At 45.1% G+C, this 63,962-nt stretch overlaps 1 protein-coding gene across 1 annotated transcript; it reads left to right on the forward strand.

Moving 5' to 3' along the window:
• Nucleotides 1–26,104: 26,104 nt before the first annotated feature.
• On the forward strand, nt 26,105–54,774 carry Atp1a1 (ATPase Na+/K+ transporting subunit alpha 1). The gene is made up of 23 exons (XM_028752972.1): nt 26,105–26,412; nt 35,898–36,008; nt 36,772–36,831; nt 38,533–38,736; nt 39,220–39,333; nt 39,646–39,780; nt 39,889–40,006; nt 40,405–40,673; nt 41,164–41,362; nt 42,040–42,149; nt 43,954–44,088; nt 44,556–44,748; nt 45,994–46,169; nt 46,907–47,043; nt 47,997–48,147; nt 48,656–48,824; nt 48,948–49,102; nt 49,646–49,769; nt 51,149–51,294; nt 51,415–51,545; nt 51,904–52,005; nt 54,005–54,096; nt 54,420–54,774. The coding sequence occupies exons 1-23, from the start codon at nt 26,401–26,403 to the stop codon at nt 54,446–54,448; spliced, it is 3,072 nt and encodes a 1,023-aa protein (XP_028608805.1). The 5' UTR covers nt 26,105–26,400; the 3' UTR covers nt 54,449–54,774.
• The last annotated feature ends 9,188 nt before the right edge of the window (nt 54,775–63,962 follow it).

Here is a 63,962-nt window from a genome sequence, read left to right on the forward strand (position 1 = left end):
ATACAAACAAAACAAAAGCAGTTGTATGTCTATATACTGACAGTGAAATTGCATGGCCTGCCAAGACAGCTCAGTGGGTAAAAGTGCTTGTTGCATAGCCTGATGACCTGAGTTCGATCCCTGGGACCCACATATTAAAAGGAGACAACCAGTTTTCCTACATTGTGTTCAACCTCCACATTTGTGTCATTGAACATACCTGAAACCCACAGAGGCCAGAAGAGAGTATTGGACCCCCTGAAGCTTAAGTTACAAATGGCTGTGGGTATCAGGCAAGGGTTCACTTTTATTCTTTCATCTGTGGAAATTCAGTTTTCTGGATACCAGTTGTTGAAAAAAACAAACCATGTCTTTTCCCATTGAATGGTTTGTTCAGTCTTAGGCACTTTTTTGTTTCTGTGATAAGACATGATGATCAAGGCAACTTATGAAAGAAAGAATTACACTGGGGGATCATGGTTCCAGAGGGTGAAGCCATCATGTGGGTGCTGGGAACTGAACTTGGGTCTTCGGAAAGAACAGTGAGTGCTCTTAACCACTGAGCCATCTCAGTAGCCTGGTCAAACGATTTTTGACAAGGGTACCTGTAGTAGTTAAAGTGAGAATGGCCTCCATAGAATAATATATTTGAATGTTCAGTTCCTAGTTGGTAGAACAGTTTGGGAAGGATAAGGAGGTGTGGCCTTATTGAGGAAAGTGAGTTTTGAGGTTTCAAAATACTCCCCTCATTCTAAGTTAACTGGATCTCTGCCTCATGCTTGTGGGTAAGATATATGCTTTCAACTACTGCTCCAGCATTATGTCTGCCTGAGGAACGTGACCCAACGTTCCTCACCTTGAGGTCATAGACTCACCCTCTGGAACCATGATCCCCCAGTGTAATTCTTTCTTTCATAAGTTGCCTTGATCATCATGTCTTATCACAGAAACAAAAAAGTGCCTAAGACTGAACAAACCATTCAATGGGAAAAGACATGGTTTGTTTTTTTCAACAACTGGTATCCAGAAAACTGAATTTCCACAGATGAAAGAATAAAAGTGAACCCTTGCCTGATACTACATAAAAAAAAATTTGTTCTAAATGAATCAAAGTCCTAACTGTAGAACTTAAAACCTCATAAGGGACCAGCAAGATAGTTCCATGGATAAAGAAACTTGCTGCCAAGCCTGATGACCTGAGTGTGGTCCTTAAGATTCATATAGTGGAAGGAAAGAGTCCACTCTCACAAGTTGTCCCCTGATCCAATGATGTACACATGTGTGCATGTGCACATATACACACATAAGATAGATAGATGATAGACAGACAGACAGACAGACATAACAAAAAATTTAAACCATGATACAATTACAAGAAATAATGAGTCTGGGGCTGAAGAGTTGGCTCAGTGCTTAAGAGCATTGGCTGATCTTCCAGAGGATCCTGGTTCAATTCCCAGCACCCACATGGCAGCTCACAACTGTCTGCAACTCCAGTTCCAGAGAATCCGACACTCTCACACATACATATGGACATACACGGTAGGCAAAACACTGATGCACATGAAATGAAAATAAATTTAAAAAACTGAAAAAAAGAAAGAATGAGTCAAAAGCTTCACAGCAATGAGTGGGGCAGTGATTTTTTAAATGTAATCTAGTAGAAAGAAGAAACTTCTTAAGCTGGAGACATGACTCAGCCATTGAGAGCAATGGCTGCTCTTGTACATGATCTGAGTTTCGTTCCCATCACCCACATGGTGACTCACACGCTCCTCTAACTCCCATCCTAAGGGATCTGAAGCCCTTTTCTGGCTTCCTTGGGCACTGCACACACACACAAAAATGCAGGTAAAATACTCATACACATAAAATAACAGTAAATAAATATTGTTAATGAGACTTCTTGAATGTTTTTGGTTTTTAGACAGGTCTTACTATATAGCCCTGGGTAGCTTGGAACTCAGGATGTAGACCAGTCTGGCCTTGAACTCACAGAGATCTGCCTACCTCTGCCTCCCAAATGCTGAGATTAAAGGTGTACACCACCACACCCAGCAAACCCCATTCAATTTTTTAAATTGTACATCAAAAGACAGTATTAATAAAGGACATGAGCAATCTACAAAAGTGAAAATATATGTAAATCACATTTCTGATAAAGGATCAACATTTAAAGGACTTCTAAAATCCAACAATACTAAAATACCCAATTAATGAATAGACAAACAGCTAGGCATGGTTGTACATGCCTCTAATCCCAGGATTCTGGAAGCTGAGGCAGGAAGCTACCAAATGCATTGCCAAGGTGGCCTACAGGTGGCAAAGTGTTCCAGACTAGCCTTGGGCTACATGGGGAAGCTTTGTCTCCACACAAAGAAAATGAGGGAAGGATGCTCATAGACACCATGTCCATTAGGCTTTACTGATATTAATTATCTGCCAACTTTCCACAAGCTAGGGACAACTAGGAAGAGGAAATATTGATTAAAATGTCTCCATCTGATTGGCCACTGGGCAAGTTTGGAGGGCAGTGTTTTGACTAATGGTTGCTGTGAGTGGGCTTAGCCCATTGTGATTGGTACCACCCCTGAGCTAGTGGGTCCAAGCTGTATTAAAAAACAGGCTGAGAAAGACACTGGGAGCAAGCCAGTAAACATTGCTCCCCATGGCCTCTGTGTTAGTCCCTCCTTCTAGGTTCATGACTTGAGTTCCTCCCCTAGGTTTTCTTCATAATAAACTGTAAGCTGTGAGATGACATAAGCCCTCTTCTCCCCAAGTTGCTTTTAGTCACAGCAACCGAAGGCAAACTAGGACATTTCTCCAAAGAAGATGTGCTGATGGCCAGCAAGCGCATTAAAGGATGCTCAACGCACTAACCATTAGGAAAATAGAAATCGATATGCCAATGAGATGCTATCTGATATCCATTGTGATAGCTACTGAGAGAAAACAAAAAAGAGCCAAGAAAAACTGTTGGTGAGAATGCACAGGCTGCAGAAATCTCGTGCACTTTTTGTAGATGTGCAAAGTGATATGATGCGCTGGCAAGCTATGTGTCAGTTTCCCTTTAAATCAAAAAAATAAAATTGTCACACTGTCCAGGAAAACGCATCTTCTGACCTTCCCAAACTTGAGCTCACTCCCACATCACACACATGATAAATAAATGTAAAATAATAATGACGATGAAAGCACAGATCTGGACACTGAAAACAGATTAACACAGCACATTTCAGGTTATGTGTGTTTACATGCACTGAGGAAGACCAATGGGAAAGAGTCTCTTTTCCCTCCAGCAACAGTTTTCTGTTTCTCCTGTCTGATATTTGCTGCATAATTTACATTTTTTCCTATTGCTTCAGAAAACAAATAGCACCAACTGAATGGCTTAAACGACAAATTTGTTATTACACATTGTGGAAGTTGGAAGCCCAGAAGTCCAGTGGTGCTCTGGGAGGCTCTGGGAAGGATCAATTTTCTCCTCCTTTCCAACTTCTAAAGATTGGTGGCTTCACTGGCTTCTGACTTCTTTCTCCATCTTTTTCTGCCACAAAGCATCTTTCCTCTCTCCTTTGTTCCCATGTGTCTGTCTCCCCACCCCTTCCCTTCCAGCCTGTCTGCTTTGCTTTCGTTTCCATGTTTTCTCTGTGTCCATCTCTCCAGCCCTCCTTTGAGATCTTTTAGTAATAATTAAATTTGATCAACCTTGATAATCTAGGATTATCCTATATTTGAGGGATCCTTTGGCTAATTATATCATTTTAATAATTTTGGCATGTAAAGTAACATATCCTAGGTTTTGGGGTTCTGGGACCTTTTGGGGAGCCATTATCCAACCTACCAAAGCACTTCGGCTCTATTATAGTTCCTCTTTTCCTCTTTATACGATATACTGGTGAATCCTTGTGGTTATATATTTTGTTAAAACATAGTAACACACACACACACACACACTTCTCTCCCAGTGACCATAACCACTGTTTAAAAGTGTCGAGGTTTAGGATTTGCCATTATCCTAGTCTTCCCTTCTGTATGTCCACGGTGGTTTGAATAGTTATGGCCCCTATAGACTTATGTGTTTGAATGCTACTGAATGGCACTATTAGGAGGTGTGGTCTTTTGGAGTAGGTGTGGCCTTGTTGGAGGAAGTGCGTCACTGTGGAGGTAGGATTTGAGTTCTCATATATGATCAAACCATACCCAATAGGACAGTCCTCCCCTTGCTGCCTGCAGATCAAGATGTAGAACTCTCAGCTGGTCTGTCTCCAGTACCATGTCTGCCTGTATGCATGCTACGGTGCTTCCCACCATGATAATAGACTAACCTCTGAAACTATAAGCCAGCCCTAGTGAAATGTTTTCCTTTATAATTGTTGCCATAGTTCTGATGTCTCTTTACAGCAGTAAAATCCATACTAAGACAATGCCTAAAGATGTCTCAGGGGTGGGGAGGGGTTCACTATAAATTAGTAATCTACTAAAGTACTTGATGAGTGCTCTCTGTGCAGCAAGAACTCCACTGTTTGAGTAAAGGAGAACGCAGAAGCACTGAGTGATGGCAGAACCAGCCAGGATCTTACATAGGAACTACAGACCTGAGTAGTAGGGTCCAGGAGCCTCAGTCCTATAATGCTCGTTCCATTAACTTCAAGTCGACTCTGCTTTAGAATGGGGAAACAAAGCACGTGACGGTGCAGTGAAACATTGTTTCTCTCCCTTGCTCTGTAGCCTTGCCCTTGCCAGTCAATCTAAGGAGATACCTGGAATGGCATCTTCCCCTGTGGGGACCATAGTTTATTTCTGAGTGATGGGACATTTTTGTTTGTTGATGTTTTCTTCATTGTTTGTTTTTATTTTCTTCTCTTGACGTTTTCTGATGCACATCACGATGTGTAATGTTGATTATCAACTTGACAAGATACAGAATCATTTAAATCTAGGTGGGAAGATCAGTGAGGGACTGAGCTTCTAGATGGGTTAATGAGGATAGGAAGCCCTATCCTCGATGTGGGTTGCTCCATCGAATGGGATGGGGTCCTGGAACTGAATATAAAGGACAAAGCAAGCTGTCTTCTGGCTCTGCTTCCCGACTGCTGATGCAGTCCTGCCTCAAGTCTTCCCCACTGTGATGGACTGCATCCTGGAACTGTGAGTCCAGATAAACCCTCCCTTCCTTAAATTGCCTCTGTCAGGTACTTCCCTCTTCACAGCAATGACACAAATTTCACACCATAAAATTCACTGAATTCACTGATCTTAGCATATTGATGGAACTGTGGATAGCAGTACAATCTAATTTAGGAGTACAACTGCTTAGTCATTTAGTAAGCCTGTGCTGGACTTTTTAAGCACTGCCAAACGCCACTCCATTTTACATGGGTAATCACAGTGTTTCAAGAGCTCCATGTCCTTAGCAGAACTTGTTGTGAGAAAGAGAGAGAGAGAGAGAGAGAGAGAGAGAGAGAGAGAGAGAGAGAGAGAGAGAGAGAGAGAGAGAAGGTCAGGGGTCAACTTCAGGTATCATTCCTTAGCAGCTATCCACCTTGGCTGTTTTGAAACAGAGTCTCTCCCTTGGCCTGGAACTGGTTAATCAGGCTCGTTGGCTAGCCAGCAAGGCCCAGGGATCTTTCTGTTTCCAATATTCAGCATCGTGATTACAAGCCCATACCATCATAAGGATTCTAGGCATCACATCCAAAACCTCATGCTTGTGTGGCAAGCACTTTTACCAAATGAGCTATCACCATCCTACCCAGCCCTTCATTATCCCAGTGCTTCTAGTTTGTGTGGGGTGGTATTTAATTATGCATTGGTTTGCAGCTCCCAGTGGATGATGACAGTGAACGTCTTGTGTTAATTGGCAAAATGCATCAATTTTATAGCCATCCAAAGCAGGCTAGAGATGTAATTCAGGTGGTAGAGCACCCATGTAGCATGAAGCCTGCACATAAAAACAGTTTGATTCTGCATCCATGCCTATAATTTTCATACCTAGGAAGTGGAGAAATGAGGGTTAGAAATCCAAGGTTATCCTTAACTAAATATGGAGTTTTAGGTGTCACATGAAACCCTGACTTGAAAACTAAAATAAAAAACAACTAACCCCAACATTAAGAAATAAAAAGATTTTGATATCCATTATTGTATGTAATCATCCAGGTGACCTTTGACCAACTGGCTGCAGTAAGGGAGGTTGCCTATGCACAAACTCTGCATTTCACTGATGCTGTCAGAACTTTGGGCTAACTTCTGGAACAGCCACATTGCACCATTGACTAAAACAAAACTGTCACCCAGCTCACTACCCTGCAATCCTGTTCTCGATGACCACCGTGGAGCTGGTCTCTCTCATTCTCAACTGGGGCATTGATTTCGTTGAATCTAAGTGCTGAAGTAATGCTTAGCCCTACTGAATTTCATCCTGTCTGTTTAGACCCGATATTGTCACCTAAAGACCAATATGTCATCTCTTCTTGCTCAGATAATCTACTTCTGCATGTCAGAAATATCCAAGAGATGGATTTTTTTTTAAAAAAATTATTTCTGTATGCATGCATATGCATGAGTGTACGTACGTGCGAGCGCGTGTTTTTGTGTGTGTGTGTGTGTAAATACCTTCAGAGACCAAAAGATGGCATTAGATCTCCTGGAACTGGAGTAAACAAACAGGTGGTTGTGAGCAGCCTAGGACAAGTTCTGGAAACCTAACTCGGGTCCTCTGGAGTAGCAGCAGGAGCTCTTAACCAATGATTCATTTCTAGCCCCTAAGGGGTAGATTTTTCACCACTATATTTTTTTGTCTTTTCTGAATCTAAATGAAGCTATTTTCCATAAGTTACACAAGCGCTCAATTATGATACATGAAAATCTGTTTCTTTTTAAGTGTTTCAAAAATTAAAACAAATGTTGGAGGCCCAGACAACTTTGTAGCCTCATTTTTCAACATAGGGCACAGTTTTAATATATTGAAAACTGTTTCAGGTGATCACTATCGTCAACTTGGCCTCAGAGTAGGAGCCACTTTTAATATAATTTTCTATTAATGAGGAGAGCAAGCATGTGGATAATGTGATCAAATATAAGATATGCCTTTTTGTCATTTAAAAATAGCTTGTAGTGTGTCTTTGTCAGTTTCAGTCACATACACAATACATCCTGATCATATCTACTCCCAACTTCTTCATCACATTTTGGTACCAATTTTACTCTCAGTGGGAAATTCTTCTTGCAATCATAGTAATTTAGTGCCACCTTTATGTATGAATGTCTTTTTTAAAAAAATTAGATTTATTTATGTGTATGGGTATTTTGCCTGTATGTTTGTATGTGCACCGTGTATATGCAGTACCTGTGAAGGCCAGAAGGCGGCATTAGTCCTCCCCACCCCCGGCAATGGGGTTACACCATCATATGAGTGCTGGGAACCAAATCCAGATCCTCTGCAAGAACAAGTGCTCTCAACCGTTGAGCTCTCCAGCCTCGTGTGCATGAATTTCTTTACCCATAGTTCATTTATAAGCTATCTCTTTCTTGAAGTTCATGATGTTTTCGTAAACTTAGAGTCATTCTATTCTTTGACATTCCTCAGCATATGCTTCTTAGTTGGTGTAGACTTCCACTTTATTCCTACCCTCTTTCTCAGCTGTCTTGGTTTGCTTTTCTGTTGCTGCAATAAACATTACCAAAAGCAACATGGTGAGGAAAGGGTTTGTTCAACTTATGGGTTATAGTTCATCATCAAGGGAACCCAGGACAGGAGCTAGATACAGGAAATTGAAGATACAAACTGAAGCAGAGGTCATTGGGGACCACTGCTAACTTACCACTTGATCCTGGGCTCACACTCAGCTACCTATCTTACTGATTCCAAGCCCAGCTCTCTAGAGATGGTACCACCTCTACATCACTTAGCCCTCCTACATCAATTAGAAATACAAAAAAATGCCCCCAAAGACATGCCCACAGGCCAGTCTGATGGAGACAACTCCTCAACTGAGGTTCTCTACTTCTAAGAGTGTCAAGGGGACAACTGAACCTAATTATGGCACCTGCCATCCTCAGTCCCTAGGGTGCTCTGTGCTACAGCTCCACGTCTAGCGTATTTCAGTCTTCCGGCCCAGCTTGCCTGTGTTTGTTTAGGCAAATGTGCATTCATAAGGGACTGTGTGTATGTCTATGTTTTAAAATATGTAAATCAAATGGGGCTATAAGTCCTGTTTGATTTCTTATTCAAACATTGTTTATGAAAACTACCCATGTGCTACATGTAAATCTAATTTATATTTCTGCAGGCTGAATTCTATTCCATCACACACCAGAAGTTTTTATCTATAGACTTCAGAATGCATGCTTGCCTTGCTTGAAATATCACTTTGAGAACAACTCAGTAAATATACTGTATCTACACTGCTCTAGATGTCAGAGATGTTTCCCACAAAGAGGAATGTGCAGTTTTTGCTAGTGACCAGTTCCTCTGGGGTATGTCCACAAGAACATGATTGCTGAATTATAGGCTCATGGACATGTAATTTCTGTAAAATCTGCTGTGCCACTTCCCGTCTAGAAGAGCAGTATTCAGAGGCTTGTTTCATCTTCTACTCTGCAACACTTACTCCTGGCTGGCTGCATAGATTTTGCCAGGCTCACGAGGTGACCTGGCCTCTCAGTCGTGCCCTGTGACATTCCCCTGTGATTGCTGGTTATGGTGAACATCGTCTCCCCATAGGATATGCAAAATGTCTATGCTTGCCTACTCTCCTTTGTTCGGAAGCCAGAAGTCAATCCCAGGTATCATTCTTTAGGTGGTGTCCACCTTGTTTTTATTGAAACAAGGCCTTGCAATGGCTAGAATTTGCCTATTTGGCTCGGCTATCCAACCACCTATATCTGCCTTCCCTGTACTGGGGTTACAATCCCTCACCACCAGGGCCAGTGTTTTCATGTGTGCTCTGCAGATCAAACTCCCAGTCCTTGTGCTTACACAGAAAGCACTTCACTGAGCTCTCTCTCTCTGGCTCTTACCGTCCTTTTAAAAATTTTTTCATTTTTTTATCTTATTGCCAATTGCCATTAATTTTCTGTGCATGCTGCTACAGATACTTTAATTTCATGCCTTGCAACTATTTCTCAGAGTATCACCAGCCATTTGTCACTGTCCACTTTGTCTAGGATATCCTTCAATGAACTCAAGTCTTTTGCTTTTGATTGTAGTTGAAATTCAACCATTTGTTTCTTGAAAGATCTGAGCTTTTGCTTAAAACTTTCTCCACCATCCAAGGGCAGACAGATATCCCAATATTATCTCCTATCAGCTTTAAAGTGTTCCTTTTGTATTTTGACATTAATCCATCTTGAGGCCGTTTGTTAATAGGTCAAGATAGGACTTCGACTGTGTATTTTTCTCCATATAAGATTTTCTCCAAAGCATATTCCAAATAGCCTCTTGGTTACTGCTTTATTGCTTTGAAGAGACATTGTGGACAAGGCAACTTATAAAAAGAGGCATTTATTTGGGGGTTTGCTTACAGTTTCAAAGGGTTTGCCCGTGGTCATCACAGAGAACTTGCAGCAGGCAGGCAGGCAGGTAGGCAGGCCTGGCGCTGGAGCAGTAGTTGAGTGCTTATATCCTGATCCCTAGGCAAGAGGCAGAAAAAGTGAGACTGGGGCCTGCTGTGGGTTTTTGAAACCTCAAAGCCCACCCCTAGTCTCACCCATCCTCTACCAAGGCCATAGTTCATGTCATAATCCTTCCTAAACAGTTCACCAACTGGGAACCAGACATTCAAATACATGAGCCTATGAGAGTCATTTTCGTTCAAACCACCACACTGTCCATCTGCCATGCTTGTCAATCTGTTTCTCATTGTTTTGTCAATCCTTCCACTAGGGAAATGGACCAATGACAAACTCAAGCTCCATTCCACCGAAGTCCAACTTGAAGAGTTAATAACTTCATTTTTACTTACAGAGCATGGGTGAAGGATTATTTATAGGTATATTAATGACTCCAAAGTAGCCATACAACCACTCCCAATGTCAATGATGGGACGTCCCCACTGCTACATATATGGAGTCACCCCCTTCCACTAGCCTGCCACACACTATATACTCCCCAGACCATGAGACCATGTGCAAGTGGAACAGAGTTACATACAACTGGCTGGGAGGTCCAGGAAGAAAAAGCTGGAGTCTCAAGTGAAGGTGTAATGAGCTTCCCCATGTCCTCTCTACCTTTTCCTCCTATGAGGGGACATTGGTGATCAACAGGCCCAATCTTGAAGGGCTACTGCTTTTACATAGTCGCAGCTGCTCTGATGAAGAACAGCTGCTCTGTTGAGTTATGCCAGTGCTCTGTAGTCCGGGCAGCTACTTGCTTTTCATGTGATCTTGCTTTTGAGATTCTCCGTTGGTCTATTGTTTGTTCTGCACCTAAACCTCACAAAAGATGTCCTTACAGCATCTTTCTCAAACATCTCATTCACTAGTTGAGTGCTCCCATTCCTGTTTTTTCTTTTTCAGAGTTGATTACTCAAAAGCCTTTATTACTTTCATAGAAAACTTAAAATGAGTTTATCCCAATCCCATAAATTCCTGCCATAATTGATTCGAATTGTCGTGAAATCTATAAAGCAATCTAGGGACAAATGCCACCAGAGTAATACTGTATTTCCCCAATCACTTGTGTACATCTTTTTTTTCTTTCCTTTAATTAATAATGGAGCTACCGTCCTGTGTTTTATTGGTATGATGCTAAAAATTTGACACTTGTTGCCATTATAAATAATGTCTTTTATATATAATAACAGTATCATGCATGATTGCACATATGTAACTTTATGAATGCCATATGCTCTATTTGAGCTTTTGTGTCCTCTTCAGAGTTGTATTAGAGGTAAGAGAAGTCAAGATGTGCAGGATCCACCATGTACACGTCCACTGTACATTTCATCTGTGACCAGTGGTCCCAATGAAACAAATCTTACAAAGATGAATACCTGCACATCACATTTGACCTCAGTTTCCTCAAGATATGAATCAATGCTGTGTGTAAAAAGAAAGGTAGAGAGCTCCAGCCTGCAAGCCCATGTATTGGGGTCAGAAGCCTTGCACGTGTTTCTCCCTCTACCTTTGACTTTGAGCCCCTAATCCACCTGAACCTCTCCTTCTCTATTCCTAACACAGTAATAAGCCATCACAAAACCCTAAAGAGATATGTCTTACACAGGGCTTGGCAAGGAGAACCAGTAATGGCTATTTGAATCTGAAGGCAACAGATACCCAAATTAGCTACAATAAACAGATGAATTGAAAACTCCCAACCTATCTTTAATGATTAGAAATCATGACTAACCTTACTCTAGTCAGGGATCTCAAAGACAATTGATAATGGTGTGTACAGATAACACCTGCATTCATGAATCATGACAAAAGAGCAAAGTTCTCATCTCTGTCTCTGAACTTTCTAGAACAGGCGAAGGAACTTTATTTTCTGGGAATCTGTTCTGGGTGAAGGAGGAAGCTGATGTGGGTGGTGAGATACTCTTCCTCTGCAAAGAGATAATTTCAGCAGAATCCCAAATAGTAAAATGAAGTTAGCTGTACTGAAATGTAAACCTTATGTATATTAAAAGATACATGACCCCCTTATCCAAGACGATCCATTCCAAGACCCCCCAGTGGATATTCGAATCCCAGACAGCATCAAATCCTATATACACTCTTTTCTCCTATAAACAAATATTAATGATGAAGAATAATTTATAAAGCAGACATAGTAAAAGATTACCAACAACTAATAACAAAATAGAACCATAAAGCAATATACTATAAGTTATTTAAATTAATAAATTGCTTATTTCTAGAAATTTCCATTCAGTATTTTCCGATGATAATGGACCATGCATAACTGAAATCTTAGAAAATGAAGAGATTACTGTGGCTGAAGCAAATAGGAATCACTCTCAGTGCCAACTTTATCCTACTGTCTATAATGAAGATGCCGGAATGAAGGACCATTATAGAGTGCAGGTTTATAAGTAGTACTTGCTGTGGAAGTCTCTGAGAAGCCTTCTTGGGTCCCACAGCTGAAATGCAGAGGAAAGGCACAAAGATCAAGTCGTGAGAGCCATGCTACTAAGAAATGGGCCAAAAAGACTCAAAGCACAGGCCTCAGGGACAATGTCTAATACTTCCTCAAAAGCTACCCTCCCTGACCACTGGGCAGGCATATTCTCCTTGGCCCCGGGATCTGTTGTTTTATGGTCCTCACTGGGCTAAGAGCTATTACCCTGCTCATTCATGTTTGTGTGTTGTCGATCATCTCTTTGGGGCTGGAAACTGTGTAAGAGCAGCAACCAACTGTGTCTTGTTCCTATACCTTCCTTGTTGCAGCATCTTCATTATAGATCAGTAGTAGAGCAGAGTGGACATTCAGTCCATGTCATGTTAATTAACAAAGGAGCCCAGATCTAGCAGAAATGGGGTAACAACTTGTGTTAGTCACTTTCCTCTTTGCTGTGACAAAATGTTCAGTGAACTTGACTCAAAAAAAAAAGAAGTGTTTCTTTGGGCAGGTTCAAGGGTGCAGTCCATCACAGAGAGGAAGGCAGCCAACCCCGGGGCATCTACAGTCAGAAGCAGAGAGAAACAGACGCTGGTACTCAGCTTGGTTTCTCCCCACTTGAATTGGCTCCAGCTCATTGAACTGTGCCTCAGTGATGCCTCTCTGGAAACTTCCTTACAGATACGCCCAGAGGTTTGTGTTGTAGGTGATTCTAAAACCTACTGAACTGACAGCTAAGAATTAAGCACCACACAGCAGTTTCTTGTTTCTTCTCATCAAATAGTGACCTCTGTAATGGAAAGTCACAGTTGGAGCCTGCTAGCAAACGCTTTGATGGGAGAAGCAACCTCTAGGTTAAGGTCTATCTCACCCCATCTTCCTGGAACTTTATTCATAAGGCGTCCCTGCCCTGATTTAACACCCTGTGAATCCACATGTTCCCGATCTATGTTTAGATAACTACCCCGAAGTATGGAGAGATGTAAGGCCTGTGGTGGTGACCTTGGATGAGTGAGTCATGCTGCAGGTTATGAAGCTCTGTAAAAGTCTGTTTATTGCATGTGGGGGGAGGGCTGTGGGAAAGGGATTCATAGGAAGAAATATGCAAGTGTTTGTTCTCATGACTGCTACCTCTCAGTTATTACCATATAATAATTATTATTGGCAGGCTCTTCACGTTATCCTGTAGCCCAAGGTGACCTTGAACTCTATGTCCTCCTGCTTCACCCTCTGGGGTGCTAGGATTTTAGAGCTGTGCCATTAAATCAGGTTCTATGTTTTATTTTGTTTTGTTTTGTTTTGCTTTGTTCAGGGAGAATTAAGAAGCCAGGGAGTAGAAAGGTGGAAGACAACTAATAAAAATTTTTGAAAAGACTTTTAAGACAAAGGAAAAAAAAAACCAATAACCCTAAAATCATCAGGCAAACCAGCAGGGGGTGTCAAAGATAAAAATCACCACTAAGAAGTTAATGGGAATGTCGTTACAGCAATTACTGTATGCTCTCTGTTTTGCTGTAAGCAAATGAACTGACCTTTAAAAAGAAAATTGCCTTCTTTTGTTGTTGTTAAATCTTATTTTCTGTTCTTCTGACTTTGTTTCCAACTGTTGTTTGCATAAAAAACAAAACAACAACAATAACAACAACAACAACAAAACAACCTGCAGCCAAGTTTGGTGGCCCACTCCAATAATCCCAGGATTCAGCAAACTGAGACAGATTTCCCACAAGTCCAAAGCTAACCTAGTATGCAGACTGACTTCCAGGCCACTGTGGGCTACATGGAGAGATCTTTTCTTAACCCCCTCCCAAAGAAACAAAAATTCCAAGGATATTGTTGTAAATAAAAGTAAATTTTTTATATATTAAAAAAAGTCTTGTATTATTTCCTCTCCTACATTTTAAAAAATTCATATTATATCCCTTGTTACAAATATATAAACTATGATGTTGTCAAAAAATTGAATACCAAAAAAAATATATTTATATATATGCTGAGCAGTGGTGGTGCACGCCTTTAATCCTAGCACTTGGGAGGCAGAGGCAGACGGATTTCTGAGTTCGAGGCCAGCCTGGTCTACAGAGTGAGTTCCAGGACAGCCGGGGCTATACAGAGAAACCCTGTCTCAAAAAACCAAAAAAAAATTAAAAAATTGAATATTCTGGGTCCACAAGTCTGTATGTTTTAAGCCATATTTTATGATGACATTCGGAAATATTCACTATTAAGGTCTTTTATTTTTAAAAGCCTAGGAAATTAAAGATAGAGAATGTTTTTCATTGTATTTCATTATATTTAAAATGATTATGGGCTTCTGGGTATAATTACTGGTGAATTTTATTTCTTCCCTTTTGTAACAACAGCTTCTCCACCATTTCTAAATTCTGGTCAGTAAATGTCACCCTTAAAGTTCAAAAATGTTAATAAGAATGCTGAGATAGTTTTATGGGAAAAATTTGTGTTTAACATATCTTTTGAGGTGGAGGTGGATCAATTTTGCCCTTCTGTTTTAAAGGGAAATACTGAGGCATTGGGGCATTGTAAAAATGCTCTGCCTGTGATCACAGAGTTTCACAATGAACTTCAAGAGCTGAAATCTGAAAGGGAAACTGCTCCTGCCCTAACAGGGCAGATCTCTCAGCCCACATTCCATGCACTGGCGGAGATGCCTGGGTGGACACTTAACCTCTGAAAGGACTTCCTCTTTGCCCTGACTGTACCTCCAGGAAGGCAGAGACTGGGCTTGCTTGTGACACCCTCTAAGCTTCAGCCAGGAGAAGGGAAGAATGCTGAGATACTTGCTAGCTTTCAATGGTTTATCTGGCTAGGACAATTACAGATACAATTGCTGCTGTATCTGCAGAAGCAGAATTTCCACGCTTCTAGACTACTAGATGCCTAACTCCAGTAACGCCGTGCTCCTTTCTCCTTGACACTCCTCAAACAGGGGCTGTGCCTATTCCTTTTCAAAGACTCTTAAACAAACCCTAGATACCAAGACTTATTTACCCAGACTTCTCGTGGACGCGCAATAACTACTCATCAGCTTTGGGAATTGGTACCCTGAAGAGTTCATCCCTGGACCATGGATACAGAAAGCAATAGTTCACTGTTCATCAAATAGGGTGAAGGTGGGTCTGACTTTCTCCTTAGAGAATCAAAATTAACTTGTCCCTTTCTTTTCTCATCTAAATTGTTTTTATTTGTTGCAGTTTTTAAACATTAAATGTGATGACATCAGTTTCTTCCTCCCCGTCATGTTTTTCCATGTGGCTCTTCTAATATTTTATGTACCAGTGACACTTTTCCCCTTACTTGTTTTCAGTTCTTGATAAATAAAAATACAATCCCCTAACAAGAAAAAAAATGATTACCTGGACCCACCCATGGAAATCTGGCTTCAGCTGGTTCCAGAAGGAACCTAGGCATCGGTATTTCTTATTCAATCTCCTTTGACAATTCTGACACTCAGCTGAGTTTGAGAACTACTGATTTAAACTGTGAATCTTTGCCTCTGTGACATATTTAGTATCTGTGATTTATCTGATGCCAAGTCTTTGGTCAAGAATGCAGCATCCAATTATAACACAGATCCCAGAGGGAAGATCAGTTTTAGGATTTTTCCATGTGGTTTCCAGAAATGTATTGTGGTGAGAAGCAAGTATTGTTGGGTATTTATATTTCCCCAATGTCTCAATGACCCCCCAAAGAAGTTCCTGAGAGAACTGTATTCTCTTAATGTTCACAGAGGCTGTGGGATAGCCCTCTGCCACAGTCACAGTATGGAACTCCTACAATAACCCAATTTTTAATATTGGTGGGATGATGTGAGGAAAACAGCCTTTAACAAGAATACCCAAACCATGTTGAAACAGAACAGCTACACTGGTAGGAAAGCAGCTCTAGTGTCTAGGGTCCTGGGACCCATGGGTCCATCCAGTTGGCTTGTACCTTATCCAGTAGTTGGATCTAAACTCAGTATCTCCCCCAGAACTCCTATATTCAAAAAACATAGGATTTGATCTTCTGGGCACCATTCATAAATCCCAATGTAGGAAGATGGAGTCTTAGCCAATTCCAGATCAGAGAAGAGGCTATTCTGCATAAAGGGAGAGAGAGGCAAGGCTAATGGAAGCCACAGCAGCAGGAACACGGAGACTTGATACTGTCCACTTGGCAAGAGAGAGGAACATAAAGAGACAGCAGTCTCTCCCAGGCTTAAAATGTGAGTGACTAGATCAGCAGTTCTCAACCTGTGGGTTGTTTCCCCTTTGGGGATCCCATATCAGACATACTTCATATCAGATATTTACATTACAGTTGATAACAGTAGCAAAAATTACAGTTATGAAGTAGCAATGAATAATTTTATGGTCGGGGTCACTACCACATGATGAACTCAATCTGAGAAGGAAATTTGAGGACTTCAATGCTTGAGGACGAGATACTCTGGATGAAGTAATATTAAGACAGCTTTCTAAATCTAAGCAAGTGACCCTTTATTAGATTAAGAAGGGAGAGCCAAGGCTTCCGGAGCATCAGACAGCAGCTGGCTGGGAGTCGGTACTGACCGGACCAGGCTCCTCAGCTAACTCCAACTTCTCCATCCCAAGCTCCAGTATTTATGTTCCAAGCATATGCCCCATCACCTCTTACCCAAGCCACTGCCCACCATATTCTCCTCAGAGGCTCCTGTTGGCTCCTTCTGATATGGAAGTGAGCAAAGACATTCAGCAGGGTGGGGCACCTCCCTGAAGGTGTGAGGTGACGCCTCGGGTTAATATACTTGTAGGGAGGACTCTTCCTGAGTATGTAGACCAAACTAGTCTCAAGCTCACCGAGATCCCCCTGCTTCTGCCACTGAGAGTTCTAGAATTAAAGTCATGCATCACCCTGGTCCTAATGTTTTTGGTCCCTGAACCTAGAAACTCTGCAAAGTTTTTTTTTTTTAAACTTAGTTTTACTTTGACATCAAGTTGAAATGAGAAAGATGCTTTTTTGCATGCTATATAGTTGAAAACTATAGTATGCATTTATGTGTGCATTTAGATGTTGCTCCATACATGTGTAACAGAGAGAGAGAGAGAGAGAGAGAGAGAGAGAGAGAGAGAGAGAGAGAGGCGGGGGGAAATTTCTCAGGTTTTTTTCTTTTAGACATAGAGTCTCTCTGTTTAGTCTTAGCTACCCTGGAACTCTCTATGTAGACCAGGCTGGCCTTGAACTCAGAGATCTGCCTGCCTCCTGTGCTGGAATGAAAGGCATAGGCCACCACACCTGACTCACCTTTTTATTTTGTTTTCTCTATGTTTTCTGAGATTAGGGTCTGGCTATTTAGCCCATGCTGGCCTTGAACTCACCCTGCAAACTACCACCACCCCAGTAGATACATCTCTCTAGAGAAATGAGGCTTTTAAGATGCACTATATGAATACTCAGACCATCATGGAAAATTCCATTTTAAAGGATTTGTTTTTTTTTAATTGCATGTTTTAGATAACCCTCTTTTTTCTTTTTGTTGTGTTTAGAAGCAAAACATTTCTGTCCTCAAAGCTGATTCTTTTCTAGTCGCCCTACAGAGGAGGAAGCTGCATGGTGACTGGAAAGGGAAAGGGCTAGGAATCTTTGCAATTAATCATCAGCTCTGTGAAGGCAGCAGGGAAGCCCTTGTACCCCCTCAGCCTTATCCTGTCCAGTAGGAGGCTGGGATAGTTATTCCTGCTGTAAGATTCTTATTCCATAAACGCCTTTGTAAAACTTCAAACAACCTGTGGGAAGCTCTTTATCCAATGCAGAAGCCCTCTTCCAACTAAAAACCAGATGTTGTCTGCACAAGCCACCTGGCTGTACCCAGCTCTGCTGCAGACACTGCGGGAACAGAAGAAACAAGACTTGCTCGTGGCCATCCAAGTTCCTAGCAGTTCTGCTCCTTGCTCTTCTTGTCCTTACCAACCCTTCCTCATGACATCAGCAAGGTCACTCCATGTAAATACAAGACATTCTTGGCCCAGACAACCCTGGCTGGAAAGTCACACAGTTAGTGCTCTGATTCCTGTGTTCTCTGAGTGTGGTTCTGAGGTGGAAGCGGGAGTCTGGGCTGCAGCCCCTTCATGCTGTGCATGCTGCAGAAGCATCACAGGGGTGGGCAGCTCCATAGGAAGCAGCAGGGTAAAGGAGTCTGATACTTCTCCAGGGCTGCCCCTCCTCCTCCACTATTTGAAAATGGCAAATGCTCAACCCCCTGACTCTTCAAGGAGAGCAAGGTGATTTAAGCCACTTGTGTGTCTTTGACATGGATGTCCAAACAGGAAGCCAAAGGGAACTGGTGTTTCAGTTTTGAGTTTATAAAGGGAGCGTGTGACTAGGAACCGACAAGGCCAACCATTTGTGCTGTAATTCTCAACTGTCTGCAGCCAGGGAAATCTGCTGTGCATGGAGGTAACATGATATAAGGCGGCTGTCACTGCTTAGAAATTAAGGTCTCTCCACTGCCCGTGGAATGTGAGCGAGCCTGTGTTTAGAAGTCAAGGCAGGGTTTGTGCTGATACTTCCATACCTGCCAAAAGCAGCTGATGTGAACCAGGTGGCCTGCTTCAAGCAGAATTCAATTACCCAGATGGCAACTGCTTCTTAATTCAAAACTTTAACAGCAGCTTTTTTTTTCCATTATGAAAAATGAGAGGGCGAAGAGAATATATTGAGTTTGAGCACTTCTGGTTTATGAGATTAGAGCTATGGGAGGGAAGTGTGTCCCTGGCCTGTGCGGGCTCCCGGGAGCTCTAGCCCCAAGCAGGATGCCTGCCTGGCATGGCTGCTGCTGGTTCCTGGAACAGAAGTGACCTGCCTGTAACACAGCTCCCTCTTGGGTCTGCTCTTAGGAGGAGAGAGCAGCTTTCCCCAGCTAATTAGCAATTTTATTAGCAGATGGCATCTTCTTTTTGGGAAAAAGAAAAAAGGAAAGGAAAAAGGAAAATAGGTTTTAAATTGCATTTGGAGACAATTTGATAATCTTTTCCTCCCTGAGGCTGTACGACATCAGACCCTACAGTGAGGACCCTGGGTTTTCAGGCTTCTTACACTGAAGGTGTCTTATCTGGACGGCAGCTGCGACATTTTGGTGGCCTTATTCCCCTGGCTCTTAACAGGTTCTGTAATAACCAGCTATTCAGATAGGCAGGGTGTGGGGTGACCCCATGCCACCTGACTTGTGTGTCAGCAGTTAAGTTGCTTGTTGGATGAGAGCTGGAGATAGGGAGGGAGGGAGAAAGGGAGAGAAGTGGATTCTACTCTCACTCCCTCCTCTTTTACATCAATGTCTGTGGATCGTCATCCTTCTTGGGGCCTTACATCTCCCAGGCTGAGCAGGTGTTTGGAATCAAGATAACTCTTTACACCTTTAGAACTGTTACTGTTTTGGTCACCACTACCACTGCAAGCATCACCACCAGCTGTACCACCATTACCTGCATCTGTCACCTCCATCAGCACCTCCATCACTTTCACTCTCATCTTCATCACCACCACCACCGTTACCTCTACCATCACCTTCATCTCTCCCATCAGCATCTGGAGCAACACCCAAGTTGTCATCACCACCATCACTGTCTCCACCACTTCTACCTCTGCTGCCATGCCTGCAATCAAATATCAAATGGCAAGTTGGCAGGAACCTTTCAAGAAAGCAAAACACTAAGATTCATTACCACAAGAAACAAATATAACTTGAGCTCTTTGAGCGATTGAAGCTAAATTATTCATTAATTTGGACTCTTCTTCCTTTTTCTATCCCCTATAATGCCAATGTTTATTGTGAGATTGGTTGCCAGGTGGCTTAAATTTTCTTTAGTCACTGCAATTGCATTAAGCGCTGGTTTCTGATAATGCCAACAACAACAGAAAGCCTCTGGTCTATTCTGGAGTTTCATTTAACAACACATATCAGGTACCAGAGGGGGGAAAATGACCCATCTTCCCAGAAAGTTAACCATCTTTGGGTTAGGGGGTTGTATGTTAACTGGTTGTGAAATGTAAGCTTCAACTCCAGTCCTTTTCTCTTCCATCATCAGCAATTTGGAAGACACTGTTGGGAGGAAGTAGTGGATAATGGGGATGATGCTGGAAATTAAGAGATCTTGTGTGTGCTTTAAAAATAAAATGAGTAGGCCATAGGGAAGGTATAGGGAGGAACAGATGTCTTGAGATTCGGAATTCGACAGGGCTAGAGGAGCGGTGATAAGCAGACTGGCTCTGGAAACCTAACACCCTTTCTTTCCTGCCAAAGAAATCTTTGCAAAGCCACACCCCTTCTCAAAACCCTGCCACATCTCCCTGTGGCCTCCAGAATGGAGCCCAAGCCCCTGGATGACTTCTCAGTCCTCAGCAGGTTGTTTGATACCGCCTCACCAAGTCACCCCGGCTCCTCTCCCTCCTCACCCAGGCTCCAACCATTACAAATTGATAACCCATCATTCACAGACCAGGTTTATATTCTGAAGATTTTACCCGTGTGCTGTGTAATCTTGATTTGAGTTTCCTTGATCCTCCTTAATCTGTCTCTGAAGGTCCAGTCAGGGATGTTTCCTGTCTCTTGGCAGAACTGGCTGCATCTTCCTCTGAGCTCTGGGGACTTGAGATCCAGCTCCTCTCACCATGTTACTAATTGTCTCCTCCAGTGTCTTTCTTTCATGCTTCATGCTCTGTTCTTCGAGGATGGAGAGAGAATTCCTTTTGGTCTTTACACATTAACACCAGGCATTGTGTCAGGCTCTGTAATAAGCCAGGAGATCCTGTAATAGTTATTCTGGGGATGTTTGATTTTTTTGTTTTGTTTTGTTTTGTTTTTGCTTTGAGGGGATTGTTGTTTTCTATAAAATGGTTCTTATCACCATTAACTAATATAGGAGCACCAGAGTTATGGGTTGGGGGAGGATCTTTATGAGAGAGGAAGTAAAAGAGGGAACACATCCTAGGGATTTCCTTGTAAGAGTTCACACATGGGGGTCATCCATCACTAAAATGGCAGCCTCCTGGCTAATAAGCTGTTAGGAATTGAGCTGGTTACTATTTTCGTACCTGACCTACTTTTCTGTTGCTTCTATGACCATTACAAAACTTCCAGTCTTTTATAAATGAATCAAACTACACCAAGATGGCCTTGTATTCTCTCCTCTTAAGGTAGCTCTTTCCCAAAAAGAAAATTTGTATGTTCTCTGACACCCAGCTCTGGCATCTTGGCACCTCTAGAAGAGTGTTGCTCTCAGTAGGACCGACTTCCATTCAACACTTTTGATTGTTTTTATGTAGAAGATTTTTCAGGCCAAGAATAGTGAGTCCATCTGGGCCAGAGATGGCACTTTCTTCCTCATGGCTTTACCTTCCTGAAGTCAGTCACCCATGCTGCCTATCCTAGACTCAGGGCTTGCCCAAGCTCAGCCTGCCTGAAGCTGCACATCTGGATGGCTGCAGATGAGACTCTAGAACAGAGTATTTCCAAGTCCCAGACTCTTTCCTTGTTGCCATTTGTTTTTTCTTGACTGTTCTCCAACCAGTAAACAGTGAGTTTTTCACTGCAATGATGCTATACTATTTCACAGTGTTTGGGGTTGAGATGAAAGGAGTAGAAAGAAGTCTTGGGTGATGAGTGCTAGAATATGGCTGTCTTTTTGCTACTTTGAAGGTTTTTTCCTTTTCTAGCCTTCTCTATCCTTTTTCCATCTTTCAATGCCCTAACACTAGATAGAAGAGTTAGATAGAAAGGAGAGGAAGTGACGTTAGCATTAAACTACTCCCTACTGATTAGAGGCATTAGAGTTCCTTAGGGGCAAATTTGATCTTCACGATCATCAAGATACCTAATATCTTCTTCTTATTTCTTCTTTGCACACGACTATTTAATAAACTCTAACCAACAGCAACCAACAACCAACCAATAACCTACCACCTCTGGGGCCCTAGCATTTATATACCCTCTAAAAAGTTCCCAAAATCCCAAACATCACACAATCACAGAAACTATATGCCACTGGCAAAGGCACATCCCTGCACAAGGCAAATCAGAGGCAGCTATTCTAGACAATCTGAAGCAGCCCATCTCCCACATCTGGGAATAAAATGAAAACATGTTCTTATAATGTTTCTGTGGGAGTTTTTTTTGTTTTGTTTTTTGTTTTTTGTTTTTTTCGAGACAGGGTTTCTCTGTGTAGCCCTGACTGTCCTGGAACTCACTCTATAGACCAGGCTGGCCTCGAACTCAGAAATCCGCCTGCTTCTGCCTCCCAAGTGCTGGGATTAAAGGTGTGCGCCACCACCGCCCGGCTCTGTTTCTGTGTTTTTAAAGAAACCAAAATTCTCACTACACTAGAAAACAGAATCCTGATTTGTAAATTCAGGAACCAAAGTAGAACACAGAAGAAACAGCTAAACAACCTTTATTACTGTTTTATTTTTAAATGCTGCTCTTAATGAGGGTAAATTATTTAAGTGACAGTTTCATTAAAAGGATGGTTAGTAAAGGACCTAAAACTTAGATTCTATTGTGGATGGCAATAATCTATGACAGTCACCCATTGTGCTGAACTTTCAACAGTCCCAGAGGTGCAGCTTGAAGCCTTCTGTAGCCATTAGTACATGAAGATATCCCAAAGAGCTTTCAAAAGATGCACAAGCAGCTTTCAAAAGAAATTAAGAGCAGCTCAGTAGCAAACGGAATTTGGAGGGAAAGCTTACAGGAGCTGGAGTTATTTCGCTGCCAATTGGGATGCTAGCTATGTGCATGGACTGTGCTTTCAAAATGGGCAGTAATGGGGTGGTAAAATGGCTCAGTGGGTAAAGGTACTTGCTGCCAAACTTGACAACCTAAGTTCAATCCTTGGGATCCACAAAGTGGAAAGAGAACCAGCCTCTGCAAGTTGTTCTTGTGTATTCTGTAACATGCCCTGCACCTAAAAAATAAATAAATAAATAAATAAATAAATAAATGATGTGATTTTTAAAATAAAAATCAAGCAGGCAACAATTTATCTGCTGTCAAACAGGAGAAAAGAGATGGATTTTCCTTCAAGGGGTAGAAATGAGCTAGGGAGAACTTTTCAGGTGATAAACACGGTTTGAAGGAAGAAGAGGAGAGCCTGGGAATGGGTAAAACATAAAGAGGGATACTTATAAATGTTTACATGCTAACTCTAGGGCAAGCAAGGCTAAGGAAGATCTCATCATCCCAAATTCCGAGCTCATTGGTGGCCCAAATATTTGCTTCCTATAGAAAATGCTAATTAGCAGCGGGCTCCAAGCCATCTCCTAAAGTCCTTAATTGCAACGTTGTGTTTATTCAACTCTGCAAGTGTTCACTCTAAGTGCTAATGTTCTTGGCTCAGAACCCTGACTTGCATCATATTTTTCAGATATCTGCTGACTCTCTGTTCACAGTGATTGGGTCAGTCCTTCTTAGCTGGCATCAGAGCCTCCTCCTGGAGGCATCCACACCTGGCAGCCCTGAAGTCTGCAAATGCTGAGTCTGAGCCCATCCATTTAACTATGCTCCAAGCTAGCAGCTTTAAAGCGTTGCTAGATCAAGAAGCAGGGAGGTCTACTGCTCATTACTCCCTGAATCAACAGTTTTGTCGTCATAAAGAGAGGAGCATGTGCATCTTTGATTTCTAAGATTTCATTCAGAAATCTCTCCTGAGAATAGTGGGGGAAATCCCTTTCAAGAAAAGATCTTCAGTCACCTTCCTTGGAAGGTGGCCCTCTTACACCTGAGACGGCCACACTTCCGTCTTAACCATGCCTTGAATTTACTTGGTTCTGGAGTTTTGTTGTTGTTGTTTTGTTTTTCTTTTGTTTTTGTTGTTGATTTTTTGAGACAGGATTTCACTGTGTGGCCCTGGCTGTCCTGGAACTTGATCTGTAGACTCGAACTCACAGAGATCCGCTTGCCTCTAGCTTCTGAGTGCTGGAATTAAAGGCATGCACCACCACCACCTTTACCTTGGTTCTCCACCCACATCCACAGCTCTGCATTTCAACAAATCAGGGAGTCTTCCCATCCCTTTTTCCATGGGAAATTGGTTCTATGTTCAGACACCAAAGTATAAAGTTCAAAGATGGTTTAAGTTTCCAAATTCAAAGCCACTGCACACAACATGCTTGCACATGCATGCGCACGCATACACACACACACACACATACGCACACATATATACCAGGTCAGGGCCAGTTTCACTGTTCCATTTGGAGCCATGTAAGAACTCCAGGACAGATTGAAAACTATTGTATGAAGTCAAGAGCAAAATACAGGGTTTAATTAGACATCCATACTTATTTTGCCCTCTCTTCACCCTTGAATACAACTAGAAACCCAGGGTCTCCTGAGAGGCTGTCAGCACCTCACAGCTGTAAGGAAGCAGCTATGGAGTTAAGACATTGGCTTGACCTATCAGGCTTATCTTGATGAGTGAGTGGATGAGTAAGGAGGACCACAGCTCAGGCTTGTGCTTTGTATACTTTAGTTGTTCTGTTTTTCCCATTTAGATCAGGACCTATGGGTAATAAATTTTAAAGTAAGGTCTTCAGCAAGCAAAGCCTCCCACACAGTGACAGTGATCTGCCAGGTACAGAAATGGACTTTCTTAAGTCTAGCTAACACTCTATGGCCTTCAGTTGAACAGGGCCGGCACTGGTGCTCTGGATTTGGAGGGTCTTCCCCTAGAATCGTGATTTTAAATTTTGCTTATAGTTCCTCTTCTCTCTAAGCCCCAAACTAATTTAATCAAGTCTATAGATCCATGGAAGAGATAAAGGCTGCCTTCTGCTATAAGCAACAGTTGTATGAGCAACAGTTGTTTCTAAGAAGTGCTGAGAATTCTTCTATGGAAGAACTGATAACACCGTGGCTAGCTGTTTGGGTGTTTCTCTTTCCCTTACCACCCCTTCCTTTTGTTTTTTGCAAGCCTGCATCCTACAAAGCATTGACGCTTGAAGTTGATTGGTCTAGATCTAAGAAGTTAATGTTTTCCTTGCTTCTAGGTATTTCCAAAAATGGAAATCAAGTTTCTCCTCTGAATCCTAAGCTTTCCCAGAGTGCTTGCTTTCCTGACACTGGTAATAAATAATAATAATAATAATAATAATAAATACTTTGTTTCTAATGTTAAGTTTCAGCCACCACAGTCCCTGCTTAGCCACTAATACGAGAAGCCCCACCCTGCAACTCTGCCAGACCAAGAGTAGGATGCGACTGGCTGGAAATGAGCCCCTCAGGGTAACCACGGATGCTGTGGATGATGTGGGGCTCTGCTGTCGGGAGGTGCGGAGCTGCAGAGCGTTCTTCAAAACGCTTGAGCCACCTCTTTTACTAAAAATGGGTGTTCTTTTAGGTTTCAAGTTTCTCTACCATAAAAAGGAGAATCTCTCCGACAAGCAGGTTAACAACCGCCCTTCCTCTTTTGCAAGAAGATTCCATTCATACAGTGCTGTGAATGAATTTCTTACTGGCTTTTTTTTTTTTTTTTTTGATAGTCGTTTGGGGTCATAAGGAAAGGGAAGTGCAAGTGACGCGCGCACGCGCGCGAGTGTGTGTATATGTTCTGAAGCATTTCTCTAGTGGTTGAGTGAGAAGTAGTAAGAGGACCCCAGGACGAAGGAATCAAAGGGAAGGCACTATCCGCAGATGGGTGCGGGCCTGGATTCTGCAGAGAGGAATCCCTCGCAGTCGCGCAGCTGCTGTCCAACCCGGGCCCCTGGAGACTCCCGACGCTCTAGAAAAGCAACACTGAGCAAGTGGGCTAGCCCGGACTGCGCCGCACCCACTGTGGACCTTCTGCACCCTACTCTGCAGGCTGCTCACTCAAGTCCCCGGTGTCCTGCAGGCCGGTGCGCTCCGTAGCCCTCGAGAGACCCAGATACTCTTGTCCTGGACCCCGGCGCCCTCCAGCCGGGAGCCCCGGGCAGGCAGCCGCTAGTGCGGTCCGGGCCCGGCGGGGAGGGGTTAGAGGCGGAGGCGGAGCCAGCTGGAGCCGGTGTCAGGTTGCTCCGGTAACGGTGACGTGCACGCGTGGGCGGAGCCACACGCAGGTTGCATATTTTAGGAAGTGAGGAGGAGGCACGGGCTCGAGCTGCGGCTGGGTCTGGGGCGCGGAGCCTCGGCGGGAGGAGGCGGACACGTGGCAGCGGCGGCGGCAGCGGCGGCGGCAGCAGCGGCGGCCTCGGTCCGGGGCGCCGGCCGTCTTCCCTCTTTCCTCCCGCGGCAGCCCTAGTTCCCGCCTCTCGGCTCCCCCGGCTCCGTTCTCCCGGCCGGGAGCTGCTCTCTCCTCTTTCTAGTCTCCAGCCACAGGACCCGGCGCGGGGCCCGCAGCGCCGCCACCATGGGGAAGGGGGTGAGTGTCTAGCGAGCCCGGGCCGCGGGCGGGGGCGCGGGAGGAAGCTTAGAGACCCGGCAATGGAGGGGCGGGTGCTGAGCGCGGGCAGCGGCCTGGGAGGAGGAGCACCCAGGGCGGCATCCCTTAGCCAGGCGCCTGCCCTGCCTGAGCCCTCTGGTCGCCTTCACCGCGCGCCTTGCGCTTCCTTTCTCCCTCCTCCCACCGTGCCCCGGGGAAGGAGCGCTCCTCCCCTTCCCCCGGGGAGCTCCGCCAGGGCCCCCTCGCGGTGGCGGTTCTCGCCGCGGCCCGGCGCCGGCGAGGGCAGCCTCCGGGTCGAGACTCCCTTCTCCTGGAGGCGCTGGGGCTCGGCCAGCTCCCCGCAGAGGCGACCGCCCTCCTCCAAAGGAAAAAAACTGGCTTCCCCTTCTGCCGAACCAGCCCAGCGAAGCTGGTGCCAGAAAGGGTGTGACTTCACAGCCCAAAGATAGCCTTTAAGGTATACTTTTGAGAGCTTTAAAATGGGCCACTGTCCATAACAGGATGTGCCTTTGGTAACTGATGTTGTCGTCTTAACGATGGGGAGGGGTGTGTGGATTTATGTTAGGGCACGATTCTTAAAAGGGGCCGGGCTGACCCTCCAGGGCTGCAGGGTACTGTCAATCTAACAAAGGACTGGAGACTGGGCAGTTAATGGTGTTAGAAAAGCCATGTGAGTTTCCTGCACTGCTGTCTCACTAAAGAGCAGTTCCCGAAGAGAACGAGGGATTAGGGGCGCGAGCAAAAAACGCCAAGTTCCCACCTTGATTACTGCTATCCACCTCGGAAGAGTTAGTTCCTGACCTCAAAGCAGCTGATAAAAACTTACAAAAATAACCCTGAAAATATCCGTTCCTAGGATGAAAAAGCACCAGTCATGAGAATACAGGTGGGAAAGTCCAGTTCACCCTCTTCAGGGGTGACCAAGGAGACAAGCTGTAGACACTCTGCAGGTCCTAAGGAGGCAGAGGGAAGCACATTCTTTGGAGACTTGAAAGAGATGATTATAAGATGTGGGCCAGGAAGAGAGAATAGTGACCCTGGCAGTGCCCAGTGTGGGCTGGTCAGCTTATGTAGCATCCTAGCAAAGGACTGATTCCCTCCTGGCCTCCACTTCCCATGATGGAAACCCGATCTATGTGTCACACCATCCTACATGCCATCTAAGCCGATCCTATAAACCATTTATTTGTTAAAGCCCCATCTTTTATCTCCTATCCCTTCAAAAAGTATCTTTGTCATTTGGAGACATTGAGCAGCTTTTAGGAAGGACAACAACAGACAGAAGCCTAGGAAGGTGAAATGACTTGTTCAAGGTCAAACAGTTGTTTAGTGACAACAGGTGCTGAACAACCTGTTGCTCCCAAGCTGACACATAATGTCTGCCTCTGAAGCAGCATTTTGTGTGCAGAGCTCTCACTTTTTCCTCCAGAAGGAATTGGGGTATTTGTAATAATAAATAATCCAGGAAGACGTTTAAGTCAGAGTTCTGCGGTTAGGCCTTAGGACATAGGCACTGAAGAGATACAGTAACAGGTGAACTGAGAATTTCAGCAAGTTCAACCTAAGTGTTTTATGGGCCCCCCCCCCCCAACAGATGTCTAAAGTACTTAGTATTTGGAGTACTCTGATAAATTGGATGTTAGGTTGCCTGCCTCCGTGCATTCATGTATGAGCGCAGGTCTTTCTCAATGACTTTCAATGGCAAACTGATCAGAGGAATATTTCATACTGAAATGTTGGGATTTTTCCACATGGGGATTAAAATGTGGGTGGAGCGATGACTAAAGCCCTGTTGATAATTGGCTAACCAAGAAGCTTAAGAGCAGCTAATTTTTAAGGTCATTGTGATCTTCCCACCCCCACCTCTTTTCTCAAGTGCCATCTAGGGTCTAGGTGTGGGTGATATTTCCAGATGATTCTTCCTGGCTTTCATAACTGGGGTCTTGAGCATTTGGTAAGAAAAATGAAGGCCCAGCTTGCTGAATCATTCCTCGATAAAATAGGATTTTGTTCCTTTATTATTCAGTGTTTTTGCCAGTGACTCGGCTTAAATCCTCATGAGGCTACCACCCACAACTGTTTAGCGCAACCAAAGGTACACATCATAATTGTTTAGAAATGCAGGAGACTTGGTTTGTTTGTTTAAAGTTTATAAAAGGTGGGAGAAGGGAACGTCTCTCTAGCTTTTGATTTCAGTTCTGGATTTGGTTTAATATTAACTTAGATGCTGAGAAAAGAAATCCTAGCTTATGGGTAGTGATTTAAAGACCAGGCAGGGACCAAGGATCCGAGGCCGGTGGAGGTGACACAAGGTACACATGTCAGCAGGAATCCTGGTTGTAGGGTAACATTATCAGCTGCCCTTTTGGAGCTAAACTCAAAAGTGTGACTAAATATCTACTGGCTGCTATAAAGCTAGTACTTTAGACTTAAAACCCTGTGAGGCAGTCTTCCCAATGGAAAGTGGCCCAGCCTGGACAGAAACAAGTAAGGCGGTTACAGGACACACCGGGGCTGATCCTGAAGTCCGGGAAAACAGAAAGAGGCTGTGAGGTTGTTTCCACTTTTTCTCTGCCAGTCATACAGTGAAACAGTTCCCTGCCTGGAAGGTTCCCGCCCCCACCCCCATTGTAATTTGTAGCGTTCTCTGCTGGCAAGTTTGTAACAATAGTGACTCACCTTGGGGTGGAAGAGTAAGAAATGGGGAGGTTGCTCTTTATAAACCCAAGATGATAAAAACCACCCCCCACCCTACCCAGAAAAGCTTTATAAAGATCTAGTAGGGCGTTTATCCAGTTGAGGGCTAAAACTTAAAATCACATTTAAGAGTAAAGAGCAGGCCCAGTGTTGAAACAGAGACTTGGCACTTGCACTGATCCATCCCTGAACTCTTCAAAACCAACGCCTGAGGATTACTTAGCAACAAGTGCATAGAGAAGTGACTTTCTCCTCTTGACAGACTGTTCTTTTAGGAGTACCTCAATAATGAGAGGGAACCATTAACTAAACAGCCCTGAAGGACTTTGTATGAAGAACTAAATTAAATTTTTGCTTCATTTGAAGACAAGAAGATTTTTTGAAAAAGCAAAGCCTCAAAGCTCTGGTTTCTGGTCTGGCCAGATGTACAGTCCTCGCCCTGAGGATCAAGTGAAGTCATCTATGTGCTTTTTGGAGTGAGTGCCATATCAGTGTACTTGCTGCTGCTGGGGCTTAACTACGTCACTGGGCCTGGGAGACAGACAGACCTTCATAAACTGCTGCTCTTCAGTCCCAGGCCCTTTCAAAGCTATGGAACAAATTTCCTTTCCCCTCCCTGAGAAATATTAGCGATAGGGAAAAAATGAGAAATCCTGCTAACTGCTCCTCAAAGGGAAGTATTCATCGGCATGACTAGGCGCTGTATCACTGCCCGACAAGCAAATGCAGTCAGCAGCATCTTAGACTTTCCAGCACCATTCACATTTCAAGTGAAGACTTTCACCATGATCAGTGGTCATTTTTAACTTCTTGAAAGTGTCACAGGGAGAGACGGCAGTTTCTCAGCTAGAACATTGGTGCCCAGGGCCCCCTGCCAGCCAGCAGGCCCGAAGAAGAAATCCGAGTGTCAGATCAGATGGGCTCACAGTAATCAGAGTGGCTGGGTTTGGATAACAAAGCACTGGGCAGACTGTTTCGCCAGCCCTGTCTAATTCTAGATTACTCTGAGAAAATGGCTAGTGGGTACTACTGTGAAGTAAAGGGAATGCTACAATGCAACATCTTTAAACAACCCTTCGTTTACGTGTATATTTGGATGAGACTAACGAGCAGAGTTGGGTCTGCACATTCTCACTTTGCCTTGAATTGAGAGTGTGAGAGGAAGTGTGGTCTTTGGCTGGAGTCAGAGTGAGTGTTCTTTGCATATGACTCACCTCATTAGCTGTGCTGAAATCTGGTGTCAGGAATCCATAAGACGATCTTAACATGTATTTATTGGATGTTTAGGGTAACAAGTTCTGTGAAGTAGAAAAGAGGACACACGCATTGCACAAGCGCGCACACAAACACACACCAACTACACTTTCACCCTGATTTGGTTTCATATGGGTCCTGAGCCAAAGAATTTTTTTGTTTTTTGTTTTTAAATCTAATAGACCTCATTTTCTAGTTGGTTTGTGAGTTTATAATGAAATGCATCTGGGCATTGTCTCTTAGAGGGTTTCACTCAAACCCCACTTAGTAACAGCAATCTCATTCTCTGCTGGTGATTTAAAAGGTTGATTGATGGTGGCTCAGGCTCTGTCTTTGGGGCCTTCATTATTTGGGGACTAGTAATCACTGTAACGGTTTGTCATCCGTGGGCCCCGGTGTTTATCTTTCCAGTCTGTTATCCTGATGTTATTCAGAGCCTTGGGGCAGTTGGGTTGCGCAGCCTGTCTGTCTGCGTGCTCCCTGTTGTGCTTCCATGGCACGAAGCTGTGCTTCTGTAGGCCTTCAGCATCTTTGCCCTCTTCAACCCAGCAGCCCATTTGCTACCTAGGCTCCGTCCCACCTAGTAAAGAGTGATCAGGGCTTCCTCGACACTGACGGCCCCTCTGCAGTGCTGGCTCCAGTGTTTAAGCTATTCTCTCTTAAACCAGAGTGATGGGGCTAAAAGGGGGGCGGAGGGTTATGGGAGAGGGCAGGTGGAGGGTATTAAGGCAGGAGTAGAGCGTTTTCATTCATTCAGGCCTCTTGGAGAGGTCAAATGTCCCATGGGGCTGGTGCTTTTTAGTAAATAGAAGAAAAAATATATTTTAAGAGGAAGAAAATCTAAAATATAGTGGTGATTCCTCACATACTTTGCAATTTTTATTTTTTCAAATGGTCATGGTACATTCTATGGCCTCAAGGGTGGACTGGCAGGGATTGTTTAAGAATTCACCAGGGAGGCGGGCTAGATGATGCTCCCATGGGATGAGGGGACCCAGTGGCTAGAGCTACCGGTGATCTCATCCCTGTGACGGATGGTACAGCCCAAGTTTAGATACTGAACTGGGTTCACAAAAGATCCAGTGCTCTGGCTTTGTGGGAGTACATTTCTCAGCATGCATGTCTTCAGGAGTGAGAGGATGTACCTAGGGCATGATATGGGGTTGAGGTGACCCTTAGTTACCTCCTCTACAGAGAATTACTATTCCAAAAGTGTCACTGTAGGCCGGAGAACAGCCAAAGGACCATGACTGTCTTATCCATTGTCGTCTATTTGCCGATTGTCAGCTAGCACAGGCTTTGGTACAGCCAATAGGTCCTCAGCTAGAAAAGATGAACCCACACAAAGCCATTTAGGCTGAGGATCAGTTGGAAATTAACAGACTAGGCCAGATTGATACTTTCTTTAACATGCCTCTGAAAGCTACCTCTGTAGGAAGCTAGGAATGTCAGTGATGTGTGCCGTGACTGGGTTATCACAGTGACCTTTGTATAGCACTAAACAGAGGATCTTTACAGACAACTGTTTGAGGTTTTGATATGAGAACCAGGAAAATTGGGGGATACCCCCCCAACCTTATACTAACAGTTGGCCAAAACTAGGCAGAGCCTTCTGGAGCTGAATCAGGCTGTGTCTGACTTCCCTGCCAAATTGGAGTTTGCCAAATTGAGTTTGAAGGTGCCATCTCCACAGCCCTCTTGGCCAGCTGTGAATCAGCAACATTTGGAGCAGCTACTTTGCCATGTTTGTAGTCTCTTTTGCTAGTCAAAAGCTTTTGTTCTCAGTTCTGGAAACAATGTGGGGGTTGTTCTGTTTTGTTAGGTGTTCTGTTTTCAGATTCTGCTAACCAAATTGTCAGAATGCCTTAGGTAAGTTAATGGTTATGACCAAGCTGGTGTCTAAGGCTGACTGTTGAAGGACATGTAGCTGGCAAGTGGCAGTGCTAGGATAATGACATGGGCCAGAATTCAACGCACCATCCACTGACCTGGCTAACATGAGTGGAGGTCTTAGGCTTCGGGCATTTCAGAAGTCTGGAAGGGGCCTCCTGAGTGCTCTGGCTGTAGAACCAGAGGTGTTTCTGGTGAGTGGAAGCCTTAGAAGGCAACCCTGGGTGCTAGTGGGTACTCTGGAGGGCACAGGGCAGAGGCAGTGCCTGTGTAGATCTTGAGTGGCAATCTACTAAGGAGGAAGATCCTTAGTTAAAATCTCACTGTAGTGTGTGAGTGTATGTGTGTAAAAGTGTGTGAGAAATTGTATGTGTATGACACTGTATCTGTGAGAAAGGTTGTGTGAGAAAGAGTATGTGTGTGACTGCATGAGTGGTGTGTGTGAGCTGTGTGGGTGTGTGACCTTCAGTGTTATTGTAATTATTGGTAAATTTGCAGCTGTCTTCTACCTTCCCCAAACACATTTCCTCCTGTGAGTGATGAATTAACTGAAGAAGAGGAAGGAACATTTTCCATTCTAAAAGGTCATGGGGATTTCTTGTTCCCTTATTGTGAGGGCCAGCATGAAGTCTTGTTACATATCTATTTTGTCCTTTGTTCTTCCTGTCCACATTTTTCTCCTTCCATCTCTAATACATATTCCTCATGCCCAAAGCACACGGTAGCTTTGGGAATGTCTGGGAAGGTGGTATCTGTAGGACACATAGGTTGAAATAATGACACACCCAGCCATGAAATGTCACATGGAGTAAATAATGCCTCATTCTAACTTCCTAGTTCTTAAGTTAGGATGGAAAAGATTAATGACCTAGCTTCCTCCCCTTTAACCAACTGCCCTTTTGAGGATGGCACAGCCTGTTGAATGCCCCTTCCAGATTTTAGCTCAGAGGCTCTCAAAGGGAGTCGCTGGAGTTAGTCACTCTGGCTCTGTGGGGCAGAATGAAGAAGCAATCTCAGTTTCTAATTGAGAAAGGAGAAGTTCTGAGCCTGGAGCCCAAACAAGCCGGCAGGTCAGTGGAGCCGCAGAGGGAACACCGCACCACTCCCTACTGTGACCTTTGTTTTTAAAAGAAAGAAGGAAAATGTTGTCTTACCCCACACCACAAACGCATACTTTTTCAGCTTTGAAATTACAGTTCTTAGTGCCCATAGGAACCTAAGGATCTCCTGATCCGCACCAGGAAGAACTAACATTAAATTATTGTTTTACTTGTGGGCCAGAACTGAACGGATAAGCTGCCTAGTTCTTTTAGACAAACATTGCCTACTGGAAAAATTAAGATTTTGAAGAAGTGATTTTACATGTTAATACTTTCCATGTCCCTTTTATAGATGTTCCCGTTTAAAAGTGGCTTAAATATAGCATGTCTTTATACAGGGGTCTGGCTCGTAGGACACGTGGATTCCTCAACTCTACTCTCAATAGCTGTGAAGGTACAGGCCACACACTGCCTTTGTGGTGGCTGATAAAACTTTGGAAGGTGTCCAGGGAGGGCTGGCCCATGCCAATATCTCTCTTCTCCCTTTTGCAGTGGAAAATGTGAGAAGTCTAAGAATAACCAAAGCACGCAGACTGTGAGGCTGGGGGATTCTAACACTGTTCCTCATGGAAGCGTATTTCCATGAAACTGAACTTGCTTAAAAATGTATTGGGTGTATTTAAAATATCTGTTTAAGCTGGCATGGTGGTGCATGCCTTTGATCCCAGCACTCGGGAGGCAGAGGCCAGATAGGTCTACAAAGGGAGTCCAGGACAATAAGGGCTTGTTACACAGAAAAATCCTATCTTGAAAAAAAAAAACAATCAGTTTAATCTGGCCACATATGTGAAGGAGCCCTGAGTTGGCATCTATGTAATGGCTTTCCAGCATTGTGCTTTTCCGTCAGATCTGTAGAGAAGTCCGCTCGCCTCTGGTCATTGCCCTCTAGTTTGCTCTTTCTTCAGTGCATGTAGCGGTGTCTCATCCTAACTCCGGCACATAGCTCCACTCAGAGAGGCACTTGGAGCTGTGCTGACTCCAGAGCAGAGAGAGAATGTTAGGAATGTTGACTGTCCTCCACTCTGCCCAGCTCCACTCTGCAGATAAGATGAAGATTCAAGTGCCCTGCTCTCAAGGAAGAAGCCATTTGTCAAGTCACACGGTGTTGAATAGCATCACAAATACCCACTTCTCCAACACCCACTAATCTGAGCAGGCTTTTTCTTTGGAGCCTTCCAAAGTCAGGAGAATGCAGTATTTTGTTTGCTGCTTACTAACTATAAATGACTGAAACACATGCTCTGGGGTTTCATTTTCATTTGGGACAACAAAACCCAATGTAGATGGGAGAGTCCCTGGGTGTAACTTGAATAGCTGTTAATGTACTACTTAAAGTTAGGAGAGAGATCCACGAAATAATAGCAACAGCATCACCAAGCATTCATTGTAAGGCAAGAGCTAGCTAGCATCAGCCTCTCCCCGCCCCAGCCCCTCCCTGGGAGGTGGCCTGCAGGGGAGAGCCCTCTCCATGGGCTGACTTTAGAGTACCAAGTTCTGGTTTCATACAGACCGGCTCAAGCACTCTAACAGGGTGAGGGAGTGGAACGATCTAAATTTAAACTATAGAATCAACATTTTCTCTAAAACTCCTTCTAGTTTTGAGAGGCGTAGGTGGATCCTGTGAATTATGTGATAACGCACACGCTTTTCCTGCATCCTGCTTGTGTCAAAACATTTCCAGGGCCTTTCATTTTGGGAGATTTTATTTTAGGTTACAGGCTGGGGTGGAGACTCCCTTTCTTTCATCTTCCTTTCTTTTTTGTTTCTGTAGCTTATTTAAAATTTTTTAGGGATTTTTAGATGTTTTGTTTCACGCTGAAAAAATGAAATGTGGTCAGTATCTTTATGTGAACATTAATGGTGCTTAAACTGTGCATACTGGCTTTACAGCGAAAAAGAATCTAGTCATAACGTCAGAGTGACTGGCACTTAGGTCATAAATCTCAGAAGTACTGACTGAATTGTCTGTCCTTATCATGTTGTAGAAAGGGAAATCGGTCCTTAGGAGTTAGTGACTTCTCTCGAACTTCTTTAACTGGTGGCTAGTAGGCCCCAGGACTTCAGCTTCTCCTCTGTCTGATTCTCAGTGCAAACTTAGGCACTGGACTGGCCTCAACATTACTAATGGAAACATGGTTTCATTCCTTCAGCGGGCAAGGCAGAAGACGGCAAAGTAGGGATTTTAACATTGTAGCCACTGTTCACCCCAAATGCAGGTTGCCCTAGCAAGGCTACTTGAACCCTGCTACAACTTTCCCCTTGTTCTTAATACCCTAGGGTGGACACAAGATGCCTTTAGTGGTGTGGCAGTAATCTACCATCGATGGCTTTGTTTAGGTGCTGCACAGTATAAGCTCCTAGGTTGTGTTGTGCTAAATATTAACCCAGTGACTGTTCCGACTGTGTCCCTGTAGCTTCCATCCACACACGCACGCACACACTGCACACCTTGAGTTCCCAGCTGCTTCACAATGGTCACCCTCTTCTTTCTCCTTTCTCCTTTCTCCCTTCTCCCATCTGTAGGTTGGACGAGACAAGTATGAGCCTGCAGCTGTATCAGAGCATGGCGACAAAAAGGGCAAAAAGGCTAAGAAGGAAAGGGACATGGATGAACTCAAGAAGGAAGTGTCTATGGTAAGTGCTGGGAGGAAAACTGGTTGTGTGGTTTTTCTTAAGAATTGATTGCACTGTACCCCTGTGGGTGTGTGCTTCTGCACCCAGCCTAGGGCAGAGAACGGACAGGGTTGATGCTGAAGAGTCTTCATATTGAAAGCTATTAAAGGGTTAAACGAGGTCTTTGTCTCCTCTCCATAAGCAATGGAAATGTTCTTGGTACCACAGTCTGCTTTTCTCTGAAGTATGCTGACACTCTAACAGCTAAGGAGGCTTTTGTGACTTAACCCATCTATAGCCAACCTGGACAGGTGAGGTCCCCATCTAGACAAGTGGTTCTCAACCTGTGGGTTGTGACCCATTTTGGGGTCAAGCGGCCGTTTCGCAGAGGTTGCATATCAGATACTTACATTATGATTCATAGCAGCAAAATTACACTTGTGAAGTAGCAATGAAAAAACTTTATGGTTGGGGGTCACCATAACATGAAGATCTGCATTAAAGGATCGAAGCATTAGGAAGGTTGAGAGCTGTTGTCCTAGACATCCAAGAGGTATTGGGTTTCTCTGACTCAGTTCACCAAGTGATAATGTACCTGTGTCACCCAGCATTGGCTCTCCCTGAGGAGGCTCTCTCAGGAGACAGTTCTGAGGTTGATGCTTAGCTTAGGCAGTTGTGGGAAGAAAGTTTCAATAGGGATGAATAGTGTGAGTGGTTTTTTTCCCTTTTGATTTTAGGGTATATAATTGTTTGAGTTGTTTTTTTTTTTTCTGTTTTCCCTTAGGACGACCATAAACTCAGCCTGGATGAACTCCATCGTAAATATGGAACAGATTTGAGCCGAGTAGGTACTCATTTGAAGTCTGCCATAGCAAATCATAGTTTTCCCTGTGGTATTTTGTTCCATCTTACAGGTCTGACCTTACTCAGAGGATTGTACTGACAGCCGCTGTTGGCTGTGTGACATGCACAGAACTTGGGCTTGTATGTTGCCATTTCTTCCTTGAAACTTTGTTGGAGTGGTCCTTAGTTTCTGTTTTCTAGAGCACCTGGTTTTGAAGGTGGTTCCAAAGCCAGGCTCCTTCACTTGTTTGTCTATGTTTGTAAAACATAAGAGACATATAGCAGCTAGCTGGGTTTTTAGCAGTTAGCGTCTTTGTACTTTTCTTGGCCTGGTTCATGGTGGTGTGTCAGAACTTCTGTTACCCTGTGGAATATTTACAACTTGTATACAAATCTCAAAACACACCTTCTCCCCAAAATGTGTTTTGTATCTTTAAGTATTCTACTACCACTATAAAAAATAGTCTGAGAAAAGATGGTATTTGCTGTTACAGTCACAATCAGTACAATGATTTGGATGGATGTCACTGTTTCTGTGAACAACCTGAGGCCTTTGAAATAACTGCCCCTGTGCTCAGGGAGGGCCTTGCTCTACTCAGACCCTGTGCTCGCTGTGAGCCAGGCCGCCTTCTCTAAGCATTTTACCTATTATTTATTGTTTTTATTAGATTCTTATGTTAGTGGGCTATCTAGGTCTCCCAAGTCAGTCAACTGAGACACTGTGGGCCCCTTACTTTGTGAACTGGGGTTAGTAGCCTGTAAGAGATGGTCATTAAATTAGGCAGGCTCCAACCCAGTGCTAGGGGTATAGATGGGCTCAGATGTTAGGTCGTTGTTTTATTGCACTAACAGTGGGTACCACAGCAGGCATGTGAAGCAGATGGAGATACTGAATAATTCACTGATTTTCTCTCATGCTATTTCTTCTTTCCTCACACTTAATAGGTACCACCAGTGTTAAAAAAAAAAAAATAACAGACACCAAGCACACTTTAGACAGAAATGTGTTCTGTCTCTTTTTAACCTGATGTTTTAGTAGTACAGAAGTAATCCTGTTTTCTCCTCCTAGCGTGAGTCTTGTGTCTGCCTCTGAGACAGGTTTTAAGGCCCATTAGACCATGCAGACTGCTGTGCAGTGGCCTTTCCAGTGAGCACTGTTAAACTCACAGGTTTCCCAGGAGTTAGCTGAAGTATGCATGTGAGTGAGCCCCTTGCTGCCGGCCAGTGTTTTCATTACCATCGTGAGAATGAAGTTCTGTACTTACAACTTGGCTGTTAGCTCAATAAGACTTAGATCCCTGCAGAAAAATTTTCCTGCTCTCTTGTTTTTAGATTTTTCTTCTCCCCCTTATAGAATCAATGTACAGACAAACTTCAAAGCTCCTAACTTGCAAAACCAGTTAGTTAAAATAGAATTTTTTTTTTTCAGTGTAAAACTTAGGGAAAAAATCAACCTGATTCAGATTTTCCACAGTTCCTTTTAAAAGGAGTTTTAAATGAGGTCTTAGGGTATTATGGGTTCCTAAGGGAATAGGGTTTGTTTGTCTTTTGGAATTCCCTGCTTATTTTGGGGGAGTTAGCCAGACTTCACCTGGCTTTGCAGCCGAGAGCCTGTTTCTTCCGAGGATTTCTTGTTGCTGGAAGAGCGTGACGACTTATAAATGCTGACATGCTGTCTGATGTACGCCTCTCTACTCCTCAGGGCTTAACACCTGCAAGGGCCGCTGAGATCCTGGCCCGGGATGGCCCCAACGCCCTCACACCCCCTCCCACTACTCCCGAATGGGTCAAATTTTGTCGGCAGCTATTTGGAGGCTTCTCCATGTTACTGTGGATTGGAGCCATTCTTTGTTTCTTGGCTTATGGCATCCGAAGTGCTACAGAAGAGGAGCCACCAAACGACGATGTAAGTGTGTAGTTACAGTAATAACTCCCAGACCCGTCTGGTCTTCCCAGCTCATGTGTGTCCCTTTCTCTTCCACTCTGGGTCACTCTACAGGTTATCTACCTGTGGGTGCCAGCAGCTCTACCTGAGGTCTTAGCCTGGCTGTGCCTCCCACTAGTTGATGGCACAGCTTAGCTCTGCACTTAGGTGTACTGGACTTGCCTAGAAAAGTTTGTTCTTTAGAAGTCCTTGGAAAGATATCATTGTTTTCATGAAGCAGGAGAAATAGACTCAACTAGGATATTTGAAAAGGCTCATTAAGTTAATGGCCAGGGATCTGTAATTGATTCTGTTTCTGAGCCCCTGCCCACAGCCTCTAGAGGGATACATGTGAAGACATGAGTTCACTATTTCTGAAGCTGTGAGCCCCTCCAGATGTGTTTCTTATTCAGTCTGAGCTACCTGACTATTTCCTCTGGGGCTAACTTGTCTGCTTCCTTCTAGCTGTACCTCGGGGTGGTACTCTCTGCTGTAGTCATCATAACTGGCTGTTTCTCCTATTATCAAGAAGCAAAAAGCTCCAAGATCATGGAATCCTTCAAAAACATGGTCCCTCAGGTACCTGTGGCTTCATCCTTCCCTTTTGGGAGATTGACAGCTCTCATGACATAAATTACTGTGACATTAAGACAGTGCAAGTATTAAGTGACGTTGTCTAAGCTGTCTCTGAGAGCAAGGGTGGTGTCCACTGGAAACAGCTCTAGGGTAACTGTTGAGCTGCAGTGTTTTGTACTAACATGAGTGATATCTTTGCTGTAGATCCAGGTAACTTGGGATAAGCACATTTGTAACTTGGTTTTCTTATTTTTGAACTCTACCCTTGCTCTGTTGGGCTCCCTCTAATGGTGTCAACCGTCTTCCCTTCCGAAGCAAGCCCTGGTGATTCGAAACGGAGAGAAAATGAGCATCAACGCAGAGGATGTGGTTGTCGGGGATCTGGTGGAGGTGAAAGGCGGAGACCGAATCCCTGCTGATCTCAGAATCATATCTGCAAACGGCTGCAAGGTAGGTGACCCAGGCAACCTCTGTTGACTAGATCAGCTCTGTAGACATGGGCACAGCAGCCCCTAGTGAGACCGGGGAATCACCTGGTGCTCTTTTCATCCCATACAGGTGGATAACTCCTCACTCACTGGTGAATCAGAACCCCAGACTCGGTCCCCAGATTTCACAAACGAGAACCCCTTGGAAACAAGGAACATTGCCTTCTTCTCAACCAACTGTGTGGAAGGTGGGCTATTTAAGGCGCTCTTTGGCATGTCTTAGTATTATTGTGGGTGTTAACAGAAGGAGAGAGGGGCAGGGCACAGCTCCTCATTTCATTGGCTCCATTCTGACGGCTTTCCTCAGCACAGAGCAGAGAGACTTCACCTGCTGCCAGGAAAGCTCAGGAAGTTTAGCTTTCATCCACACAGTGGTTTGTGCTGATAGCAATAGGCCAGTGTGGCTTCTGCTCTCATGGCAGTGTGTACCAGTCTCTTCACCATACTGTGCTTTAAAACAGACATCAAGTTACCCAGAAAACTTGTTCTGTTTAAATAAAGGACGGGACTCTACATGTGTGTGTTCTTTGAAACCACATGCTCTCAGGCCTCTGGCTGACACAGTCCCCACACCCCTTCTCTCAAGGAACTGCACGAGGCATCGTGGTATACACTGGGGATCGCACTGTAATGGGCAGAATTGCCACGCTTGCTTCTGGGCTGGAAGGTGGCCAGACCCCCATTGCTGAAGAGATCGAGCATTTCATCCACCTCATCACGGGTGTGGCCGTGTTCCTGGGGGTGTCTTTCTTCATTCTCTCTCTGATCCTTGAGTACACCTGGCTTGAGGCTGTCATCTTCCTCATTGGTATCATCGTAGCCAACGTGCCAGAAGGTTTGCTGGCCACTGTCACGGTAAGATGCCTGGGGATGGCAGCAGTTGCCATCACTCAGCTCAGCTCATGTGGGTGCAGGGCTCAGCCATGAGCCTCTTACAGGGAGCTGCCAACTTCTGTATTTATGTTCTGTATTGATGTCTGTGCTGTCTTTGGTTCCACATCATATGGTAAACTTTGACACAGAAAACTTTAGCATAGGTTTATCAGAAACCCCAAAGCATACCGTGGTTTTAAGTTACCATGTAATCCAGCTCAGGACAGTGGAGGAAAATAGTAACTTGGAGGTCAGTATGGAGGATAGACTTGATAATTCTGTTTTGTTTTTTATTACATTGTCTATTGGAGATGGGAGGAAGTCCCTACCATCTTCATGACATCATGACTTTGGGAGGAGGTTGGAGAAATTGAATTTTAAGCAGATTTCTTCTGTATGAAGATGTGGTGGAGTTTGTGTAGTGCTCCAGCCTGGATGAGTGATGTCCCTCTCTTGCCTGCCCTGTATGCAGGTATGTCTGACGCTCACTGCCAAGCGCATGGCAAGGAAGAACTGCCTGGTGAAGAACTTGGAAGCTGTGGAGACCTTGGGGTCCACATCTACCATTTGCTCAGACAAGACTGGAACTCTGACTCAGAACCGGATGACAGTGGCCCACATGTGGTTTGACAATCAGATCCATGAAGCTGACACCACAGAGAATCAGAGCGGTAAGGCTAGAGCCCACCTTATACTGAAGCTTGGCCTACTTATTATGTGCATATGTGGGCACAGGCGTGCCATTGCACACACGTGGAGATCAGAGGGCAGCTTACAGGAGTCTGTTCTCTCCTGCCCTGTAGGTTCCTGATCGGCATGCTAGCCTTCACTCTGAGCCATCCTGACAGCCCTACTTGCTTTTTTTTAAGCCCATGACATTGATTTGGTTTTTGGTTTAATACTTATTGTTGGATAGAGGGAGAGGGAGAAAATAGAACCATTAATCTGCCCTATACACATGATTAGGAACCACTAGATGCTAATGTCTTTGATTAGGAAGTGGGATGTGTCATTTCAGATTTCTATAGGGCTTTAATAGAACTCATAATATGGCACAGTCTACAAAGTGAGCAAGTCTTGGGGCTGGAGAGATGGTTCAGCAGTTAAGAATGCTTGCTGATCTTATAGAGGACCTGGGTTTGATTCCTAGAACCTGTGTCGAGCTGCTCATAAGTGCCTATAACTCCAGTCACTGGGGAATTGATGCCTCCTTGCCTTTCTGAGCACCTGCATGCATATGACACACATAAATTCATGCGAGTTTGCACACACAGAGAACACACACATATAATTAATTTTTAAAAAATCAACACATCCTGTTTCATGTGTTCTTGCTCCCCTCTATCAGGTGTCTCCTTTGACAAGACGTCAGCCACCTGGTTTGCTCTGTCCAGAATTGCTGGTCTCTGTAACAGGGCGGTATTTCAGGCTAACCAGGAAAACCTGCCTATTCTTAAGGTATGCCCCTGTGAAGGGCTATGGCCTGTCTGGTTGTTTGGGTTGGGGGTGGGGAGAAGGGTGTGGTTAGAACATAAGAATGCCACCATGCTTTCCCAACAGCACCTTGCCTTTGTATGTAGAACATCGTCATTGCAGAATGCTTGAGGTCTTTGGTGGGAACCTTTGCTCTTGAGACCATAGATTGTGTTGCCTAGAGCTTCAAAGTGCTCTCAGTGCCTGTAGTCCATATCATTGGGGAAGACAAGAAAGTAAAGATCAGACCTGAGAAAAGCCTCAGGAGACCAGGTTACCCCTGTCCCTTGGACAGCACCTAACCAAGGGGACAGTGAGGCTGCCCTACTGATTCTAATTGTGTTTGCATGTTTAGATACACTAGATTCCAGTAAATCCCTTAAGCCATTATGTTCTTAAAATAGCTCAGCTATTTCCCTTATCTTACCCGCTCTTAGCTTGCTTGCTAATGATGCAAAAATAAGATGAAGGCCCAGTCTCCGCCTCCTGGAATACTCAAGCAGTTTGGCGTGGCTGGGATTTTACTGTGTTGCTCAAGTGCCACTGGAGTCCCACAAGACACATGAGTTACAGATGTTCCAGGTGCTGTGTGAGGCTCCCAGACCCCATCTGTCCTCTGTGACGCTGCTTGCCTGTGGGATTTCTCTGTATAGACTCAGTCGCCAAAGCGAGTGTGGCTCAGACATAACTGAGGTGGCTTGTGAGGCTGGGCTTTGCTGCTTTTTGAAGGCAGTTTGCTTGGTGTTGGGTTGGAGTTGGTTTAGGGATCATGATGCTTATCTTGGGAGTTGCACTGATGATGGCTGCTTTGTGTATCGCCGTACCTCAGAGTGGGGCATTTTCTATCTTTCTTGACCAAAAAAAAAAAAGGAAGATTATCAAGATATTTGAAGTATTTGGATAGCTGAGCTGTGAAAATAATAGCAGGCCCTCCCTGGCAAGGTTTCTGAAAGTAATTTTATTCTCTGCTCAATAGTTGCTTTTCTTTCTTTTTTTTCTTTCCCCTTTTCTAATGCTCACCACCCCCACCTTTCTCACACAGGGCTGCTGTCCTTGTAGGAATTATTTGCTCACCTCCGTGTCCAGGCTTGTATGTCAGAGGTCTAAAATATTCACCTGTATAAAAACTGTTTACAGGAAAAATGCTTACAAGGTCAAAACAGTTGTGTAGCCGTGTGAATAAGTAGATCATAGAAAACATAGGTATGTGTCCCCAAATCGAGGACAGTGACTAAAATTCCAGCTGATTATGCCACTGCTGGAGCTGGTAACAGCTTCCAGCTCACAAACTTCAAGCCCAGATGATTTTGCACAACTGAATTAGGTTTGGAGCATGGAGCCCTTTGCTTTGCCTTTGATAGTTTGTGCCTGGCTCTGAACCCTAAGCCATTTCACTTTAAAGACTGGGCCAGTGAGTGATACTAGAAATCTTTGCTTTTTTTGGTTTTGGTGTCACCACCCCCCCCCCAGACTTATAATCAGAAGTGTTCAGTTGTGAATAATGTTGAGTGTGGGGCTTTTTAGCAACCCAAGGGAAGGGAAAGATATGCTTCAGTAGGTAGGGAGGTGTGCCTGTGATGCCTCCAGGCACCCTTTCCCTGTAGCTGACGTGGATGGGGAAGGAGATTAGCCTGGAGACTGGGGCACTGTGAACAGTCTGGTCTGGGTCACTTCTCACCTGTTTTCTCTGCCACTGACAAGATTGGGGTACATCCAGAGTTTTCTGTTTCCCAGTGATGCCTTGTAAATCAGCCTTTCCAGGTCATTAACAGACGATGTCTCTTCCCAGCGGGCAGTAGCGGGAGATGCCTCTGAGTCGGCGCTATTAAAGTGCATTGAAGTCTGCTGCGGCTCCGTGATGGAGATGAGGGAGAAATACACCAAGATAGTGGAGATTCCCTTCAACTCCACCAACAAGTACCAGGTGTGCCGATCAGGGACACGCACAGGGCATGGGGGGCACTGGGAGACATGAGCTAGAGGAAGAGACATTCTTCACTCAAGTTCCACAAGGTCTGACTTTAAATCTGGGAGTCTCCTTTTATTTGATATCAGTTGGAGAAATGAAACCTCTCTCAGAATATTGTTGGGGACCTTGGAGTTGGGGGCCGGGAGAGGGGGGAGATTGTGTGTATGCAAGCGTTGACTAGCCTTTTGCTTTGCCAGGAGTTCATGATTGTCTCTATGAGCATGCATGTATAGGATATGTGTTCATACATGAACTTAGGCTTAAGTGTGTTTTCCTTCTGTAGTATTCAACATATATCATGAGATATTTAGAGGTTCCATATTTGCTTTATGGTAAATACTAACTAGTTAGGAATGCCTACTTTTTCTCCCTGAATCACCACATGCAGCCATCTAATGTTTCCTTCTGAATAATCTTCACAGTTGTCCATTCACAAGAACCCAAATACATCTGAGCCTAAACACCTGCTAGTGATGAAGGGTGCCCCAGAAAGGATCCTGGACAGATGCAGCTCCATCCTCCTCCACGGCAAGGAGCAGCCACTGGATGAAGAGCTGAAAGATGCCTTTCAGAATGCCTACCTAGAGCTGGGAGGCCTTGGAGAGCGTGTGCTAGGTATACAGTGACTGCCATGCTCCTGAGCATGGCTTTGCAGACAATCATAGCAATTTCTGTGTCCTCTGGATGTTCCTTTTAATTTGGGGGTGGAGGTGGGGAGCCACCCTGCTTCTTTTAGATGCCTTACATTGTTTAAAGCAGTAGGTGGTAGAGAAAATGGTTATTTTGGCAAACAGTCTTGATGGTTTACTGACCTGGACTATGGCCTGTGTTTACTGACCCATGGCTTCATGATTCTCGGTTCTGTATGGCAAGAGGTGGGGCTGTCAGTTTATTACCTAACCTCATTCTTATGACCATGTTCTGTAAGCTTAACTAAAATCTGTTAGTTTTTGGTGTGCCTAAGTAATACCAGGGATGACTGTTCTTGGACCATGGGAGGTGACCATTCCACTCATAAAACTAGCAGAAAGCCAGAATGCTGACTGTCATAGCCTGTTAACTGCTTAGGTTAGGCTCAGACGTTTATTTTGCCCTCTGTCCAGTTTATTTGGGCAAGTGGCACTAACAATATATCGTATATTGATAGATACAAGTCCATTATTTGTTTATTCCAGGTGAGATAATTGAGAACCAATCACTTGGTCTAGTTCTCTGGGTCAGACACCTTTTCCTGCAAAAGTAACCCATAGGTAGTGTTTCTCCCATGTCTGCCTAACCGAAAGACTACTGTCTTCTCTAAGGTCATTTTGCTTTTTTGCTTTCCCAACCCCAAGTAAGAAGGATCTACTCTTCTTGAGCCTGAATGGTGTCTTCTATCCCACTGAACAGACTGTTGTGACTGTCACACAGTGCTAAAGGCAAAGTCTGGGATGTCTTATGTCTTAGAATGATACAACCATATGATACAGTTACAGCAGAACATCTGTTCTGCGTTCATCTTCAGAGAAGCTCCTATGAATGCCCACACTGGTGCTCAGTAACAATTACTAGACAGGAAGAGATGGCCTCAGTTTTCCAGATTAGGTACTTAGACATAATTCATCATGCTGAGCAGCCTAATGGGATGGTGCTAAAAGCTAGTGTTGTCAGTCCAGTGTTGCCCACATTGAGTATTCCTGTCCCGTGATAATTTTTTCTGGCGGAGTCCTCCGGCCATGTTTGTCCTTTCACTGACTCTGTATCAGTCCTAAACTTTCACATTTAACAGGCAGCCCAAGATAGCCATGATGGTTGAAGGGCTGGACCTGGCCCTCACTGCTAGAGCACTGGAACCTAACAGGCACTTACCCTCCTTCGTAGGTTTCTGCCACCTCCTTCTGCCTGACGAACAGTTTCCCGAAGGCTTCCAGTTTGACACTGACGAAGTCAATTTCCCTGTGGATAACCTCTGCTTCGTGGGTCTTATCTCCATGATTGACCCTCCTCGAGCTGCTGTCCCCGATGCTGTGGGCAAATGCCGCAGCGCTGGGATTAAGGTAGGGCCTGTGTGTCTCGGTAGCTCCATCACAGAGATGTGTCCTGTCTGAACACTGCCCCGGGACCAGGCAGCTCTGTGTGTGTGTGTGTGTGTGTGTGTGTGTGTGTGTGTGTTTCTCTCGCTCTATCCATTTCTCATTTCCTAAGCATTAAGTGCAACCCTGAAGGATCAGATACTCCTAAAATGTTGGGTAACAAGCATATGTGAAATTGGAGATAAAGAAGTACCTTCTTTAGATAAAAGGATATTTTTCTAAATATTAAATCTAAATGTTAAAAAAAATTAGGGACATGGCTTAGTGGTTAAGGGACCTGAATTTGGTTCCTAGCACCCAACTCATGCAGCTCACAGCCACCTGTGACTCAGGCTCCAGGGGTCTGATGCCTCCGAGGACTCCTGCATTTGATTGCTGTCTCCCACCCCTTGACACAAACTCATATGCACATAATCAAAATAAAACCTATAGTTGTTGTCCTTCAGAACCAGGCGAGTGTGAAAGTGCTAACCAGCAATATATATGTCATATATATAGTCCAACAAATATTAGGTTTTCTTTCTTTTTTTAATGGCATCAGTAAAATTTGACTTATATGTTCCTGTAAAAAGAGATATGGTATATGTAGTATAGATGTGGCCATATGTCATAAAATCTTGGTGTCGGGCTGTGGTTTCTTTCAGTAAGTACTGCTTATACTTTTGATGAGTTGATGTATATCATTCAGTTTCCTGTTTCAGGTCATCATGGTCACAGGAGACCATCCAATCACAGCCAAAGCCATTGCCAAGGGGGTGGGCATTATCTCAGAAGGCAACGAGACTGTGGAAGACATTGCTGCTCGCCTCAACATTCCAGTGAACCAGGTGAACCCCAGGTACGGCAGGAAGCTTAAGTATAGTCCCTCTTGGCTCTGGACCGATTTGTTTCTTGGCTTGCACCAAGGGAGTAGTGAATGCACCCGACTACCAGAGAGTGACCTTGTTGTTCATAGGGAGAAGTCCCGCTGATCCACATGGCACTTGCTGTTCTGAGTTCTTGTGATGATATAATAGACGGGGAGGGACTCCCACTTGCTCAACTTGGAAGTGGAGGTTTAAGGATGTTCAGAGTGCTTGGAACTGGAGAAGTCAGATAAGTAGTCTGAATAGTCAGATACATAGTCTGAACTAGCCACTGGACCATTAGTGCCTCAGTTTCCACACTGCAGAAATAAATGAGAAAGGACAATTGTTCAGGTAACTCAGGCAATAAAGAAGGGAGAGGCCATTAAAGTAGAATGGGTAACAGAAGGTGGGTAAGGTGCTCAGTGGTGAAGGTGCTTGCCTCATGAGCCTCATGGTCTGAGTGATCCCTGGAGCACATCTGGAAGTAGGAAAGAAACGACTCCACTAAGTTGTCCTCTGACCTCCACATGTGTGGCTTGGCATGCATTCCTGCATACACACATCATCCACACGTACACACACCCACATGCACACAGGATTAAAAAGCATAGTGGAGACATCAGTTTTGTTTTTGTTCTGGTGTGGTCTAGGGCTTCCTCACCCTGATTTGGGTTTATGGAAGGGTTTTCTCAGCTCTGCCATTTCTAAAATTGTGTCTGTCTGTTCTTCCAGTCCATCTGATAGAGTAGGGGACAGGGAGGTGGCTATCTGGCCTCCCATAAGTGGCCATGGACTTTGAATGAGGTGATCTGTGCAACAGTCTATAAATACTGAACAGGACCAGTTCTTAAGTGATGGGGAAGTCATTTGGGTCTTGGTTCTGTTTTGGAAGTGCTAGCAAATGATCAGGTGACCTTTGTTACTTTCCTGGTCCCAATTCTAGAGATGCTAAGGCCTGTGTAGTACACGGCAGTGATTTGAAGGACATGACCTCTGAGGAGCTGGATGACATCTTGCGGTACCACACAGAGATTGTCTTTGCCAGGACCTCTCCTCAGCAGAAGCTCATCATCGTGGAGGGCTGCCAGCGGCAGGTGAGTGAGCTGCAAGGGCCACAGAGCATCAGGCTCCAGGGTCCAGTGAAAGCAGAGCCGAACTAAAGAGAACAGGCTCTTTGTGTAGTGTGGAGTTCCAGGCATAGGAAGAGGGATTTGGCCATACTGTAGCCCAGAGCTAACCCTCAGTGGACTCTGGTGAAACAACAGAATAGGTCCTCCAGTCTTCAGTGGAAGTGGAGGTTGCCAGAAGACACTTCCCTAACTTTTACCATTGCTGTGCCTGCAGGGACAGGGCTTACCACAGTGCCATTCACCAAGGTCATTCCTGGGTTAAATGGGGGAGAATATGCTTATTGTCATTTTTCCCTATTGTCATTGTGGGTGGGGTCCATGTGAGTATTTGGCCAAGATGATCCCAAGACTCGGTCCATGCAGCCTCAGTGGGAGAGAAGGGCATCTATAACTGCTGAGTGAGTTTCCCTTCATTTCATTCCTGCAAAGAAATGGGCTTATTAACCCACCCACCTCCTCCTTCTCTGGACAGGGTGCCATCGTGGCCGTCACAGGGGATGGTGTCAATGACTCTCCAGCTTTGAAAAAGGCAGATATTGGGGTTGCCATGGGGATTGTTGGCTCGGATGTGTCCAAGCAAGCTGCTGACATGATTCTTCTGGATGACAACTTTGCCTCCATTGTGACTGGAGTAGAGGAAGGTGAGAGCGCCTTTAAGAGGCTCCCCCACAGCTCATCCCAGTGAGCAGTTAGCGAGTTTGTCTTCAGTTTCTCGTCTGCCTGTCTCTTCAAGTCATACAATAAAAACAATCTTGCTTTTCCAGGTCGTCTGATATTTGATAACTTGAAGAAATCCATTGCTTACACCCTAACCAGTAACATTCCGGAAATCACTCCCTTCTTGATATTTATTATTGCAAACATTCCACTGCCCCTGGGCACCGTGACCATCCTCTGCATTGACTTGGGCACTGACATGGTACGTGAGTGTCATAACCTCGCAAGTAGTGGTAATGTGTCCCCATATGCTGCTACCAGGTCTTGTTCCTGGGACCTGTGAGTCTGGTATATGAAAAGAAGTTCTTAGTGAATGTCCAGGTTTCTTTCCAACCTCAGCATCGCTGGCTCTGAGTTAGCTGTCCTAGGGGCAGTTGTCCACATTCACTTACCAGAAAAGATTTCTCACTTTGGATACTTTTACTTTAAAAAACACTGGATTCTCTAGTATTCCTATTCCATGTACCAAAAAGAAATACATGCAGAAAAAAGAAGCCAAGGGGTTAGAGAGATGGCTCAGTCAGTGGTTAGGAGTGCCTGCCAGGTCTCCCATTCAAAACACACACACACACACACACACACACACACACACAGAGAGAGAGAGAGAGAGAGAGAGAGAGAGAGAGAGAGAGAGAGAGAGAGAGAGAGAGAGAGAGAGGAATAAAATCTTTTTTTAAAAGAGGAGGCAAGAGTTTTCTAGTAAAAAGTTCCTAATACCCGCTCCTGTTCCCTCTCACCACCCTAGGTTCCCGCCATCTCCCTGGCCTATGAACAGGCTGAGAGCGACATCATGAAGAGGCAGCCCAGAAATCCCAAAACAGACAAACTTGTGAACGAGCGTCTGATCAGCATGGCCTATGGACAGATCGGTGAGCCTTGTCCCTGTGTAAGACAGGTGCCAGGAAGGGCCCGGAGGGATATGCTCTGTCTGGATACGCTGTGACAGGGTTCAGACCGGAGTGACGGATGAGAGAGCTCAGCTGTAGAGTGAGGCTCTGTGTTGAGTTCTGAGTGTGCAGTAGAGGGAGATGGGGACCAGGCTGGAGTCTCTGCCGTGGAAGAAGTCCTCCGCTGCCTGACAGGTGGCTTTTGTGAAAACTGTAATTCTTTAAGCAGTGGTGGCAACCTTCCTCACTGAGCTCTACAGTATCAGTGCCTGAGTCTACGCCTGTCAGCTCAGGCACTTTCCCTGGATTGGGGGATGGGGGGACAGGGTGGCAGGGCCCACATCCCTCTGTCTCATGGGATGGAGAGTTTGACATCATAAAACCCTATCAGTTTGAGGTTTGCTCAGTGGGTCATCTCCAAATGATGTTTTTCCCCACCCCCATCTCCCACTGGTTTCTGCTCTAGCAGACTAACAAGTCAGCAGGAGAGCTGGGAGATGGGAAACCCAAATGGCTTATTTATTAATGCCTGTCTCCTTCAGAGAACCAGGTGAAACCACCATGAGTGACTGGATCTGGCCAGCAGTTAGGTCTGTGAACAGTTGCTAGAGAAGGCATGGGTTAGCATCCAGCGTATAGAAACTGACCAGTGGTTATTAGTTGACCCCTGGCAGCAGGGCCCCAGATCTTTGAGGAAGACCTAGTTTTGAGAGAATGATGACTCTGTCCTGGGAAACTTGGGGTGTCCTGGCTGGATTGAATGGCAAGAGAAAAGGGGTGGCCATAAAGTATGGTATCTCCCTGGCTGGCAAAGTGGCAGTGTGTGGAAGTGTTGAAGTAGAAAAGAGATTATAGTTTTTTAGATTAAATAGTAGGAAAACTGATTTCCTACTGGGTTTGTGTCCTGACAGAAGCAGTTGATAGAGAGAGGGAGATGAGTGTTTTAAAAGGAAGATCTGCCAGACAGTGGTGGCACACGCCTTTAATCCCAGCACTTGGGAGGCAGAGGCAGGAGGATTCTGAGTTCAAGGCCAGCCTGGTCTACAGAGTGAGTTCCAGGACAGCCAGGGCTACACAGAGAAACCCTGTCTCGAAAAAAAAAAAAAAGAAGACCTTTGTATTTCACTCTCCAGAGCAGAGCGGCCTTGAGCCCAGTGTGTCCCATAGGCTCTCTCCCATCCATTAGCACATAAGTGGCTCGTATGTCTGCCTGTGCCTTCATCAGTTGGTGATCCAGGAAACCACTCATTTCTCTCCCCAGCTCCAAAATTCTCTGGGGCTGCTGAGGTGATAGTGTGGAGAGTGAATGTAGAGAAGGGGCCTTGGGTGAGGCTAGCACTCAGAGAGGTTTTTCAACTTAGGTATGATCCAGGCCCTGGGAGGCTTCTTCACTTACTTTGTGATCCTGGCTGAGAACGGTTTCCTGCCGTTTCACCTCTTGGGCATCCGAGAGACCTGGGATGACCGCTGGATCAACGATGTGGAGGACAGCTACGGGCAGCAGTGGGTATGTAACCATTCACTGCGGGTGGAAGCCAGTACTCCTCCAACCCTGAGGACCGGCAGCATTGCCACTAGCTGCAAGCTGGGGAAATGCTGGGGCTGAGGTGCCTGCTTCACCTTTCAGACCTACGAGCAGAGGAAGATTGTGGAGTTCACTTGCCATACAGCGTTCTTCGTCAGTATTGTGGTAGTGCAGTGGGCTGACTTGGTCATCTGCAAGACCAGAAGGAATTCTGTCTTCCAGCAGGGAATGAAGTAAGTTGTGAAGGATCTGATAATTTTACACAAACTTTTGGAATAAATTCAGCATCTGACATCTATGACCTAGTTCCTGGAATCTCCAACAGCCTGCACCCTTGAAAGAGGCATCATGTCAGGATATCTGTGAATAGGGCCCAACATAAAAGGTTTAAGCTTAAAGGGTTATTTAGGTTTAGGTTTGCTTGTTTGTTTCATGTTTGTTCCTAGTTTTCTCCACCACCTGCAGTTCTCAAGCCTGTCCTTTGTACATGTCAGAGTGTTACAATGTTTGAATGCTACCCATGCCCACAGAGAAGAATGCTCAGAAATATGAATCTGCAACTTGTAAACTTTTGTCTCCCTTGAATTTTAGGAACAAGATCTTAATATTTGGCCTCTTTGAAGAGACAGCCCTTGCTGCTTTCCTATCCTACTGCCCTGGGATGGGTGCAGCACTTAGGATGTATCCCCTCAAGTAAGTGGAGCCTCTTGCATTCCAAAAGGTGTGGACATAGTTTGTGTGGCTTTCCCCCTCGTGTCGTATGTAAGTTGCCTGACTTCCAGGCGGTGTGTGTACTAACTAGTTTCTCTGCACTAGAAGACAGGAAAGCCAGACCTGCCAGTAAACCAGACTGGCAAATCTAGACCTGCTGGGGTCAAGGATTTGGCTAACAGTGAGACTGCACAGGGGTGAGACTGCATAGGCTCTGCTTCCTTGAAATTGCTCAGCAGCAGACTGTTGAGCCCTCAGGTCCTCTGCTATAAAGTCCAGCTGTCCTTAGAGCCACCTAGAGCTGTCCTGGGCCTTGGAGGCCCAGGCCCAAGTCCTGCTGATTCTCCTAGTCACATACCACCTTTCCACCTTTCTGGAGACTCCAAAGGAGTGTGGAGAGGATCCATGGTTCCTTTGACCTCACAGTCGTGAGTGGAGCCGCAGTTTAGAAACTAAATGCCCAAGTTGTTCTGTGTTCAGAAGCAGCCCGGCCTTAAACAAAGCAAATGACTTTGTGCTTTTTCTTAGGCCTCAGTTTTTATATGCAGTGCTCACCATAAAGTCTGGCAGCCAGTGGAAACTTCCACATACATTTGCTGCTGTCCAGTAACGGGTTGAGGCTGAGCAGCTACAACTTGATTAAACATGTTGAGCTGCAGAACAGGATGCTCTTCCAACATAAGATCCTTTGAGAGCATCAGTCTCTTGAATTCCACCCGGCCCTGTCATTGCTCAGACTCATCTGGACCATCTCCCTTCCTGGACTCTTGCCAACACTTCCATGCACTGATCTCGTCTTAGAACTAAAACACTTTGGCCTCATCAAGTACAGAGTCTATGGTGCAAGGTGGGGCAGGCATCCAGGGTGTATCTCACAGCCTGTCCAAGGCCATAGTAGGTCAGTTCACTGTTACCCTCTCTACCTGCATCTTTGGTAAGGATGTTCCCACCCAACCCATCAATCCTGATAGTCCCTTTGAGCTGAAGTCCTTGCAACATCTCTTTGTTGGCATTGCTGTTTTTGCTCTCCCGATAATAATCTTTATGGCTTTTTGTTTTTTTTTTGTTACTGTCAGGTCGCATAGTACCCTGCACAGAGTGCATCCAAGTTGGATTATATTGACCTGAGCCTTGTTGAATGAGAGAGGGACAGAGGGGTCACAGGCTGCCACACAACCTCTGGGAAGTCCCAGTAAGGAAGAGCGGAGCCTCAGGACACTGCCATTTTCTGGGCACCTTGACTCTTTTGTGAGCTGACTTGCTCCTGGCAGCTTCTCCTCCATTTGGTCAGGGCTTCTGTTGCTGGCTGAGGCACTGAGGTCACCTTCCCACTGCTGTGCAGGGCACATAGGAAGGGCGGAGACTGCAGAGCTGGCAGGGCCATCCTTCCTCCTTTGTTTATCCAGGAGCTGTAGTCAAGGAAGCCTGGTGCCTGCAGGAGGCCACCCGGAGCCTGTGTCTCTGCTGGGGACCATGAGACAGCTTTTCCAGGCTCCTCCTCTGAAGACCTTTGTCATCTGTCAGGGCTCAGCTGGTCCTCCCTAATTCCATGGTCAGAGACCAAGTTCAGGGTCTGAATAAACTGGCTTTGACCCACACTGGCAGGGCTTTGTCTGCAAATGCCAAGGCAGAAGACCAATGCACTTGGGAGCTTAAGTACTTTAGGAAAGGAAGAAAGAAAATGTTCAGGCACTCAGGTTGTCAACAGAAAATACAGCCTGAGTGCTAGGAAAGCTCAAGGCAAATGGGCTTCCTGCATGAATCGTAGGCTGGCCGCTGTAGCTCTGGGCCTGGCAATGGAGCTTCTGATGGTTTGGGGGAGTTTTTGTTTGCTTGTTTTTAATTCTGTGAATGACTGTAGTTAAGGGTGCCTGTGGTCAGCTACCTGATGGTTTCCTGGTCACTTTGGAGATGTATGCTTTTTCTGTCTTCCTTTGGATTGTTTGGTTTGTGTCTGACTTAGTGGTTATTTAATTTGCAGACCTACTTGGTGGTTCTGTGCCTTCCCCTACTCCCTTCTCATCTTTGTGTATGACGAGGTGCGGAAGCTCATCATCAGGCGACGCCCTGGCGGTAAGTGGGCCCACAGGCAGGTCTGGGCCTCCTCCCCAGCAGGTTACACATATGCCTTCCACAGACAGAACTGAGGTGGAAACACGTCGTGGTTTTTAAGACTTTAAAAAGTGCAAAGCAAATGTAAAGAAAGCCTCGACAGAAACCTAATAATAGCAGTATTCTTAGAGCTAATTAGCTACATCTGAGGTCTCAGGTACACACATGCATACATGCAAGCGTGTACACACCACACACAGAGAGATTATCCTTAGGGGGTCACTGTCCTGGTTTTTCCCAAAAGAGGACTCAACAACATATGTCCCTCTCTCCCTCTCTCTCAGGCTGGGTGGAGAAGGAAACCTACTACTAGCCCACTGCCCTGCACGCCGTGGAACATTGTGCCACACACTGCACCCACCCCTACCCCCTCTTTGTGTACTTCAAGTCTTGGAGCTCGGAACTCTACCCTGGTAGGAAAGCACCAAAGCATGTGGGGATCCAGACGTCCTGGAATGAAGCATGTAGCTGTAATGGGGGGCGGGGGGAGGGCTGCCTGAAAAACACCGTGTACGGGAACGACAGCGGGGAAGGTTTATATGTGCCTTTTCGTTTTTGTAAAAAAGGAAAACCTGGAAAGACTGAAAGATTACGTTTTATATCTGGATTTTTACAAATAAAGATGGCTATTATAATGGATTAGAGTCCTTGTCGCCTGCTTCTTGTGGCAGAGGTTGTGTGTGATGAGCCGTGTGGTGTTTCCATTGGTGGATCCCCAGGCCATCAGCTCTGAAGCATCTCCTGGGCCTTGTTAGGAAAGGCAGCCCAGCCCTGACAAGGCTGACAGCAGTGCATTTAATAAGCTCCCCAGGTGACTGACACCCACATCTGAGAGCCAGGGGCCAGGAGGAAACTGTTCCTGTTCTCACATACATGAGCTTCCCTGACCCACTTTCCTGGACACTGCCCTGGTTACCGCAGCCCCACCTGTTCCTTGGCTCTTGGCTTCTTAGAGAAGAACACTTCACCTGGGTGAATTCCTGACCTCAGCCAAGGCCTATGTAAATCTCAGCCCCTCAGGCCTTCCCGCTTGCTCTCCAAATCCAGCCCACTCCAAGTGCCTGAGAGCCAGTTTGTCTAAATGGGAAAGTCTGCATGGCTGTCAGGCCTGTGTGGTCTGGTACTCTGTCCATAAATTCCTCCCTAAATTAGCGCCACCAGCAGCAGTTCCAGGAAGTGGTTACATGCCAGGAGGCCTTGAGGAAAGGATGAAAGGTTCCGTGTGCTTCTGGGTCACGTGGAGGAGCGTGTACTGCATTCAGGAGTCAGTGCTAAGCAGGGCTGTTAACAATGGCTCCCATTGCCACTCCCGAGGGAAGGATAACAAGCTGTGTACACCTCTGGTTCCAAGTAGTGACCTTCATCACCAGATGATCTGTGACTTTCAATCATGTTCCTGTACTGCTCTGAAGTGTGCATAGGGGAGCAAACGCCACATGCCCCCTGTTGCTACCACCAGAACTTCAAGCCTGGGATGGGCATCTTCATCCATCTCCTGCCTTGGGCTTTTTACTGATCAGTGCTTACAAACAAGTCATCTTCTACAAGAAGTGTCTCTCAAAGCAACACAGAAACTGGGCTGTAAGGAGAGACCCTGGGTTAGAAGACTCCCCACCAAGGCTGATGAGATCCTCTAGGGGAGACTTCCCTGTGAGCTTAGACTGCCACAGGCCTGCTTTGTCCCAATCTTAACACTTTGTATGTTCATTTTCTGTCACTCCAGGGTGTTGGCCAGTGAGAGTACACTGTGATGAAGGCCAGGAGTATTTACAGGATTTGACTCAGCCTGAAGCTTTAGGCCTTCCCTGGAAGGACAGCTTGCTGCCAGGCAGAGCCCCCTCCACTGTTCTAATCTGGGAAGCACCTTCGAGGGAGAAGGGCTTCTGAGCCTCTACCCCTTGTGCACCAGGACATTTCTGTCCTTTTCTAATTAGTGATTATTCGTCATTGGATAAGTTGTCAAATATTGGATGTAGAAAAAGAAGCTAAGTAACCTGCGGTTCAGGGCAAGCTGTTGCCAAAACCAAGTCTCCTAGTGGCTGGGGCTTCCCACCCTTGTGAAACAACATTAGGCTACCAACTCCTCCCACTCAGGCTGCATGAGCCTATGAGAACCCTCTCTGGCACCTCATAGTAACAGCTCCTAAGGATGACTTCAGTGATCAGCCAACTGTCTGTGCCCTACAGATGCGCATCTGAGCCTTCCCTGAACACTCTCTTGAGTGGTCCCCAAGGCTTTGGCCCATGTACCCATGACTTCTTTCCTGTCCTTGCTTATTTCCCAATCGGAACACCACTTCCTCCATCTCTCCTTGAAACCATGTGACTAAAATCACATTGAGCAGACTGTCCAGCCATGGACTCCTTAGACCTCCCTGGCCTCAGCAGTACACATGCCACCCGCCATACCACTTCCAGAACAGTTCCTGTCCTGCAGCCACCTCGGCTCACTCAAGCCCTTTTCTCACAGCTCCTTGCTTCTTGGTCCTCATGGGAATAGCCTCCTGCCCTTCTCCCCCCTGGCTCTGTATTCCTGGTGGGGTGATCTACACCTTTAATCTGATCCTCCCTCCCTATATCCACTTGGATTTTGGACATCTTCGTATATTTGGGAATTAGCTCACAGGAATCAGACAGTTTACCTAAAAGGCAAACTCATTCGAGTAGCTGCAGAATGAGCATAATCTGGGCAGTGATGCATCCATCACCTGTTGCCCAAGCCAAAACCTTGGAGTGATGGAGACCTCTTCCCATGCTGAGGCAATCACCAGGATGTGGGCACCAACAAGGTGGCCAAGGGCACAGGCTATGTGTTTTCTAATAGCCCAGATTCAGGTATGGCTGCTCAGTAATTGAATAACTTCTCCTCATTTATATATCTATATGCGTGTGTATATATTATCTAATTATGTATACTATATGTCATAATTACATATATAGATAATTACAATATATAATATAGAAAACTGCACAATGCCTATGCAGCTATAATTTTAAAATGTATGCTCATTGGTGCCACTGCTTCTCAAAGGAGAAGAGCTTAGCCCATCTGATCTGTGCCCAAGTTGCCACCAGCCTGTGATTTAGGGTCCCTCTATCTCAATACTGAAGTTTGAAAACAGAGTTTAAGAACAAGCAGGTGTCTAGAACTAGATACGGAGTTAGAGTGGGGGATCATGTCAAAGTCATGAAGACAAGATCTTCTAAGAGGTACAGAGGCATCAGTAAGGGCACTGGACCCCAGACTGGCCTGGGCTCCAAAGCACTGTGGTTCATCTGGGTATCACAGGATTTCATAAGAATCCCTCTCTCCCAGTGAGGATGGGATGGCTCATCAGATGGCTGCCTTGTGCCTCATACCCAATGCTAACTACAGTTCCCAATGTGTTATGTTGTCACCTACTGTGAACTCTGTGCCAAGCTCAGTGCCTCACAAAGAACGTGTCATACAATGGCCAGAACTCAAAGAGATGGGCAAAGAGACCTTGCCCAGAGTGCCATGTAGCTCAGAAGGGAAGACAAAGGGCAAATCTGGGGTAGGGATCACACTTTCCCCAAACCACTTTGACTCCCCTGAGGTACAAACACAGCATGTTGTGATGTTGACAGGGACAGGACCTCCTATTGGACACACACACACGAACACACACACACAAACACACTCACCTGTGGGAAGGGGACAGTTCTCTAAGTGCTAGGTTCCCACTCCCCTGTGCATCTGGAGGTGGGGGTATCTCTGGTAGGCATCAAGATACTGGCTTGTGGGCTTTCCATCTCAGCAAGTCACTGGCTCTACAAACCTCTCTACCTATATAAAGTGCCATGGCCATTATACACTCCTCACAAGGTTTCGGCAAAGATCAAATAAACTGCAGAGCGGGCTTGGCAAGTGCCTGGGCCTTCCTGAAAGTTAGATAAAAGTTTCCCCAATCCCGTTTCACTAAAGATAAAACTAGCGGGAAAGTTTGGTGTTCCTACTTAGTGGAACTCAGTACTTATGTATCAAGTTTATCACCGGCCAGACAATGTTCTAAGTAACAACTGTTTGCTAGTGAAACAACTTGGAGTTCAGAGATGTGAGGTGACTTGCCCAGTGCCATACCACCAACAAGTGACTAACGGTGACACATCTACCTCCCTAACCCATAACCAGGACACTTGGGCAATGACACATGGGATGCTAATGCTTTGTCTCTAGCATACAAGATGCTTGGGAAGTTTTCACCGTGTGGTAGAGAGCCAGTGCTGAGGCCAAGGACCAGAGAAGGGCAGTGTTTTTATGAGGGACAAAGAACATGGGAGGTTAGAGCTGGCATTAAAACTGGAGCACTGAAAATTTCTTGGAAACTGAGCACAACCCGTTGAACAGTTACTCAAATGAATTTGCCCCCAGGACCTGAGTAATCAGGCTGCCACTTGTGTAAGCAGGAAGCGTGAAGGCAGGCTGCTGTAATCCGGAGCAGCTCAGCCTGCCTCTCCCATTGGGCCCCAGGGCAGTCTGGGACAGGCCTTCCCAGTGAAGGTGACAGATCTGGTTCCTCCTACAGGTTACAGAAGATGGCTTCTGGGCTTCAGCACTGCTAACTGGTCCCTAGCAATCAAGAGTTTTAAACTTTTATTCTGTTGTTGCCACGGCTTGTGATGGTGGGCTTTTTTGTTTTGGTTTAGGTTTTTTTTTTGGTTTTTTTTTTTATTGTTGTTGTTTTAAACACTGTGGATTTCAGACCAGCTTTTCTGAAAGGCAGAGGTCCCTTCCTTTTCCCTCCTGCCTGTCCCCTCTGCCCTCCCTTCCCTTCCCTTTCTACATTCAGGGCTCTGACTCAGTGTAGTTAATCTGTGTGTAGGAAAGCAGAAATGTCTAAAGAGGCTGCTCAGTATGCGAAGAATCCTTTTATAGTATGAATAACGGCTCCATTAAAAACCTACGACAAGGTTTAAAACTTTTCCTTGGAGTGACAGACAGGAAGGGCATGGGTGCCAACCGTTGCCCTGGAAACATACACTCCCCCTTTACTACAGTAAGAGTCTTCTCTGGTGTGTCTCCCCCACCAAAGCAGACAGTGAAAGCCTCAAAGCCAGCTCTTTGCCCTGTGTGTATACGCATCCCTGGCCATCTGCTTTCATTCTGTAGCACTAGCACCCAAGGGGGTGGGGGTGGGGGAACCAACATCCACTGAGCAGCTGCTCCTGCCTGCAGCGCTGCCTGCGGTGGCTTACCATGTTGAATCCCATGAAACAGATCCAAGTAGACTCTTCACAGTGAGAAACTGAAACCTGGAAAAGCTAGTGACTTGAGTGGATGGGAAGTATTGAGCGCTGTCTATAGAACATGGTTTCGACATAGGCTCCATGGGCATGGATATAAAAACATCTCATATCGCCATTGGTCGTTTTACCCTAACATGTTCACCCACACCCTAACATAGCACAAGTACTTGTAGGTTCCCCCATCTGGAGATCCACCCGAGGAGTACTTGGTCCCAGACAGCGGTAATGATAACAACCAGATAGTTGCTTAGTAAGTCACATCCCTGTTCTTCTGTAGCAGCCAGTGGAATCGAATTTCCCAACCTCCTAGAGGTTCAGTCAGGGGACTCTGAGGCAATGGGATGTGAGCTAGCCTAACACATCCATCACTCCCTGGCTGGACCACAAGCCCTTTGTGGTGGTTTGAATGAAAACAAGCCCCATAGGCTCATAGGGAGTGGCATTGCTAGGAGGTTGTTGATGTAGATGTGGCTTTGTTGAAGGAAGTGTGTCACTGGGGGTATGGAGGGGAGGGGAGGCGGGCAAGCAGGTAGGCTTTGAGGTTTCAAATGCTCAAGCCACACCCAGTGACTGATTCTTCCTGATGCCTACCAATTTTTGATATAAAACTCTCAGCTACATCTCAGGCATGTCTGCCTGCCTGCCATCATGCTCCTCACCGTAACAATAGTGGACTAAAGCCAGCCCCAATTAAGTGCCTTTCTTTATAAGAGTTGCTATGGTCATGGTGTCTTTTCACAGCAATAGAAACCCTACCTAAGACACCCTTTCACACAAAACAATCGTCTCCCTCTGTCTTGGGAGGGAACTTTCTACGTGCATATGACAAAACGCCTGACATGATAGACGGAGGTTTTATTGAGGCTCATGGTTTCAGGGTTCCAATTGCCAACTGACTCCATTGCTGTGGACCAGAGGTCAAGGTGTGTTCTTGTCGCACAGAGGGAAACAATACCAAATCAGCCTTCTTCAGCTGACAAGATACAGATTGGAGAAGATGCAAGGCAACATACAGCCCCTGAGAGTACACTCTCTGTCACCTATTTCTTCAATTAGGTCCTATGTCTTCCATCTTCATTACCTCTCTAAAACACTACCATATTCCAAATCTATCCACAGATGAGTTCACTAGTGAGGGCAGAGTCCTCGGGACTAGATTCGCCCCTCTCAATGACTGGATCCATCAGCTTTGGACCATATCTTTAACACCTGTGTCTTTTAGAGTGAGATGCTTACATCACAAAACTGCTGCGTGGTGGGGGAAACAGCGGTGCCCCCTAGCACAGGATCCTCTTTGACTGGACCCTGAAACCACATGGAGAAATGTAGCCATGGAAAGCGGAAGCCAGGCATCGGAACCTATTAAAACTCCCAGCAGACTTCAGCAGATGCGAAAGTCAAAGTTAAGAGCCTTTGCCTTACAGTAATGCCCTCAAAACTGTGTTTAGTCTGCCAGTATCAGCAACACCTGTGGACTTGCTAGAAAATGTACATTCTTAGCCATGTGTGATGGGAAACACCTGCAATTCCAGAACTTAGGCAGCTGAGGCAGGAGGATTGCATAGTCAAGGCTCTCTATCATGGATTACATAGGAAATTATAGATGCAGCCTGTGCTACATACTGAGATCTCAGCTAGGAAGGGAAGAAGGGGGTGGAGGACAGGAAGGGGGGACAGGAAGGGAGAGGGAAGGGTCTGAGGGAGTGCAGAGAGAGGCAGTGAGGCAGGGAGGGAAACTTCTTTTAAGCTCTCAAAGTGATTCCAGCAGTCCTGGAAGTCTCCAAAGACTGCCTCAGAGGAGGGGAAACCACAGGACAGAAGGTGGCTAAGTCCTGAGCTGTCACGGGATGGGAGTGGGGTTGTGCTGGGCATATGAGACTTCCCAGAACAGGAATACTCAGTGTGCCATGCTATTGCGTGGGTGAAGAGTCAACTTTGATTTCATCAAGCCATCGACTCAGTAGATGAAACTTCTGTGTGGCTGAAGAGAGAATGGAGAAGACGAACTACTAGGGACTAAAGAGTGGGGTTCGGGAGCTAGTTCGCACCAGCAGCAGCTCTTTTGTTTTATTTGGTTTTATGAATTTTGCAAGCCAGCAAGCTTCACCTTGGTAACCTTTGCAAAACTGACAAAGGTTGGAATAGTTTCACCATGGAAATTGTCAAATACCACAGACTGGGCAAAATGGGCTTTCCCCCAGAGCAGCTATAAAATACCACCTAGCACACCGAAGAGACTGAGCACCAGAAAGTGGAGACGCAGTGGGGCGGCTGCGACAAGCTATCAAATAAATGCCATTGCATGAGACTGCCCAGCCCAGCACTCAGGAACCACTTGACAGCATCCTGTGTGTGCCAAGTCCTGGTATTCAGAGCCTCTGGAAACTGAGAGACTGGCACTTGGGGAAACAGAGTGGACGAAATTTCAGACGCATATTCCATGTACAGAATGGTGTAAGGGGAGCTGGAGAGGTGACTCAGCCATTAAGAACACTGGTGGCCCTTGCAGAGGACCCAGGTTCAGTTCCCAGCACTCATGGGACAGGTCTCAACCATCTGTAACTTTGGTTTCAGATCTGATGTCCTCTTCTAACCTCTGGGCACCTCTAACCTCTGTCATGCACACCATGTGCTATGGCAAATGTGCATGCACACCCACTCATAAATAAGTAAATGTATTTTTAAAAAATTAGACTTTTTTTCTGGGCATGGTAGCACATGCCTTTAATCCCAGCACTTGGAAGACAGACAAAGGCAAATCTTAATGAGTTTGAGTTCAGATTGATCTACATAATGAGTTTCAGGACGGCCACGGTGCATCATCCTCTGCCCGACTCTGTATCAGATCCATGACCTCTCCTTCTACAATTATTATTTTTACATATATATGCATATGGAACATGGGGGTGTGCATATGCATAACATGCTGAATCTGCGTGTTGCTGCCTGTGCCTGTCTTCACATGTCCTTAGGGCTGACTACGTATGATGGAGCTCATCTCTGGAAAATACTGATTCTCCCTCTCTTCACAGCCATTGGTAGCCCATAGCTTGTTATGTGAATTGAAGTGGAAATTCCTAGTTTCTTTGGAAAGTCAGTTATGACAAATGATGTTTTGCCGAAGCAGACACAGGAGAAAGGATGTTGTTTTGCTATAGCAAACACGTGGAAGGACCTGTGATGAAGGAGTGGGAGACAGGCACTGAGCATCCATTTGGTTTGTTACATTTCTCTATTCTTCACTAATAATGACACGCATGTATTGGTTCGCCTCATATAGAGTTGTTGAGCTCCGTTTATGGTAACATCACCATTGAGGGAAACTCCCTCAAGAGCTGCTTGTGAGGTTCCCGAGGCAGCTTGCAGCTTCCACAGCCTCGCCTCAGTTGGGGAGCCTTGTGGTTTCTTCAGGATTGAACTATAGCTACTGGTTCTGCCTGCCTAGAGGACTGGTCTGGAGCTGCTGAGTCATATTTGGTGTTTGCTATGAGACTGAACTGCTGAGAAAGAGGATCAAGCTCACCCCCAAAGAACTATTGCTAAACAGATCCACTTCCCCCATATCCCAGTAACTTTTCTTTTCCACTACCTCTGCTGGGTAGTGGACAAAAGGAAAGGTTGAATGTTTATTAAAAGTAGGTTGCAAAAGATTTATGCCTACAGTGGGTCTTGTGAAAATTTCCCATTCCATTATCAACTTGACTTGGCATTTTCAATCTCATAAATGGTATATGTGACTACATTGTAAATGAAGAAGGTAAGAAATAAAGAGAGAGAACATAGCAAGCCAGCTATGAATAAACCAACAAGCTTACTGAGATGGGTATGATTGTGTGGTAATGTACTACCCAGAATTTTAACACATGGCAATCTAAGCTACCTTAAAGCATAATTAACTACCTGAGTTCTATTTAAATATACCTCCCCAAAGATAAATAGGGTCTGCTGGTCTTGTTTAAATCTATACCACTGGGACCTTTGCCAATTATTCATCAAATGATTTAGAAGGCAGGATATTTTTATACCATGGCTCCATTAAGATATTGTCTTAACAAAGTAAAAGTGTATGAAATAAAAAGGTATAATCATTTGTTTCATTTCATTATTGTATGTGTGTTAATTGTGTATACTATATTTTACATTACTGCCATTTCTCAAACCCAATGGTACCTAATGTTATATCCTTCATTTAAGAATTAGTCACATTGATCATAACACACTCAGTAAATAAAGATTAATACGCAATGAATACTGGCAGTGTTTTTCTCCTGCTACAGTTAAAGTTCTATTTTCAATAGGCATACTTTCCAAAGTTAAACAAACAAACAAACAAAAAACATAAGACCAAATAAACAAACAAACAAGAAAGAACGGTTTGAGGAGGGTTTTTTTTTTTTTTTCAGTTTTAGCCTTGCTAACAATTTGGGGGAACATTCTTTGTGGAGGATTCTCCTCTTGTATCCTGTTCCCTAATCGCTATAAGCTAGTTGTCATCAACCGTGTGAGTGTGTATGTGTGTGTGTGTGTGTGTGTGTGTGTGTGTGTGTGTGTGTGTGTGG

Source organism: Grammomys surdaster, unplaced genomic scaffold (assembly GCF_004785775.1).
Source record: "Grammomys surdaster isolate TR1022 unplaced genomic scaffold, NIH_TR_1.0 125941, whole genome shotgun sequence".
NCBI lineage: Eukaryota > Metazoa > Chordata > Mammalia > Rodentia > Muridae > Grammomys > Grammomys surdaster.

Bases quoted from the DNA above. Each gene is read 5' to 3' on its own strand.
- Atp1a1 (XM_028752972.1), top strand. The intron at 36,009-36,771 runs GTAAGTGCTGGG...GTTTTCCCTTAG, and splicing joins TCAAGAAGGAAGTGTCTATG to GACGACCATAAACTCAGCCT. The intron at 41,363-42,039 runs GTAAGGCTAGAG...CCCCTCTATCAG, and splicing joins CACCACAGAGAATCAGAGCG to GTGTCTCCTTTGACAAGACG.